General features: G+C 39.5%; 5 protein-coding genes across 5 annotated transcripts; all 5 read left to right on the top strand.

The window, feature by feature from the left end:
* Positions 1-13,595: 13,595 nt before the first annotated feature.
* On the top strand, positions 13,596-23,297 carry LOC310940262 (LIM/homeobox protein Lhx6-like; the record flags this gene model as incomplete). Its single annotated transcript, XM_083905193.1, has 8 exons — positions 13,596-13,640; positions 15,190-15,321; positions 15,513-15,634; positions 17,408-17,628; positions 19,718-19,818; positions 20,757-20,852; positions 21,612-21,783; positions 23,215-23,297. 8 exons carry the CDS (start codon positions 13,596-13,598, stop codon positions 23,295-23,297), a joined length of 972 nt encoding a protein of 323 aa, XP_083761319.1.
* A 12,387-nt stretch (positions 23,298-35,684) lies between these two features.
* Positions 35,685-42,520, top strand: LOC310940502 (keratin, type I cytoskeletal 18-like; the record flags this gene model as incomplete). The annotated part of the gene is made up of 8 exons (XM_083905480.1): positions 35,685-36,083; positions 37,456-37,538; positions 38,904-39,060; positions 39,621-39,785; positions 39,867-39,992; positions 41,493-41,710; positions 42,240-42,268; positions 42,405-42,520. The coding sequence occupies 8 exons, from the start codon at positions 35,685-35,687 to the stop codon at positions 42,518-42,520; spliced, it is 1,293 nt and encodes a 430-aa protein (XP_083761606.1).
* A 2,906-nt stretch (positions 42,521-45,426) lies between these two features.
* On the top strand, positions 45,427-58,489 carry shoc1 (shortage in chiasmata 1; the record flags this gene model as incomplete). Its single annotated transcript, XM_083905191.1, has 26 exons — positions 45,427-45,480; positions 45,586-45,715; positions 45,994-46,084; positions 46,180-46,382; positions 46,661-46,823; positions 46,956-47,061; positions 47,143-47,284; positions 47,561-47,690; positions 47,791-47,885; positions 48,639-48,863; positions 49,245-49,739; positions 49,868-50,080; positions 50,757-50,951; positions 51,887-51,979; positions 52,207-52,385; positions 52,589-52,661; positions 52,793-52,862; positions 53,205-53,380; positions 53,525-53,621; positions 53,772-53,883; positions 54,522-54,643; positions 54,735-54,816; positions 55,421-55,552; positions 55,920-56,069; positions 57,291-58,056; positions 58,404-58,489. 26 exons carry the CDS (start codon positions 45,427-45,429, stop codon positions 58,487-58,489), a joined length of 4,380 nt encoding a protein of 1,459 aa, XP_083761317.1.
* Positions 58,490-62,815: 4,326 nt separating this feature from the next.
* Positions 62,816-63,154, top strand: tal2 (T-cell acute lymphocytic leukemia 2; the record flags this gene model as incomplete). Its single annotated transcript, XM_083905041.1, has 1 exon — positions 62,816-63,154. One exon carries the CDS (start codon positions 62,816-62,818, stop codon positions 63,152-63,154), a length of 339 nt encoding a protein of 112 aa, XP_083761167.1.
* A 5,746-nt stretch (positions 63,155-68,900) lies between these two features.
* Positions 68,901-71,888, top strand: LOC310940259 (UDP-glucuronosyltransferase 2A1-like; the record flags this gene model as incomplete). Its single annotated transcript, XM_083905190.1, has 6 exons — positions 68,901-69,621; positions 69,726-69,874; positions 69,956-70,087; positions 70,272-70,359; positions 70,934-71,153; positions 71,609-71,888. 6 exons carry the CDS (start codon positions 68,901-68,903, stop codon positions 71,886-71,888), a joined length of 1,590 nt encoding a protein of 529 aa, XP_083761316.1.
* Between the last annotated feature and the right edge of the window lie 201 nt (positions 71,889-72,089).

The following is a 72,089-nucleotide window of genomic DNA, read 5'->3' as shown; positions in this document are numbered from 1 at the left end:
ATCATTTTTAATGAACCAAGTCTTGGTAAATCACCGAGGTCTTATTGTAATAAACCTTTAGGATTCAGTTCAGTAGATTGCTTCTGCCTGGCTGTCCTCCTGAAATGCCCAATTTTTCTTTGAAGCTGAAATATTCAACCTTTTGTCTCACTGTTATTCTCTTGGCCACCAGCAGAGGTGTAAAGAGTATACTGAAGTATTATACTCAAGTAAAAGTACCACTGTTTTGATAACATTTTACTTAAGTACAAGTAAAAGCACCTGTCCTCACCATTCACCTGTCCTCACCATTCACCTGTCCTCATCATTCACCTGTCCTCATCATTCACCTGTCCCCACCATTCGCCTGTCCTCATCATTCACCTGTCCTCACCATTCACCTGTCCCCACCATTCGCCTGTCCTCATCATTCACCTGTCCTCATCATTCACCTGTCCTCACCATTCACCTGTCCCCACCATTCGCCTGTCCTCATCATTCACCTGTCCTTGTCATTCACCTGTCCTCGTCCTTCACCTGTCCTCAATTTTCTCATGTCCTTGTCATTCACCTGTACTCGCCATTCACCTGTCCTCATCATTCACCTGTCCTCATCATTCACCTGTCCTCAACTTTCTCGTGTCCTCATCATTCATCTGTCCTCATCATTCACCTGTCCTTGTCATTCACCTGTCCTCGTCCTTCACCTGTCCTCAATTTTCTCATGTCCTTGTCATTCACCTGTACTCGCCATTCATCTGTCCTCATCATTCACCTGTCGTCATCATTCACCTGTCCTTGTCATTCAGGTGTCCTCAGCGTTCAACATTTAAAATGAAGTGCAGTACTTCCAAAAAAACATCCTAAAGTAAAAGTAAAATTACAAATTTACACAAGTATACAAAAAAAGCTGCTCAATTACAGTAACATAATTAATTAATTTCCACCTCTGGCCACAGGAATGGAGTTTTTGTGGAAAAATAAGGTCAGACTTACTTATAGCACAGAGTACCCGCTGTATTCTTTAACCAAACCAATGAAGAGAACAGGTGTTCACCCTGTATCTATTATATTTGCTCTGAGTGAAAGTGCTATCATGATTCTTATATCTTTAGTTGTCAGGTTCTGGTATCGTTCCACAAAAACAGTACTTGAGCCAGACCTATGAAGGATTTTTGCCCGTTGATGTCACTCCTGAGTAATTCCATGCATGCTGTTGCAATTTTACGTCTATAGCTTGTCTGTAAATGTGAAGATAAGTGATATCTTAACAGAAACATGCTCAGCCAATTCTTTTAAACTTTACAGATGTCTCAAATTGTTTTTTCGCTCTCTTTGAAGGTTCCCTATTAAGTTACTGGATATGTTGTTGGAAGTTAGAATGTCATTGAAAGTAATTTGTTACAATGCAATGTCGTCCTAATTTCACATGGTTTCCCCATCACATTTGTTTTAGTCTGGTACAGAACAAATCTGCTAATTTCTCAGTCATCATTGCTTTCCATATTTAAATTGTATCTCAGACTGTGTTGTCTTTTAAGTTTTGTCAAAATGTTTACTGTCCAGTCAAATATAACCCATCTTGTCTGTATGATATTAATTAATTACACCACCAAGGTCACATATATTATTTTTCTGAATACATTTTAAAACATTCTCACAGCCGTCACTTTCTATTTTTCCTCGCGTTGTTTATTTTCCAAGTTTCTCGACTGTGTATGCAGTCGATTACTCTTCGCTGGACATTCGCTGTGATATTAACGACCCGAGTGAACTGCGACTTCAAACTGCAAACTGTTTCTTTGAAATACATTCGTTTTCCTATACATGATTGATATGAAAAAGAATGGGACACATCAGGAACTAATTATCAAATCATCATTTCCTGCCTCGCAAGTGCTTGAGAAGGACTGCTATGGGTTCATAGATGTACTGCTGGCTGCCATGGTCTGCCATGCAGGCTGAGGCTCAATGCTTCCTATAGCATTCCTGGTAATTGAGATCAGATGGTCCTCTGAGTGGAACCTGGACGGGGAGTAACCTGGAAGCATTTATTTTATGGAGAATATGTTTAGTTAAGCCGCGCTCCCGCTCCAAACGAGCCCCGGTTTGGGCCTGGTGATGAATGCGATTGGTGAAAGCACTGAAGGCTGGTTTTCTGACTTCTTCCTTCCCCTGGATCGGGTTTCAGATTAGCAGACTTCCTTTCCAGTTGTGCAACAAGACAATCCAACTGTTGGAGAGGCAATGGGCGCAACAGGCCAGGGTGTCATGTGTTATCTCCGATGGGTTTTCTGACAGAACCACACAGCAGTGGGTCCTCAAACGGTTTGTGGAGGATGACCGATCTCCTCAGGAGTCACCTGGTGGTCCATGAAGATATACACTCAGTTGAAGGAAGCTTTAACTCAACTAATAGGGTGGATAACATGATACCTTTAGGCATGTTGCAACTTTATGAATCAGTTGCAGGATATTATATTTAATTATTCATACCTAATAAACTGAGTGTAGAGAGCAGTGGAACATCAATCCATGTTCTGAAAGCTGTGCTACGCTGCACTTTGTATGGAAACTGTGGCTTAAAGAGTGACATAGAGTATAAATAGTGAGACACAGATGTACAGTATCATTTCACTCTGCAGTGCATGCAGCTCTACTTGGGTTTTTTAAGCCACTTTTAGCTCCTTTTTTGCTTTCTGTCATGGAAATTCAGCTACAGCAAAATGCCACTTAAGTTGACTGTATGTTTCCTGTCCATGCAGCAAAACCAGTAGACGGACAAAACACGAGAGCACGTGCAGCAGCTCAGGCTGTGTCTGAAACACTTCATCATTCACTCGTCCTCTCAGTTTCTCTTTGTGGGTACAACTCTTATTTACGAGGACTCAAGTTCAGTGTTTTATGGTGTTTGTAGTCTTTTTTATACATTTCGCTTCACTGCCTTCACATGACAGCATTATTACAGAGATATTTCCCAAAATGAGGTTAAACTTATTTGCACACTCTTAGAAATAAAAGTGCTAAGTAGAACCATATAAGGTTCTTCGGCTTGTCCTCATAGGAGAACCCTTTTTGTCTCCAGGTGGAACCTTAAAACTTCTTCGGGAAAGGATTTTTCAGAAGCAAATGGTTCCAGGTAGAACCTCAGCCCTTGTAGAAGGACTCTTTTGGAACCCTTATTTCTAAGACTGCAGACACGATGTTTTAATCAAGGTGATGTTCACCATTGTGATTTCGTGCATTTGTAAAAGTACAGATGAGAAACAAACAACTGATAGAAAGTGTTTTATATTGTAGACTTGATTCAGACAATGCAACAATTGCATCATTTATATATTACACTTTGTTTTTGACGGCCTGCACCTCAAGAATAAAAGAGGTAATGTGCGTATAATTTCTCTTTTGTTATGCACAGAGACATAATTAATAAAATTAGCAAAAAAAAAATCAACTTCACAGCATCATTAAATGTAGTTTAACTGTATTATCAATAAAGAAAATAACACTTTTTTATTTCTTTTTTTAATTAGGGAACACATTCACCATTAACTAGGTGCTTACTAACATAATAAGTAGAATACTAGCCCTTTATTAGTATAGTCATTAAGCACGTATTAACACCTTATTCTACATAACCTTATTCTACCTCTATTACGACATGAATTAAGATTTTTCCTACACAAGGTGTTAATACGTACTTAATGTATTTGTGTTACTCTCACTTGTATAAATCACCATTCCCCTAATTCTCTCATATACGAAGCATTACAAGTCCCGCACACCGTACTGCTGAACTCATCCATCAGTTGTCAAAAACCCGAGCAAAGAAACACTCACTGTAATGTACTCGCTCCCCACACAGACCACATTTCTGCAGTGTCAAGTGTGCACAGTGGCCATTCTCCTGGACCTCAAAACTCAAGAGTTCATGAAACCCAAAAAACAGGTTCCATTCACTGCTGGACCAATCCGTCAGTGTATGACAAACAAACTGGCCAGGGGGCAAACTTAGAGGTCGAGGGTGGAAGAATTAGTGACATCTCATGGTGAGACTGAAGATTGTAGCGGAGGACTATTACCTCCACCAAGCCTCTCTGGAAACATAATCTTCACATACCAGAAAGGATGTTGTCCTTACAGGCTGCAGCAGAAACAAAGCACGCCATAAAGTATAAAGAACATATCAAAGGCTGATTCTAGGGCTATGAAAACTTATTTTACAGTGATACAGTAGAATATTCAGTTTCTTTGCTGTCCACAGCATCTCGCCATGTTGCACTTTTACCACACACTCTTGCACAACATGTGCAACAACCAGAGGTGCTCTTTTCAAAATAAACACGACGTAGTCCTGCTCCTTCTCCAGGTTACAGACCCTTCCCAGCGCTCGTTTGCTAAATCACCTTTCTGTTTCCTGTTCCATCTTCCACACTTCCCTTGGCTGACTGCAGCATATGAGCATGGCCGGCGGCAACCAGCCACGTCTCCTTGACACGCTGCTGCTCTATACCCCCGGAGCAGCTAGGATCAACAGGAGGACAGGATATTGCAGTCGGCATCAAAGTAAACACACAACGTGTCCTGCACAACTAATATCCGAGCTGAGGCGATTGGATGTGACAGTTTAAACACTTGAACTCAGAGTTGGCCTTCTGGAGGAAGGTGGCTGTGGAGGAGGCTGGGTGGCCCACGGTGCCGACCTGAAGGGTTTTCCATGATTAGGAGCTCCATTCACCTCTGATTGCTCGGGGTCACTGCAGGTGAGTGCAAGTGGTCGGAAGGAAGTCATTTTCCCTCTGGAGGTTGTTGGTGATTGGGTAAGTAGCTGATCTCTGACACTGACCTGAGTCCACGAGCAACACTGAGGCAAAGGAGCTGGACCTGGAGACTGAGGGTTGAATGACATCACACAGAGATATAACCGTTTCTTCTGCTCGTGAAACTGAACCCTGCGTGTTGTGATTTATTTACTTGCTGATTATATGTATTTTCTTTTTCCTAGTCCTCTGTCATCCACTGTACAGATCACAGTGAAACTGAGAACTTCAAGTCAGATCAGTGACACAATGTCATTGTCATCACAAATGTTCTTTTAATACAATTGTATTCATTTTAGCGAAATCAATGTATTTGTTGTTGTTTCTTTGAGTCTACTTCTGACTCAATTAGTAGTCGATGACTGGTATTACTGCGTGTGTACCAATTCATAAATGCATGAAATCAACTGCTCCTACATGTCAGTACAGTGCATCTTAATGAAGATGAATTCTGCGTGAGAGAAATCAGTGCATCTACCAAGGCCGAGCTAAACCAGACAGGCTTTTTTTTGTTGTTTTTTTGTCTGAAGAGCCCAATGCACTTAAAATAAGCATGTATGTTTTTCAGTTTTTAGATATAAGTCACAACAAAATGAACCATTCGGGCTCCAGTACATTATTTCAAACTAGTATTAACATAACTGTATTGATTAAAAGTGTAATGTAACAGTATCCGACTCTTTCCCCCATCTGGCATTCTACACAGATTATTTATTTTAGCTACTCTGTGCCTGTTTTCTGTTCTTTTTCTTCTGCTTTCTGTGTTCTTTAAAATGTAAGAAAGGATTCCCTTAGGCAAATATCATAAATATTAATGAAATTAAATAAATTATCTAATTATATAGATTGTTTTATTTGGATTCATTCAATCCTTTTTGTCTTTTGTGGACAATGTTGTTTTCTTTGTTTTGTTTGACAAAAGTCCAAATGAGTATTAATAACAAAAACAGTATCACCCATGTTAAAGAGAAAACAGCCCCGTGGGCATGTGGCTAAATATTTATGTTTCCATGTCCTAAATGAATGCACATGGAAATACAGGCCTAAATTAAATGAAAAGGTTCAGAGAAGCTGCTGTGTGTGTGTGTGTGCTTTGCTAAGTGACAATACTGTTTGTCGTTTGTATTAACAATAACCATCGCCAAAGCAGCAAAGCGATACTCTGTGTGTCTGTGTGTTGTTTCTGGATGTAGTCAGATCAGATGAGTGTAATTTAACCGTGCTCTCGCCGGCCACTTGAGAGGTTTGTACTTTCACCTAGCAGAGGAAAAACATTAGCTCTCTTCCTCCCTCCTTCAGTGGAATCGATCAGCTGCTTCCTGGCTGTAAATAAAGAGGCATACTGTAATCCACTTGATAGATATCAAGCAGAATACAGCAATCAGCTGAAAGCAATTTGCATGTCTGTGCTCGAGCCAGCGGTTCGTGATTTTCTCTCCTGTCATCTATCATAGACCACACGTTTGGGCCAAAATACACAATACCCCCAAATTGCTGTCATATGGAGTGCAAGCCCTGAAAAAGCCCTTCATTTTTCTTTGTCTGCACTTCAAGTAAACTTGTATTTGTTAAAAACTGGAGAGGTTTTTTTTCTCTCCAGTGCAACTTTTTTTTTTTTCAGAGAGAGGGATAGCGTAATGTGCCATTTCCTTTGTTTGTTGAAAGCTTGGCTGCAGGACTGTAATTTAGATGGGTTTGATCTCAGAGCCTGTGCAGCCTGTTGATTACTGGACGGTGCTGAACGGTGAGTCTTCAAACAACAATCTGATTCTGCATCAAGGTCCCGCAGAGAACAGTTACACCTATTCTGTAAAATACTGTAGCGTATGGGATATAAATAAACATATTGGTGGACACTTATGCAACTATTAGATGAGCTCCACTATGCTAATGTACGCTGAAATCGACAAAACGCAAATTCTGATACAGTTGTCACTGGTTGTGATTTGAATCGCGGAATTCAAGACCAGTCTTGAACGTCTTTCACACTAAAATGAACGGGTAAACCTGGGATTTGTGAACCCAAGTGAACCTGCCAAAAAAATAAATAAGTCGGTTCCCACAGCTATTGGTTGGTCTGTGCGATGCAGGGTTACTATTATGTATCTTTCACCTCTGGTCCCACTTGAAATTGATTGATGAGTTACCTGTAGGCAACTGGACATGCTTGAGCTCTGCAGAGAATAGTTTCACACAGTATTTATTGTGTTTCTTAATCTCACACAACAACGACTCTGAGAAAACGTGTGTTCTTACCCGCGTCTTTTCCTCTACTACTGCATTCTTGACCAACAGTGACCAAACAGGAGCTGTGACGTTGTTTGTTTCTTTGCTTCCATTTCAGTCTCAATTTTCAGATATGGTGTTACATGCAGTTAAGCTGTTTATTTTGAACGATAACATTGGTATGATAAGTCCATCGGTGACTGTCTACGAGTCACTCATCACATGTTCAGTATCACGTCGACAGATAAACAGTTGACATGATGTGATGTTTACTTGACATTAAGCATTGTCAACAGATATGTATTGATCATACATGGTTACACAATGGGTAAACTATACGGTTTCAGTCATGATTACTTTCAAGCAGTAGCTCTTAAACAGACTGACCTCAAACCGCACTTATCTCAAACATCGAACAATATTCACACGGTCTGCCATGTCACAAGTTCTACAGCAACAAGATAAGACCCTTCTGTTACGCTTAGGACTCGCTCCATCCTTCTATAAACATTTTTCTTCCAGCCAACATGCCAAGCCGTGCATCAGTCATCACTGTTGAGGTCGGTGCTGCTTCTCTGAAAAAGTAAAAGAAAGATGTATAAATCATGCCAAAAGTGTACTTTTGGTCTCCACCTCATCCAGATTTGCAGAAATCCAAGATTTGGGTGACACACACTTGACCTCTGTAGTTAAGGTTTGAGCCCACAATTGTAAGTGGTAATGAAAGTATTGAGACTTTTAAAATTGGGATAATCAAAAAAGAAATCTTGGATTAAAAACATCCAAACAGATTATCATTATGCCATTATAAAGGCCCACAGCTGGTGCACATAGCCATTTAAAACTCTTATAATCCAATCTTTGTCACCACTTCACCTCCTAAAATTATGATCACATCATTATTTTATTGTTGTTTTTTTTTACACTTATATATTTTACAGTTAACAGCCAACCAACATGTGTGATTACAGTTTAAATTGACACAATGAAGGATTTGCTCTCAGGGTCCCCCTACAGCTGGGAACTAGTACTGCCTATTACAAATGTCACAGTAACACGTCATTTGTTGACAAGCCAATGACTCGGTGAACTCTGAAGCACGATTACATTGTTTTATTTTTAAAGATATCAGAAACCAAAAGTAATGCAGAAAAACCTTTACATTACATCACATTACATTACATGTCATTTAGCTGATGCTTTTATCCAAAGCTGCGCTGATAATATAACCCCTATAACCCTGTTATAAGTTGATGTAGTATCAAAATGATCTTTGAGACATTATTTGAAGGTCAAAATCCTACACTATATTGTTTTAAGAAGCTCTGTTATAACACATTTGGTTTATTGGATTAGACAGAACAAAAAAAAACAACAAAAAATGTGGTAAGCTGAAATGATAAACTAAGTTTCTTTAGCAACATAATGGCTTCATAAAAAAAATGATCAAGTATGTCTGGACAGCGAGGTCCTCTCAAATCTGAAATGCACTTGTGGATTTAAAACCCAATAATAAGCCAATGTGGGTGTGGCTTCATTGGATTTCATGGACACGTGTCATCAACTCATGAGTCACATCCACCACAACAGGGAAACTCATTTTCCTCTGGTGAAACGACATCACAAGAAACTAAGAGAGAAGAAAATATGAAGTTAAAAAAAAAAATATATATATATAAAGGGGTATTGCAGGATTTTATCAGGATGAGGAGATAATGATTGTGTGATTTCAAGAGGCATTTGTAAAAAAAAAACTGACACCACACAGTAACTCTTGGATGTTACATTCCCGCTCAAAGAGGACAATGCAGTGAATTATCAGAACACAGAAAACTAAAAAAATAAGTGCAATTAGACTCATTCAAACTTAAATCTTAAGAAATTAAGAAAAGTAGTCAAAGAAAAACAAAGAGAGAGAGACGATGCAATTCTAAGCTTCTGTACATCTGCACCAAACATATAACTGTATTAAAACCAGGTCCTTATTATAACTCATTAACTTCACGAGTGGAGGCCGGTGTGTGTTACGCAAGCATTGTTATTCCGTTATGACAATAGGACTCCACCTTAATGTCGGCTGTTTTCCGACATTCAGCGCTCATAATGAGATGCTGCCCTCCCGTGAACCCCCCCCGTGCACCTCCAGAGCAAGTGGACGACTCACGTCACACATTGTTGACATACCAGTCATCAAACTGCCCACAGGGGCTCATTATTGGATGCGTCTATAATAGCTTAAGCATGTGCTGCAGCGTGTTGTTGCCGCGGCAGTGCGTTTGGTTGCTGTTTGTGTGGTTCGCAGACAGCTGTGCGTTTAAAGGGGCTGCAGGTCAGAGCGGTCACTTTAAGTTTACTGCGAGTTTCACACATGGACAGAGCTCGATTTTGAGACACTGGGCCGTGACACACGTGTGAAAGCTCCTCCTTCACTTGTGTTTTTGTGGTGTCGTCGTGGCCGGTAAGGTCGTTTTGATGTCACTGTGTTTGTTTTTGTCACTTTGTAGTCATTTATTTCTTCTTTTTTTTAGGTCATGCAGTCATAAATGTGTCTCACTATGATCTACAGTTGAAGATTTTTATTTGGCAAACTCCAGATCATGTCCAATTCTAAGACCTCATTTTACAATCTTTGTTGCAAATCATGCCGCTGTCCTCATGACCACATGTGTCAAACTCAAGGCCCAGGGGCCAGATGTGGCCCGCCATATCATTTTATGTGGCCCGCGAGGTCTATGCTGCTTCAAGGCGTGTGTTGACCATAAACTACATTTCCCACAATGCATGGGGATTGTGTTACCGGTGAAGTGACAGCATCCCACCTCTAGTTTGCAGTGTATCATTGTCTTGAATGAATGAAATTGAGATTGAAAGTATCCATAAATTATCCCAAAATGTCCAGGAAGAGAAAGACTGATGCAGGTGGAAGGCAGTTTCAAGAATGATGGGAAGGCCAATACATGTTTGTGCTTCAAGGAGAAAAACCGGTGTGTCTTTAGTTCTGAGGCGGTGTCTGTCGTCAAAGAGTGCGATCTACGTCGGCATTTTGACACCAAACAAGGAGCCCAGTATGCCAAAGAAAAAGTAAAAGGCAAACTGCGATCGCAGCAGAATGTGTTCTCAAAAGCCAAATAACCAAAAACGATGTGGCAGTGAACGCTACGTAGCTTTATTGTGGCTGAAGAAAACACCCGTGCTTCAAAGTCTTTTTCTGACTTTGACATTTTACATTTAGTTAAATTTATTCTGTCTTACAGTTACATCTGGCCCTTTGAGGGCAACCATTATGCTGATGTGGCCCTCAGTGAAAATGAGTTTGCTGTACACTCTTAGAAATAAGGGTTCCAAAAGGGTTTTTCTACAAGGGCTGAGGTTCTACCTGGAACATTTGCTTCTGAAAACCCCTTTACTGAAGAGAGGGGTTTTCAAGGGTCCTTGGTAACATTAATGGTTCCAGCAAGAACAATATTGATCCAGAAAACCCTTTAAAACCTTTCCTAAATTAAGGGTTTTCAAAGGGTTCTTGGTGGAACCTTTATAAAAAGGTTCAACCTGAAGCCAAAAAGGATTCTCCTATGAGGACAAGCCAAAGAACGTTATATGGTTCTACTTAGCACTTTTATTTCCAAGAGTGTACCATACACAGAGTCCTAATGAGACAGAACCTCATTTCTGTGGAACTGGTTAAGTTACGAGCTAAGATTTGATTTGGGCTTAGGTTGAGGTTAGGCATAATAATCTGTTTAGGCTGTCAACAGGAATTAAAGTCACTGCAGTGTCCTTCAAAGAATATTATAATCTGATTATAGTTTCAGTTTCACATGCAACAAAACAACTTTGCATGTGTTTTTGTTATTGTTGTGTCGCTGTGGCAACTCTTGTGTCATTTCGTGGTCACGTTTGTCACCGGAATGGTTTGCTTCTTGTCATTGTTTTTGTGTCACTAGGTTTGTTTTTGTCAGATGAACATTTAGTGGATACTGCATTTTTCTTTATGGTCTATATAGTGTTGATTTTCACTACACCAAACTTCTATGACCTCAAAATAATCCATAAAGGTAAAAGGTAGACCGAAGAATGAAAATGGATTAACAGCATGGCCAAAGTGGTCAAAAACCATTAAGCTCTTACAAATCATCCCTAAAGACTCTGTGATAATGGAAGTAAAATAACACTTTTCCCACTCTGAAGTCCTTCCACATCTTGACCAGCCCACTTCCAGTTGACCTCGCTCCAACTGGTAATTACAGTTAATGCAGAGAGCCGATGCAGTGCATTAGAGACAATACAGAGAGACTGGGGAAATGTAATTGTGGCTCTACAAATGCTTTCTTTGGGGGATCAATGAGTATTAAAGTGCCATTGATTTCATGGAAACCTTTATTTTTTTAGTTCCCTCGAGGTGCAGTTTGTCATGTTGTCTCCCAAAAAGCTCTAAAATGTCAACTTTGACAGCCTGGTTCTCCTCATAACACACGGATAGAGACTCAATCTCATAAACTGAAGTTTAATTTTCTATATTTAAATTCAGATTCTGTTGATTTCCTGTATTTGTTATTTTGTGTATCCTATTAGAAACCAGCAATCCTGATCACATGTCACATTATTCATCCTTACAGTGTTAAGATGTTTGTTTCATGCCCGTTTAGTTAAAGACCAACTAAACATGGAATAGAAAGTCAGGTAGATATACAGTTGGTTTAGGGCAGAAGTGTCAAACTTGTGGCCCCCAAATTGATGCGGCCTACCACTGCATCTATAATAATTATTATAGATATTATACGATAGTCCTAATTATCATTATTAAATGTATAACATTCACCAATTATATGAGTCTTACAGTTGTACGTACAGTATGTTATCATTTACCTCATTTAGATACATTTTTCTGCCTGTTTTTTTTTTGTCATTTTGCACCATAAACATGTTTTAGTTGTGACGTACACATCATTCCATATCAAAACAAAACACATTTACTTTGAAATTCAGTGAAATATCATCTTGAATATATGTAAACCTTGCAATAGCATGATGGGAGATTGTGTTATCATCTTGAACTCATATTTCCCACTCACTATGGAACAGTTTTTTTCCCGCTGGGTTTCCTCCCTTTTGACCAGATTAGATGCACATTGACGCCCGCGTCATTTGAGTTTGACACCCCATGGTTTGGAGGATATACTCAGTGTTGCCTCGAGATCAGTGTCCAGTTTTCTTTAAAAAATACTTCTTAGTGTGTTTGTTGGCAGGGTGAGACAAGCCCTGCACAATCCCTTCACTTTGAGTGTATATGTACTTGAGTTTGATCCATTTACAGCAGAGGAGAAGCCGTTCATATTCGATATTTGCTTTATATTATATTATAGACTGTGAGAGCAAACACCATAGCTTTCAAGATGACGATGTTAAGCTGTATGTATGAATATTAACGTCTGTAGAAGTTACTCAAGATATTATGTAGTTGTCCTGACAGTTTCTTATAGAATAATGTCTGAGTGAGCTCATGTGAGAACACAGTAGCAGAGGAAACTAAGAATAATCCCACACTGAGTGAGTGAGTGAATCACCCAGATCCTCTGGAGCTGCTGTAGCAAATGTCACTATGATCTATAGCTGAATATGTTTTATTTGTCAAACTCAAATTTGGTAAACTCAACATCAACTACTCAACATCAACTACTCAACAACAACTACAACATTGCATTTCGAGATGTAAACTCCTCAGCTTGACATTCGGTTTCTCTTTTCATCTTCTTATGTGTTGTTGAGTCAAAGTTATGATTCATTTCATATCACATTTTTTTTAAAGTAGTGATATAAAGTAGCAATAATTGTGCAGAAGTCACAAATTAGACTGTTTTTCTTTGCTTCTTGTTCATAAAAACGAGCCTATAAGTGAACTTAGAATTAGTGACATTTGGAAAATACGCCACAGTTCAATCTGATTTTAAACATTTTGAGTACTTTTTGCTCAGGTGTGTTTATATAGTTGATTAAAAATTGTAAAAATGTGTCATCAGATGGCAGAGGTTGTGCAGAAAAAAAAAGGATGTAAGACGCTTTATATTGCACATTGTAACATAGTAATGGAACAAAGCAGCCTAAATGCTCTGTGTTCTTAGGGTTAAAAGAATATGATAATCAGAGTATAGTTATAGAAATGCAACTTTAAAAAAAAACCTAGTGACTTGATCTACAGTGTAAACTCTTATTTAACATCTTGATCAATATTGATAATGATGTAATTTGTTTTACAACATATTTTCTCAACATTTCATATTATTCTGAGCAATTATACTGTATTATTGAATAAAAGAAAACAATAAGAGGTAAATGAGCAGGATAAAGTGCATTTTCCCCTCTTGCATCTGCTGTTATTTGTCAAAAGTGAACACAGAGGACTGTAAAAACATGCTTGATGAACATTTTCTTACACACTAACTATATAATTCAGCCAGTGTTGTTATTATAATTTTTTTCCCTCCATGTCCTGTCTGAGTGAACAGGGTGTCAACTTGGAGTTGAGGCGGGGAGAAGAAGTCACAGCGGTCCAACAGTAAACTGGGAGTCTTCATGCATGAGAGGGTGGTGCCATGGCTGCTGCTGCTGCTGCTGCAGGTTTGATTCCTGCGGTTCCGCAAAGTCAATGAAAGTGGATTAATATTATAATTATTAAGTAGACACACACACAGAGAGAAGGAGATCGTCCTCTCTGCTGTCCTGAGGAACTCGTGCGTAAACAACCACGGCCCATGGAATTATTTGGATCTTTTGCCCGCGTGAAGCTGTGGGGAAACTTTTATTGGACCATGTTTGCGCTACGTGTGGAAGAGTCTCTATGAACTATACGTCGATTCTCACAGGCCGTCTCTTGTTGTTTTTTGCTCCCTCCAGTATTTACACCGTAGCTGGTAATTATCAAAACCTTGCATTCCCTGTTAATTCTCCGCCGGATTGCCACGCGAACGCAGATTTTTTTTTTTTTTGGCACTTTATGAATGCAGCTGTAATCACGCAGGGGAGCCACGAGTACTTTAATGGGTCCATCACGGGGCGGAAAAAAAGAGACAATCAGGCTCCTTTATGCGTCAAGATCAGCTGCAGTTTCTGCACATTGTCTGTTATGAATAGAGCGATCTCCAATTGAGCCTCTTCACTTTGGAGATTTTTTTGTCGATTTTCGATTAAACAGCTATTGAAATTAGGATGTGCCGCCCTCTCCACTCTTAGCTTGGTGGCTCGATTGCCTTCTCTTGATTGACAGATGAAATTGACACTCGGGCTGGCACTTATCACGCGAAGCGTTTCAATCCACCGCTAATTGCAGATATAGTGCCATCCTTTCGTTTGATTGCATGGGGGACACATGCCTCCTATTGCGCACAAGAGGGGTGATCGATCATATAGTGTGTGTTTTTTTTTTCTTCCTTTTTTTTTGTTTTTTTTCTCCCCCCATCTAATTGCATCAAAATCTCCTTTGTTGCCAGGGTTTAAATGCAGGAGAAACTGTTATTCGTTGTTTTGGACCGGATATAGTGTGGGTTGGGGCAGAGATGCGTAATGTGCAGAGCAAACTCCATCTTCTCTCCAAATAGGCAGCGTTCAAGAGCCGAAAAATGGTGAGTCACAAACATCTGGACGAGTTTTTTTTTGGTTTGCAACCTTTTGATTTTCTTATTCTTTCGCTGTGTGTGTAAGTTGTCCCCCAGTTCCTCAGACTTGCTCTCCTCCCTAAACTTTCCGCTTGTCTCCGGGTGTTCGGCAGAGGTTTGATCAGAGGCAGATTCAACTGCACATACAGGCGTTTATCAGCCGGGATTTAGTGCAGACAGACGCAGGAGGAGCCGCTCAATCTCAGATTACGTGCTTTAATATGTCGCGTGTCTTCATGCAGCATTTTCGGCATCATTTAAAATGTTTGAAACTCTCGTAGCAGATGTGTAAATAATCCCCGGTCATATCGCAGTGAAGTTAACGGGCCTACGTGGAGAAAAAAGAATAGATTCAAAGTCAGTGTTTTTACGCAGGACTGCAGGCTCCACATCACTGCTGCAATATGTTTTTATATAATAATAATGATAATAATAATAATAATAATAATAATAAAACAAAGAAAAGACAAAGCTGAGATCTTCATATAAAGTGGGGATTTTTTTGTGTGACGCAGTCAAAGTCGGAGGTGAAGAAGGAGTCCGGTGAGTCCAGTCCTTCAGAGGCCGCGTGCCTCTGCTCTCCTCCCGCAGCCAAGAACCAGTGCGCCAGCTGCGGCATGGAGATCCACGACCGATACCTGCTCAAGGTGAGAGGACATTGTCAAATATTATTACTATTATATTATTATTATATATAATATGTCTGTCAGAAAGAATTACACATCAGTGTGTGATTCTTTCTTTCTGTACAGGGATTAATACACATGTAATTGACTGTGTTGTTGCCACACACACACACACACACACGTGTCTGACCGTGTTATTTTAATGTGCGCAGGTCAATGATCTGAACTGGCACTTGTCGTGTTTGGAGTGTTCCGTGTGCAGAGCGTCTCTGCGCCAGCACAGCAGCTGCTACGTTAAAAACAAAGAAATCTACTGCAAGCTGGATTATTTCAGGTAAGAGCTGTTTTTTTCTTCTTCTACTCCTCCTCCTTGTTTTTTTCCAATTTTATAGAATTGTTTGCAGCCTTGCTGTTTATTTAAACTTCAAATCTCCTGCATGATATTTTTTTATTATCAGTGAAATCATTTAAAAAGGGGTCACGGAAAAAAAAGAAACTCATTTATTTTAAAAGCCCAACCTTTTAAAAATTGTCAATCAATGACGGATTATTTAATTTCATAATTAAATGCGTTTCAGGTTTATTATAAATACAGAATACAATGTTAATATACGGAGTTTCAATGCGACATAAAGCACTTTTCCTTTTTGTGCCTTTTTGAAAAAAAACAACTAAAACGAGGCATATAATTGTGATTTGCGTTTTCTCAATCCGAGTTTTAATATCTTTAATATTTTATAAATTGTTGTCGTCATTGGTCACGTGTTAATTAATGACTTTTATTTCTATTTAGACACATTCGTCTTCTATTTATCTTTTACTCTGACTCTGACTTTTTAATTGTATTAACATATTTACAAGTGAATGAAAAAGAATAAAGGAGAGAGTATAAGAGAGTATAGAATATAGTAGAATATTGTTGTCCAGTTGATAAATCATTAGGCTGTGTTTTAAAATCTTATTGAGTCACTCCAGATGAACAAGATTTCAGATTATTTAGTGATGATTTGATCACTGAGGAAAAATACACAATATTTTCAGTATAAACTGTCATATGTGTAGTAATTTCAGAATCATATTGGACCATTAAATACATGGGCAGTGCGCTGCACTGTAAAAACAAAAAACATAATTTAAAAGAAAGAAAAAAAAAGTGTCCAACATTAACTGAGGTCTATTAACTCATCTTAAATTAATCTCAAATAAAAAAACTCCCACTGCTACAAACAGACTGGATAATCTATGTGTTTTATCCATTTTAGTTAAACTGGGCAAGGAGAACGTAAACAGGAAGAAAAAGTAAAAACAAAAGAAACAAAAACAGATTTGATTCATTTGGTTTTAGATGTAGAGATGATAGTTAGTTGGTGTTTGTGGTCCACAGACAACAACAACAGTTTTACCTGGAATAAATAGAATCCAGTGGCTGACAAACACCTGAATTGAATTGATCTGGTTTCATCCATTTACACGATTTTAGACACAATAATAAAGTAAATCAAAGGTTAATGAAAGACACCTTGTTCAGGAAAAAATACCTTTGTTGTACACAAATGTGTGTGTATTTGTTACCCCTTTAGTTCAGTAGTCCAAAACCTGGTCCTAATAGGCAAAATGCTGATGAATTGGTTAAGTTAAAGGTGCATTATGTAATAAATCTAAATCAACTGGCCATAAAATCCTCCTAATATGTCACAGAGACTCAGGAATAATGTTCATATAACAAACTGAACTCACCAACAACAACACTACAGACAAAATATTTGCACTAAAAAAAAATCCTGCAAATCATGTTTATGTTTTGAAATCATGTTTTTGGCATGTGGCGCCACCTACCGCCGTCTACCAATCATTGCAGTCAGTAGAGTCTCAGCTGCCGAGCGACCACGGGTTGCCAGTTACGTCAGAAAACGAAACCTAAAAGACGCTCGGTATTTTGAATTTGAATGGAGTAACCGTTTTTTGGCCACATTCTTACATATGGCACCTTTAAGGGCTAAGATATGAATAAGGTTATGATAAGGCTTTGTTAAGGCTGTCCAAATGACTCAATGTAGTTACAACACTTATGTTTAGACGCCCGTGTCCTCCTTCTTCTTCCTCACAGTAGGTTTGGCACTAAGTGCGCCCAGTGTGGCCGGCAGGTGTACGCCAGCGACTGGGTGCGGCGAGCTCGGGGCAGCGTCTACCACCTGGCCTGCTTCGCCTGCTACTCGTGTAAGAGGCAGCTGTCCACCGGGGAGGAGTTTGGCCTGGTGGAGAGCAGGGTGCTCTGCCGCAGCCACTACGACATCATGCTGGAGAACCTGCGCAGGGCTGCAGAAAACGGTAACGCGCGCCATCAAAAGGTGCATCTCTGATGAGTCTCTGACGGTCCCAGAGGACAAAGACACTTTACATCACAGCACATTCACGACATGGTAATAATAATATAACTTTGAATTAAAACAAAAGAACAGTACAATACAACACAGAGTGGAATAAAACAGGAAAAAGGCTAAGGTCAAGAGGTTAAAGCTCTGTATTCATTTTAAAATTAGACTAAAGAATGCAAATAAAACAACACAACGTGGAATAAAAAGGAGCTAGTTGAAGGCTAGAGTAAAAACATACATATAAGTCTTCTTTTCCCTGATATCTGAGGGTTAGTGTGTTCCAAAGTTTAGGGGCGTAAGTAACAAAAGTTACTCTTTTAACAGGGAGTTAACTTATTTTAGTTACACAATAATAATAATACAAATTCCAGTTCCAGTTTGCGCATTAAAGGGTAATAAGGAGATAATATTACAGTAATACCATGTTACTTACTATCCAGGCAATGGCAAATTTCATAATTATCCCACACACCCATTTCCTTGTCATTACCAAGCCATTAATTAAATAATTAATTTAATTAAATTAAAACAAAAAAAGAGTGTATTAGCATAACATTATCACCAAATTGTGGCTGTACTTTAATGTTAATTGCTACCACTTAATCAATGTTTTATTTAAGCCTTTTTGAAGCCAAACATCTCTTGCACTGACATTTTAAATGTGATTTTTGTAGTTTGTAGTCTGCAATAATTAACTTCTTGTATTAACATTATATCAACATGTTTTTTTATTACAGAATAATACAACCTTGTGTGAGGTTTTCAGGAATGAGAATAAATATGAGCTTAACCACTTAAGGGTTTCTCTTCATGACCAGAGCGCCAGTACGTGATATATTTGAAACTCAATGTCAGCGATCACATTTCCAACAAATGTGCAAATGACGGGCGCCACTTAGCCCAGCTGGTAAACCAGCTTTGGTCTGAGCCTCAGTAACAAATGAAGCAGAAGTAGTTGAACACTTGAGCTCCAGAGTTTCCAGTGCTGCCTTTACGTCGCCACTCAAGTAGGGATTTTTTTTTTTTTTTCCACAGACACATTTTCAGTCTAGCTCTGAGCTGCAGTCGTCATCTTCACATCGTCATCACATCGTCCTCACATCTAAACAATTACTCTTCAACTTCATTAGCAACTCAGTGTTAACTGAACGCTGGACAGTGAATGTTTTGGGTGAGATTTAAGAAAAGTCATCTCAGTTAGAGGAAAATAAGCTAAATTCACATGAGATACCTGACCAAGAAGGCAGCATGACTAATTTTAAATGATAATACAGGCTTTTTAAAAATACACATTAGCCACGACACATTCAAAGAAGAGAAGAACAGAGGAGACTAAGAAAGAACAAAGAAAATAACTTTAACTAAAAGTGTAAAACAAATCCTGAAATCCACATTTCTTCAATCTCAGAGTTTAAAATTTCACATGGACATGCTAAAACATCTATAGGACGTGTTAAAGGAAAATAAGCTAAAATTTTAAATCCATCCAAACATTTATGAAAGTACTTTCACTAAAATATCTCCTCACGCTTACACTAAGTCCTTTCAGTGAAGAACATGAAGGTCATGACCGCATGAATAATTTGGCTTCTTGGCAATAAAATGTCGATGCTAACTGGAGAGATTTTGTAGCATTCGCCAAAAAACGCCCCAAAAATGGCGGCCTTTCTGTAGGACTTACGGCAAAGTTGTCATGGACTTTTTGCACTGTCCTGACATGATTAACATGTGTACCAACTTCCGTTCATGTACGTGAAACACAACAAAAAAAAAGTCACGTAATGAAAGCTGATTTTTATTCTCATAAGCCCCTCCCACTTCCAATTTTGTTTACACACATTCCCCAAACCAATTTCAGACGTACATTTTCACCAGGTCTGATGCGATCGCATAAATTCATGAGTTTTAGGGGATGGGTCATGCTCGAACCCTAATTACTTGAACGTGACCAGTTGCTGCATGAGCTCACAATGCCATGACTGAACTGTTGGTTTTCTGTGTGTAGTGACGTGAGCAAACACCTTTGTCGTGCTTGTCTTCAGGCACAGGGCTGACTCTGGAAGGAGCGCTGCCCTCGGATCAGGACTGTCAACCTAAACCTGCCAAGAGGGCGCGGACGTCGTTCACCGCTGAGCAGCTGCAGGTATATGAACATCTGCTGTGACGTGACATGTACGTGTCAGCAGCACGTTTACTTCTCAGTACAAGTAAATTACTGCATCTGATAAGTGCATCACAGGTTAGTAGAAATAGGGAAATGTACTTTTATGTATTTTAAATGGAATTTGTCAACTGGCGTTAAGGTTATGAGACTAAAAGCGGAAGCTAAAATGCTGTCACCCATTTTTTTTCACTTGGTCAAATGACGAATACACTTTTTGCTGCTGGGTTTGAGTTGGATTAAATTTGACCAGTTTTTTGTTTTTTTAAATGTATTTTGCGCATAAAAGTTGTCGTAATTGATAGAAACGCAGGGCTTTTATTTTCTTGAAAGGAAGTGACTTTGACGTCGACTTCCTTCCTTCCAACTTCCTCTGATTGAGTGCCCTAGGTCCTGATGATCAAATAACAAATTTATCTCTGCCAGTCAGTAAAAGAAAACTGTATTTCTTTAATAATTAACTAGCGTTCAGCAAAAAAAAAAAATGAGGTTCCATTTTTGAGAACATCGCTTTAAATTCACAATGCATTAACATTTGAGTAGAATTGTTTGACGTGTAGCATTTCTTTATAAAAGTATTATTAGTGACTTTCATTTTTTTGGTAACTCTTCCCTGACTTGGTCAATCCATACACATTTGTTTGTTTTGAGAAAATCACAAAGTCAGACCTTCCACAATCTGACAAAGAGCAGCAAATAATCACCTGATGTGAAGAAATTTGCCAAGTCCAAGTTTGCCAAGTGCAAAATATGCTCTAAATGTACATTTGTTATGTATCTACATGTTATAAATGAATGTAGCGAGGTAAAATGTATATTACCAGTGAGATGAAGTTCACAAAAATGAGACAAAATGCAAATATTGAGGTAAAACTCTTTGAGTGAAATGTCCATGTGTATAACCGTGTCTCTTGTCACAGGTGATGCAGAATCAGTTTGCTCAGGACAACAACCCAGACGCTCAAACTTTACAGAAACTGTCAGAAATAACAGGACTGAGCAGACGAGTCATACAGGTAAACACATAATAAAACACAATATTAATCCAGTTTACATTATTGTAAGGGACAAGTTTATGGTATTATTCCATGTGAAGAATCGGTACTGAGATTATTTATCTATAAATCTTAGCAACACACATTTATATTTAGTTTGCAGTCATTTTTTGTTGTTTTTCTTGTAAATTACAGGAGCGTTTTTTATCTTTTCAGGCTTCTTTGGAAAAACAGAAATGCATTCTTTGGTTGATGTGATTACAGGTTGTTTGACGCATGCAAACTTCTGATAAATGGTTGCAACTTAGAAATGTTTAAAGGGAGCATACGCCAAAAAATAATCCAGCAGTAGATTTACCAGCGTTGTGTAAATGAAGGTCAGGACTGACAGCAGCATTTTAGGGCAGTGGTGAGAGAAGGAATCAAATCTTTCACGTCAGTAAAAGCAGCAGCACCACAGCCCTGGATTTAAGTATAAAATCTGTAATGTCATTATTTTTCCATCTTAATGCATGTTGACACGTTAAACCTGAACCATGTTTGTTTTATTGACACGTAGAAAACAGTGTGCTAGGTTGCATATTTTGTCCATCCCAGACTGAGGACGAACTAATAATCGTTATTTATCGCATCATAATTGCACATTCTGTCTGACAAACACAAAAGCTACTTCAAAAATACTAAATTAAATGACATTTCTGAGGTTATTTGTCAGTTATCACACGTTACACCTTCACTGCTTTGGTAAAAAATGTCCACATCGTCTGCGATATTCCCCAGGTTTGGTTTCAGAACTGCCGAGCGCGGCACAAAAAGCAGCCGCCGCACAACGGTTTCTCTCAGAGCGCTCCGCTGTCCAGGATGCCGCCGTCGCTGCCAGACGATATTCACTATTCCCAGTTCGGCAGCCCCGACCGACCGCATCTACTCACCCTGCACGGATATCTGGACTGTGAGTGTCACGAGCTCAACCGTCACACGTGAAAAACAACCACTGTGATGGATATGGTGCAGTAAAAAAAAAAATCACTTTTAAAGTTAAAGCTGTTAAAGTAAAGTTGTTTATATCTTGTAATCATACAGTGTAATTAATGAAGTCCCAAAGTCTGTTAAAATAGTTTGTGGGGAATCTGAAGAGAGAGACAAACGGCCATTTTAGGGGAAAGGAAGAAATTAACTCACAGTGTGTTTTTCAAACAGAAAAATGAAATATAAAACTTTGGTTTGAGAAAACACTGATTATTTGACAGGTCTTGCAATTACAAACAAGTATGTGTCATTTTTATCAAAAGAACACAATTAAGGCAAAATGTTGCACCCAAGTTGCTTAATTCAGAAATGAGCATAATGCAATATTAATATTTCAGCTGACAGAGGTGGAGCTTATGCTATAAAGTGAATATAATACAATAGTCTGTGAATTTATCTGTGAGAATCAAGTACGTTTATTATGAATAAATATCAAATTATTCTTTATTTCTTAATAATATGTTTGTATGTAACATTCTTTGACTGCAGAAGTAGAAAACAGAAGGTTTGAAGTACTTTTTTCTCAGGGATAATTAGTTCCAATCCTTAAACAGTGAAGGACTTTATGGAGCTGTTTGACCAGCTCATGTTCGTTCTTTGACTTCAGTCCAGTAAAAACACGTTGGCTCATGGTTGTTAGGTAATTCTTTGTAGGCTCTGCACAATATCAGTGTCAATATGCCTTTTTTTCTTTTTCAGACTTCAACATGTAATTCTTCTTTTTCGTAAAAATGCCCAGTTGCTATTCTTGCTCCCCATAGGTTTTATTGAATATAGAGTTTTGTTATTGCCAATTTACATACATGTAAGGAACCAGTGTAAATGACAGAAATTCTAAATTAAAGTTTAAATTTAGGTTTTTTGTAAGCAACATTTTTTTTTCACCGTCAAAATGTTTTGTTTGTACAGAAGAGGATTAGAGCTACATATGATTTAATTTTTTGGAAACAAAATTTAGAAAATAAAAAAGTCAGAATTCTGATGTTAAGCTGTTTCTCAAAAATCTGTCCAAAAAATTCAGCCAATTTTTTTGTTTTCACCATTAATAAAACGTTTAATTTGGCCAAGTGGTTTTGTTTTTTTACATAAACAAATGTTTTTGTTTTCACAATTACAATTTTTAAATTTGGCCGTGCACATGATTTTTTTTATTTTTGAAACAAAAAAAATACAAAAATCTGCAAAATAAGGTCACCCAATTTTTTGTTTTATATTTGGCCTTAATCCTCTCCTGTACATTTTTATATCATTTATTACTTTATTAAAAAAAAAAAAAAAAACATTTAAAGTTTCTCACACTGTATTAATTTCTCCAAAGAAAACTGATGTTGTTTCTCTTCTCTTCTTTGTGCAGCTCATCCCTTCTCTGTCCTCGCTGCTCCAGGCCACTTGACCCATCCATCCATCTCATTACCACAGCTCCCCATCAGCCGCTGATCTCTCGCTCTCTCTCCAAGTTTCCACCGCTGTGATCACATTGTGATTTTTTTTTAAAAATACCTTAAAAACAATCTTCTGGGACGTACGGCACTGTGCAAAGACTGTTTTGAGAGTAGCAGGACCTCGACAATCTGTTTCCAATCAGTCGGCTTTTTAGTTGTAACACTGCGAAGCTAAACTTGTGTTTTAAGGACAGCAGATTGTGGTTATGGGGAGAAAAAAATGTTCTGCCTCCATTTCCAACACAGGAGATTTTTGTTTTTCAGGATGTTGAAAAAGAAGACCACTTTTTTTTTGTTCTGTGACTGGACACAAAACACTACATCAGGTCAGGGTTTGTTTTCCTTTGACACATTTGAGCAAAGTGTTTTAATTTTATATTTGCTGCAATACGAGCTTGAAGAAAATATTTAAAAAGGGGGAGGGGGGGTGTTGTTTAAGCATTGCAGTAAAAAAAACCTCAGTATATGATGAATATTTTTGAGCACATGTGTCTGTTGTTTGTTGTTGTGTTGTTGTCAGAAAAATGGAAACTTATTTATTCAGAACAAAAGTTAACTTTTTAAAAAGCACTTTTTAATGTGTCTTGAGAATGAATAATTCAGTGATTGTACATTGTAAATACTGCTACAGTTTAATAAAATGTAAAAGATCTATTATGACGACTGTGTTTGCATGCGCCCGTGTGCATTTGTATTTTTTTTTTTTTTTTTTATCTCTTTAAGACCTTTTCTAGGATAAACACTGACCTTGTCAGGATCTTAGTTCACATGGAGACCAAAACCTGAACAGGTTAAGTTCAGTGTTAAGAGTTGAGTTGTGGTCAGATTAATGCATGAACAGGTATAAGGTTGTGTAGTTTGTCCAACTGAACGGAAGTGCAGTGTCCTCAGAAGGATAGCTGTGCAAGCCTGTGTGTGTGTGTGCTGCTAAATCTATGGGGTCAAATGTCAAAAGGGCCAAGTACCTGTTGTAACCCGTTATTGAGAGCAATAACGTCCTGCCACAAACGCATGCATCATCTCCAATTTACCTCACAGGAAACTTGATCAATTCTCCGCCGCGGAAACGATCGCGGGAGCTTTTCACTCAAAGAGCAGCCATTGACTGAGAAGTCTGTCACTTTTTTTTTTCCACAGATCATCTACAGTTGTTGTATTGATTGACCGCACTTAAGCTACTGTGAAGAGTGAAGTGAATTGATCACTTTTGAGTTAGAGAATATTGTTAAGATCTGTTTTTTTTTTTGTTTTTTTTCACTCTATCGATGCGAGTATGAAGTGAATTCTTTGACTGGATGCTGACATCACACACTGAATCACAGGTTTGTCTTTTGATTACTTTTCTTCTTCTTTTTTTTTTAGACATGTACCTACAGCAGGACACTCTTTTTTTCTTTACTTTATTTTTACTTGGATCACCTGCCTGTCCAACATGTCTGTCTATGTGTGTTTTTTAAGCAAGAACAAATACGAGGGAACTGTTTTTCTTCATAATCAGTTGGAGGGTGGGGTACGACCCGGAGAGGAACCCACTGCATTATTGAGTGGATCTGATAAAAGGATGAATACAGGGATTATTATCATTATTTTCTTTAGTTCAGCTTCAGCAGGTCATCTTGATATTGTCCACATGCAACAGTGAGTATATAATGTTTTAGTAGACATTTTAAGGTAAATTCATTTCTGTTTCTTTGTACAGAAATTAGAATCTGCAATAGCCATTAACACAACTCCACAAATGAGCAGCTTGTTCATCTCCTTTTACCATTGCAGTAAAAAGCTCCATGTTATTGTAAAAGCAAAGGTTACTGCATGTCTTTTTCATATTATTCCCCATTGAGTTTTTCATCAGAAACTGCTGGTGTTATGACTTAATTTGATTTTAATGGTATTTAATTTATTTATAAAAAAAATATCCAGTCATCAATTAAATAAGTTATACTCACTCAGTATCAAGATTTAAATATTCTTAATCATATGTACATGAGAGTGGTGCTCTCTTATTCACCTCTGACTGACAGAGAGAATGTGAATAAACTAGTTCATCAAAGGACTTGGATGGTGAAAAGGTTCCATCCATCCATCTTTATCCTCCACGCGATTGTTTCATTTCCCCATTAAGTATTTCAGCAGATGTTGGTTTAGTTTCACTCTTTTTTTCCCCCCTTTTTATTGAAACAAAACGGGTGAAAAGACAAAATTGATTGAGTAAATCTGCAGTGTTTCCTCTGCAAGGATGGAATCAACACAAATGCTCTCTATTTCTTTCGTTCTCTCTCTCTGATAATAACACACACACAATATTTTCCTTATACATTTCTATGATCCGATTAGATAATTAAAGATATCCATAGGCTGACTGGACCAAGTGTGTCACTCCTGTTCTTTCCTAAACTTCACCTCAAAATCAGACTCTCTTCTAATCAATCACTTTCAATCAATTCAATCAGGAGGAAACCTGCTCTGAGAAAAGGATGCTGCTCCTTGTGAAACCCTAGAACAAAAGCTGTTTCCATGCAAAGCAGAGAAAGAGAGAGATGATTATCATGCTGTCACAGTTTGGGCCACCTGCCAGCACTACACTGCAGAAATGCACATTTCTTCCCCATTAAAGTCCCTCTCAGATATGAAAAGCTTAAGGCAGCATTTAGACATGTCTCTCTCTCCCTCTCTCTCTCTCAATGTACAAGCATCTCCGAGCTGCTCAAGTCATCCAGTCCTGCGCCTGCCTCGGTGATTGGCAGCTTCAAGTGGTTGCAGATGAAAGCGGGCCCCCCATGCTAATGAATAGGCCCCTGATTGCAGAGCTGCTCGCTCGCTGAATTACAGCGTTGCCCGCCTAATGAGCAGATACGCCGCAGTGCCCCTTGTCTCTGCGTATTCATTTCTCTTCTTCGCACTGATGAGCTCTGCACAACAGTCAACAAAACCTCGGAGCAAGATTGCAACACGAGCCATCAGCATCCTCCACCTCCTCAAGTTTATTTCAGATGCTGCCATATGCTGGCAGGCCTTTTCTTGTTCCCCCCTTTCTTCACTTGAGAATGTCATGTGACTGAATGGCTGATGTGTATGATAATGTTTTAGTCTATAAATAAAGGAATTTAGTTTTTAGTTAGTAAAGAAACTGCTGTCAAACTGATAATATAGAGGTACATAAGCACTGAAATGTTAGATATCAAAATTAAAGAAAAAATCAGGAAACACTGGATCAGATTTAGCAGTTGATAATGTGTTTATGTCAGGAAACGGGGGACTCTCCCCTCTAAGGAACGGCACCTGACGTTCCAGCAGGGCCACCAGGCCATAGGCGGCGAAAATCCCGGATAAGAGCTAGGTCATGCATAATGCATATCCCTCCCAGTCCACAAGGTACTGAACCCCACATTCCACACGACGACTGTTCAATATCCGCCGAACCATGTACGCTAGTTGACCCCAACCAACCTGGGTGGAGGTGGAGGCCTCCCTGGGGGTGACAGTGGACTGGAGAAGACTGGCTTGAGGCGGGAAACATGAAATGAGGGGTGAATCCTTATTGACCAGTGAAGCATGGCGCCAATTTGCAAGACTCTACCGGCAGTGGGAGATCTTGCGAAGAGAGCCACACCCTCTGACCAACCTGATAGTTTGGGGTTGGAAGGCGATGCTGGTCTGCATAGTGCTTCTGTCAAGCCACAGAGTGTTGAAGAGACACACGAACACACCTCCAGGTAGCATGACACTGTTGGATGAACCAAGCAGCAGAAGGTACACCCATGACTCTCTCTCGTTCTGGGAACAACAGTGGCTAATATCCATACTGACACTCAAAAGGAGAGAAACCAGTGGATGCAAGGTGTTATAAGAATACTCATCCCACACCAGTTGTTCACTCCATGTGATAGGGTTTGAGGAGAACAGGCAATGAAGTGTTCTTTCAAGTACCAGATTGGGGTGGTCAGACACAATATCTTGGGGGAGGCCGTGGTGGCAAAAGATATGCTTGACTACAAGGGCAGTCTCTAAAGTGGAATTAAGCTTTGGTGAGAGAAATGAAATGGGCTGCCTTTGAGAACCGATCTATAACAATCATAATGACAGTGAACCCTTTAGATGAAGGTAGTCCTGTAATAAAATCCAGCGCCACATAAAACCAAGAACGCTTTGGGATAGGTAAAGACTGGAGCAGACCAGCAGGAGGCTGTTGTTACGTCTTGTTTGAGGTGCAAATAGTGCAAGCCGCCACAAACTCGCTTACATCGCTCCCCATCCGGGGCCACCAGAATCTCGGTTTGAGAAAACCAAGAGTGCGACGAACACAGGGTGATGTGTGAGGAGTGACCTCACTGAAGTACTTGTGATAGCACTCCTGCCAGAACATACTGGCAGCCTGGGGGCCACTTTCCTGGGTCTGCCTCCTGCTGTTGAGCCCCTTGAACCACAGTATCAATCTCCCAGGTGAGTGGGGCAAGGATGCAAACAAGGGGCACAATGGGCTCTGGAGAACTGTCCCTACCTGAACACTAAAATCAGCAAGACAAGGCATCTGGTTCGAGATTCTTCGAACCTGGACAGTATGAAAGGTTGAAATCAAAATTGTTGAAAAACAGGGCCCATCGAGCTTGGTGAGGTTTGGCCAGATTTTTATGGTCTGTCCAGACCTGAAACGGATGCTCGGAACTCTCAAGTCAATTCTGCGACTCCTCCAAGGCCAACTTCACAGCAAGCAGTTCCTTGTTGCTGACATTATAATTTCTCTCGGCAGGTAGAAGACGCCAAGAGATGAATGCACATGGATGGAGCATTTTGGTCATATAGAGTACGTTGGGAAAAACTGCCCCAACTCCCACATCAGAGGCATCAACCTCAACAACAAACGCTATTGAGGGGTCTGGGTGAATCAGGACCTCTTGAGTTCTGTAAATGCCTTCCCAGCCTCTGGGGACCAACGGAATCATGAAGGAGGACCCTTTACCAGAATGGAATGGTTCTGGCTGAATGGCTGAATGGACAGCATTCAAAACTAAATCCCCTAATAAAGAGTCGATAATAATGTGCGAACCCAAAAACCGCTGAACCTGTTTGACAGAGTCAGATTGAGGCCACTCCTGCACTGCTTTGACCTTGCTTAGGCCCATTCTGACGCCGCCCTGCGCCAAGTCATCTCCAAAGGATTTGTTAACCATGAAATATTAACGAACAAACCATTAGTAAATGATTACTTAATGATTTGTTGTTATATTTCGAACGACTTGTGAGTTTCATAAAAGTGATTTTAAGAAATTGTTATAATTAATGAATTCTGTTAACATATCACAAATATGTTGTAAAGACTGAAAGGTTGATGAACAGAGTCTGATTCCATCATGTGAGATGCACAGTCTGGGCCCCAGCTCAGCACCTTCGCAGTCCTCCAATTGATGTGAGGGTTGTGTTCCTTCATAAATGGGTGTCCCAGAATGAGGGGTAACTGAGGTGCATCAATAAGAAATCTTAATCTCTTCTGTGTGATTGCCAATGCGAATGAAGATCAGGCAGGTGACCTTCTAGACCATACCCAAGGGTTGCCTATCCACTGATGTGATTGCAAGTCGACAAGGAAAATCAAAAATGGGTTTGAGATTTCGGGCCAGGGTTGAGTCCATAAAACTACCTGCTGCACCCGAATCAACAAATGCTGAGAAGGTGCACCAGTGTCCATCCCAAAAATAACTCAAAGGACCAAAAAGTGTGATTATTGGCCACATGCGGGGAATTATTAAGGCTCGGCAAGACCTCCTCAGTGTCTGACGAGTCTACTCGTTTCCCTGCGTATCGTTCCCTGGGTTTCTGATCATCATTGTTAAGGGATCCCTTAGGTCTTTCACGAGGAATGTTAAATTCCTCTGACATTGGGCGGGTGTACTACAGGCTTCCTTAAAGGTGACATAGCCCGGAAGCGCCAATTAACGCTGCTTTTGGGTGTGTATTTGCATCATTACCTCATTTATAAAGCCCTACATTTTCATAACAAACAGTTCAGCTTCTGCTGAGAGCACAGGGTTTTATTGTTTTCCTGAGCTCTCCAAAGCGGATCTGAAAAGTGCTTGCTAGTGACGTAACTAGCAGGTCTCACCACTCCTCTGAACAGCAGGACGAGGAACTGTGTCAACTGCTCGTTCTGTTGCTGCCGCAGCACTAAACACTTCATAAGCTGCTGAACATATTCTTAAGGACTCAGCACCAAACTCAGTCTGAAACAGCGCAGCTCACAAGAGCGTCTGTGAAGAGAGATTTAGATCAGCTCGTTGGCAGCAACTCTGAGGTTTTTGACCATGCAGGGTCATTTGGGTAGTTTCTGTTGTCATTATATACTCAACAAAAATATAAACGCACAAACTTGAAATGGTGAACAAAAATAGAATGTCATGACATTTGCTCAGATTCTTGATGCATTTGTTTATGGAATGATTTGTTTTGCTCAAACCCAGTAGTCCAGTGTCACTTGGCCACTCCTATTGACTACAATCTCAAATTGAGTATTTCAACTTTACGAGAGTCATGGAGCATTGCAGATTGGTGGTCAATATGCATGACCAGTACACAGACATACTCCTTATGGTCTGGTCAATAAAAGGGCACACCAAAATGTGGACTTTTGTCACTTGTCAATATGCCACAGATGCCATTGGCATGCTGAGTGCTGGGTTGAGCGTTACAGCTGTGGCAACACAATTGAATGACGCCGTATTCACCAGACATGTCACCTATCAAACACCTTCGTGTCCGCCAGCGGGTTCCAGTTCCAGTTCCCCAGAACGGCCACCAACTTCAAGTGGCTCTGCAGGAGAAATGGGACAACATCCCCCAGGTCACGATCGACAACCTGGTGATGTCCATGCGTCGCCGGTGCAGCGCTCTGCGTGAGGCTAATGGTGGACACACACGTTATTGAAGTTTGTGAACTTGGATCGTCAACCCCCCATTGTGTTCTTCCTGCCATTACTCCAGGACTTTTGTTTTGAAATTCATCCTAATGCTTGCAAATTAAAGCCACTTTATTGATAAAGTTGTACTGTTATTTTTGGACAGTTACTCTGTTTTGTCACATAACAATAACTACAAGTTTTTCTTTGTGCGTTTATATATTTGTTGAGTGTAATTTAAAAAGAGTAAATGCAAAACGAAAGGCAAACGCTGCCCAGGAGAACGAACTCTGCAGCACCACAAGTTAGACACTGGCAATTTACATCAAACACACACAAAGTTCTGAGTTGGTGTTTATAGATACACCGACAACTTAAGAAGCCACGGGGAGAAGCTCTCACTGCCTCTGAAGGTGAGACAGTGAGTCAGCACAGAGCACTGCACACTCAGGGTATATGAACACTCCTCACACCTGGGCTTCATTAACGCCAATCAGTGCCACACACACCTGACTGCAGTGAGTTGATTCTCCCACCACTCTGACAGAGCCAGAAGATCGAGTGCCCTCACAGTTTACTTGCACAATGTAGGGTTTTTCTTTCTCTGCATAATATTGTGAGGTCTCAGCTTTACTATGTAATGTACCTTGAAATAATGCAAGTTGTTACTACAATTCAGTCTTTTTTTTTTAACACAGTCAGCTTTAAAATGCATGCACTATTTTTTCCTAAAAAACAAACAAACAGCTGCTTATTTCTGGAAACACGTACATCATCATATCTAAATTCCATGTCATTGATCAGCTGTTTCAGGCTCTCGGATTGTGTGTTTTTTTTTTGATTAACCCTAGAACACCATTGCAGAGCAAATATATGTGATTTTCATGAAAACCAAGTTTTCATCTTCATTACTTTATTTTTTTATTTTTTGTTCCCAAATTCCAAATTTTCCAGTAATTTTGGAGCATTTTTATATGGTTACCTCATGATGCTTTTCTTTCATTTTATTAGACATGACACAGTTTAAAATAAAAGAACACTACTCAAATGTGTCATGTATTGTCATGTTTTGATATGTTTTGATGACAAGTACTTTTTATTGGGTGTATTTATTATCTCGGGTAAAAATCACTCAGCGTAAGTCATGGTGTTTTGAATTTGAGCGATTCCAGGGTTAAAATGTCCTTTCTTTACAAAAAAAAGGAAAAAAAAAAACGCAGCCACAGAGAATTTACTCTGTGGCTTAGGGTGTTTTGTTTAAGTGAGGATGTTGCACAGGCCTTCCATTTAAACCCTGCTATAAAAGCTCTACACCACTGGCTTCAGTATCAAGTTTCCAAACAAAGACAAAACAGAGCAAAAAAAAATAAAAATTTGTTCCTGGACAATGGGGCTGCTATAAGACAAAAACTTTTTTAGACTTTTGTCATGTATGGAACATGCCTTTCACAGAAGCAAACCGCAGGGAAACGCTAAAACATACAGCGCAGGCTGACAGCTACAGTAAGTGTGTGTGAAAAATAAACACAGCACTCCAGCAGCTTCCCAAAATATTTCTTTTGGAGGATGAACATGACTTTTGAAATATCACAGCATCTCATAGTTTGAGAAAGTGGAGAAACGGGATTAGAAATCACTCTCCTAACCCTTTAAGGCACTACTCAACCATTTGGTTGACCACACTTTAAGTCACTATATCGCTTGAAAAAATGCATCAAGCTGAACTCAACCTGAATGAGCCATCTCTACTGTTAGGTGTGGCACCACTGTTGTTGCACCCCTGACCAAAATCATTACTGCAGTAGCACAACAGGTCAAAAACTATATTTGCTGTTGCACAACCACCAAAAAAATATTTGTGCTGTTGCACGATCACCAAAAACTATTTGTTAGTGAGTAATATTGGGCAAGAAATTGCACTTAATGTGACTTGTTCTGAATGTTGTACTTTATGAATGATGCAAACCAGGTCTATTATGAACAGACGTCTCAACCAATTGGTAGAGGACTGTATCTGAAATACTGTAGGGTCTAATTTAAAATAAATAAATAATAATATTGATTGTTGTTATTGTTATCATGAGTGAATAAAAAATGCAAAGCTTTTTTCTTAAAGGGTTAAAGCATGTTGGGAACAGATAGATATTCACAGCACAGCAGATTATACAAAGGACTCCACCACAGTCTGAAGACTGCATATTTTGGTAAGATTAACAGGAGAATACGGTAAACAGAAAGAGGGATTTGTCATTGTATGATGGCTCTGTGTTGGACCTATCCAGGGGTATATACACTGCCTCTCATCCAATGTCAGCTGAGGTTCTATTTAGCATCCCTGTAAGTTTCAGTTTCAGCACTTATTTGGTCCCGTCCGATTAAAATCACTGAGGGAACACTACATAGTAGGAACATCTCACTGTACAGATCGACAGCACCACTACTGCAGCCTCTAAAAATGATCATTTCAGTTGAATTAGCATCCTCGAAGGCCAAAGCAAGGCCGTCCATCTCATGTCACCATGCTTCTGAACAAACCAGCCAGTGCACGCGTCTCACATTTTGAAGCTGAGGCTTCCGACCCCAAATGAAGACAAACAGATTTGCTCACACAAAACCAATGCATAAACCAATAAAGAAGTACAAGGAGGGGTTGAAAGAGGTTGGTAAGAGTTTAACTTCTTTATGATATGTTTGGGGAAGGGAGGGATTATATTGGAGAAGTCCTCTGTTTGTTGCAACGTCACAAAATCTTTACACACTGGACCCTTTGGGGTTGTCTGGGGTTGAGGAGTTAGGAGCATCTTATTGCTGAGCACTTAAATTACAACCATCTGAATTCCTCCTCCCCCTATAACTGTGTAGGATGATCTACAGTGGCGTTTGCATTATTTCAAAACACAAAAGGGCCCACTTTGTGTGTTTGTTTGGTTTGTCTCTCTGGGATAAACTTGGCAGAACAAAGTGGTGGTGGTGATGCTATGAAGGGCTCAGGCGGCTTTAGAGAAATGAAAACTATAATAATAGATATCAGATTTTATGGTTGTCAATTAACTTTCTCACTGGAACACACTGTACTTTTATTTGATGACGTCGTGAGCATAATTGCAGCGGTAGATTTGCTGGGAACAGACCTTGTACATCATGATTTCTTTCCAGATGTACAGTTTCAGCTCTACACAGGACAAAAAGTACGCAGAGCATGAAATACAGTGTTCTTTTTGTGTTTTAAATCTCATTATCTGTGCATACTGCATTATATTAATTCTGCCACAAGGTGGCAGTATGTCCATGGTGCAGTCTGCTGGAGTTGACACATGAAAATCTTTCTTAAAACTTCCTTTATCTGATCTCATCTGGTTTTCACAACAACAATCCTTTACAGATACAGATCTGAGTGAGCATATACAATTGTATAGTTTGTTCACGTGTGTGAGCACAATGCTGTGTATTTTCTATAGTATGTGATATAAAGGACACGATGAGGTAAACTCCTGCAACGAGTTATGCAGTTCAGTCCAACAATCCAGCAATTAATGTACAGGAATGTAAAGGAAGTTTATCTTTTGTTGAAATGCTCTTTGTGCTGGACAGAGATAAGTCATTCATGTCATTGTCTCAGATCTCTGGAGACCGTTAGTTGATAATATTCAGATTACAAAAAAGGACATTTTACACCACGATGAGTCAAAAATGCAATCGACACTCGACAAACACCCCCTTTATTGACTGTAGATTTGATTATATCAGCGTCCTTGAGGTCATTATTTTTTCCCTATCATCCTTTGGTTTTCATGATGTTGGGTGGACTGCACGTGTCCGTGGGTGGAGTGAAAGCCACGTACAACACCAAACCAGGTCATTGTCACTTATCAAATGTACAAAAAAGGTGTGTTTCTGGGTCTGTGTGTGAATATAAGCCAGGTTTCCAGTTCAACCAGACCTACGCCCTGCGCTTCTCAGGGGTCTTCACTTTCTTTTCATTCTGTCGCTCTATTGTTTTCCTGCTTCCTCCCATTTCTCCCCACCCCGCCGGGGCTTCCTTGGGTGAAGCCAGCTTCTCACATCACCCTGAATGCATTGTGTTGACACTTAAAGGGATCAGTGTGCACTGTGAAACAGCCAGGTCCCTGTATTCAGCCACACTGGTTTGTGCTCCAGGTTACACTCTGAAAATCAGGTTGTACTGTACTGGCCAAAAAAGCACAGGTGTTACTGAAAATATGCACTCTGAAACTCATTATCCGGCCCCCACGACCCTCGTCGCAGCACTCTTAAACCGAGGAAGCGATATGGAATGCAGCCATTGTTCATTTGATTGTTTAACCCTGTGCTTTTCCTCCTGTAACCAGTCAAACGGGATGTTGTGAAAACAGAACAAAAACATTATTTTAATATTATTTAACTGATATTATTAATCATATGCGTGAACATATAATTAACTACATTTCAGACTGATTGCAGGTTCCGTTACTCATAATGGATTGAGGTTAAAGCCGTGATGCATAGTACTATACTTATATTATGAGGTTAATTGTATGGTTAATTGTTGAGTTTTCTGCTACTCCTAATGTATGTATTTAAGTTAAATTTGAATGAATATGTAATAGTTGATGAGCTTTTACACTAGATCACGTGGGGCGACATACAGCAAATCAGTGATGCTGCACACAATAGGCTTCATTTAAAACAAATCATTTGACACTAGTTTAGTTTATGTGCATGAGAGTTATTTTTGATCAGTCTTCTACAAGGTTTCTGGTTACGTCATCCTCTTTGTTGCAACGTGATTGGACACATGAACGGTGGCTCCGCCCCCCGACACAGAGAGTCCTGCCTCTGCAGCTACACTCACCTGTGAAATCTGGTCCAACAACATCGGTCACTCACACCGTCCAGGTCTGAACCTGACAGAACAGCAGAGGAGAAGACCGACTGAGGAACTGACATCCATGTAAGTACTGGAATCGTCTTTCTCTAAAAAGCTTGTAATGTTTCACATTTACCACTTTTATTTCAACTAACATTAATTATGAAAGCTTACAGTCTCGCAAAGGGGTTCAACAGATTGGGGGATCCCTGTACAGGAGCCTCTATATGAAGTGACAGTTACCATTTTCCAATTCACCTACAAAACAAAAATATAATGATGTACCCAGAAAGAAAGAAAGGAAACATGAGCAAAGAAAGAGAGATGATGAATGACTAAAGAGTGACTCTAAACGCCGACAAAGAGCCACACAACTATTAAAGAAATGTAAATCAACGACAACATAACGACAAAGAGACCCAGAATAACAAAAGGAACACAGGAGGATGCAAATAATATTAAAATAATAATAAGAGACAAAACAACACTCCTTTTCCAGAGAAGACAACTTTGTTGACTTAAATGTTTGTTCAGTGTTCTTCCTTGCCAACTGTTTCCAAGGTCATTGTATTGACGTTCTAATGTCTGATTACTGACACACTAACCCTTATCTCCTGCAGAGGACACCATGGCCTCCACCTTCTCTGTGCGCAGCTACTCTGTACGTCAGCCCTCCTTCTCCAGCATGTCGGTGAGGGACAGTGGACGCAGCATGCGCTCCAAGTCGTCCGTCTCGCCCCTGTCCACCGTCAACACCCTGTCCCTGTCCCGCTCCGTCTCGATGGGCAACGGCCTCAACATGCTCGGCTCCAGCCTCTCTTTCAATGGCCTCGGCGTCGGTGCCAGCGAGAAGGAGACCATGCAGTGTCTGAACGACCGGCTCGCAAACTACCTGGACAAGGTGCGCTCACTGGAGAGGTCCAACGCTGAACTGGAGGTGAAGATCAAACAGCTCATGCTGGAGAAAGCTCCCAAAGGACATGACATTGACGGGATGATGGCTCAGGCACATGCCATTGGGCAGGAGGTCAGTGTCCAGAAATGTTACCTACCTGCAGACATTATTTACAAGAGCATTTGTATGATCATGTGTACATCAAATATATTTGAGTTCCAGTGTGTAAAAGGGTGATGCTTTGCAGAAATTGAGGATGATATTTAGATTTTATCAGTGTAGAATCACCTTGTCTTACATGACCCCAGAATGAGCCTTTAATATTCATATTAGGAGCTGGGTGAGCTCTATATAGGACACCATTTTGGACCCCCCATGTTTTTACGATAGCCCACAATGGTACAAACTAAACATCTCTTGAGTTTTGATGCTACATGAAGGCTCACTTGGAAGGGAAGAGAGGGGTGAGGTGAGGGATATTCAGCTGCAATGTGCAACTTCCCCAATAAATGCCTAAATAGTAAATGTTGTAAAAGTACATAGTCATTTAAAACATGACAGATAAGGCACTTAAAGGTGCATTATGTAATAAATCTAAAGCAATGGCCATAAAATCCTCCTAATATGTCACAGAGACTCAAGAATAATGTTCATATAACAAACTGAACTCACCAACAACGACAGTACAGCCAAAATATCCGCATTAAAAATAATGTTTATGTTTTGAAATCGTTTTGGCATGTGGCGCCACCTACCAGCGTCTACCAATCATTGCAGTCAATAGAGTCTCAACCACGGGTTGCCAGTTACGTCAGAAAACGAAACCTAAACATATTTTGAATTTGAATGTAGTAACCGTTTTTGGTCACATTCTTACATATGGCACCTTTAAATTCTTAAAAACACTTTTTCAACTGCAACGATTGTCCAATTCTCTATCAGACTCTTTTCATTTTTAGGTTTCTTTGCAGGATAGGCAGTCATTGCTGGTGCTGGAGTCACGATATGTCCACCAAAGGAACCTGTATGTAGAGTACCTGTAGTAGAACAGCCAATAGGAGCACTCTCTTTCAGTCAACTGGCCTGTGATTGGACAAAGTCTATAGATCACAAGGCTGCATTGCGTCTAAAGTAGTTGCAGAAGACTTTCCCTTTCTCAGATTACTTGGTAGTAGAACAGCGGTAGAGTGGATCATCTACCAACCAAAGGGTCTTGGTTTGATCCTTGACTCCTCTAGTCTACATGCAGGTCCCTGAGCAAGACACTTAACCCCAAAATTGCTCATGTCTCTAGCATGTGAATGGGTATAGATACTTATAAATGCTCTCTATAAATACAGACTACTTTATTTTATGTTGTCTGTTAGGTGTACATGAATAATATTTACAGAGTTTCTGATCAAAAATGTGACTCTCTCATTTTGGTTTGACAGAAACAAAATCTCTTCCAAGTCAACACAGTGCCCGTGCCAAATCTGAACTAACTTTCCATGTTTCTGTCCAGGTGAGAAAGAAAACGCTGGAAAATGCTCGTATAATGCTGGAGATTGACAATGCCAAGCTGGCAGCTGACGACTTCAGGGTCAAGTAAGTGTCACACAGAGGTTCCTTTCATTTACTCGGCCGTGAGTGTTCGCATGGGAGCGTCAGACTGCAAAGCAATGTGAATAAATGACCTTTCTGTCAGGCGTGCGAAATAAGAGTCCCATTCCCACGGTGCTCAGGCACCCACAGGAGACTGACAACCGTGCTGTCAGTAAGTGGATGTGACAGATTGTACCATATCACAGAGTCAAAGTCTGTCTCTGAAGAGTGTGCAGTTGGCAAGATGAAGGATACACCCACTGCTGCTGGGTTTCACATCGTGTTGATGGTATGTTCTGTGACCCGGTGTGAAGCAGAGATACATCAATTGACAGTGATTCATGGAATCACCATGTGTACTTGAGGATCTTTGCTCGGGCTTCATGGTTTGTTTGTCTTTTCCACTTGTGTCCGTTCAGAGATTGCATGGTATTCAAGGTAAATTATAAATCACAGCTTCTGGCAGCCACAGTATGACGTAATATAGCAAAATACTGTATATATTTCCAATATACTGATGGATGCTTTTCTGTGTGAGTGAAGTAGATTAGATTAGATGTACTTTATGAATCCCAAACTGGGAAATTAGAGTTTAGCTGTCAGGAAATGGGTGGGGGGTTCTGACACAGGTGCAGACCCAGGGGTGTCTCAAAATCGTGATAGCGATAGATTGCAAAGGGGGGGGGGGGACAATGACACCGTATAGCGTCACTACAGGCTTCCTTAATGAAATAAAGCACTAAAATGATGCCAAGCAGCTAACTCAAAACCAGAATTGTCAATGAGACCCAGAAAACATATATATGTATATATACATATATATTTGATGATATTTTTAACGCTCGATTAAACTATCATTAGGTCTGCAAAAAAAATGTGAAATGTGAGAAAACACATGACAGACACATTAATAATTTAGCTCTAAGCGTGTGCTTAAACATGACAACAAGTTATGTAATAAACATTTGCTGATGGAGAGGCTGATAATAGCTTTCTTGTGTGATTAAACAAACAGCACAGTGTCCACTGGTGGTAATCAGCATAAATTATATCTCTTTAAGACCAATATAGACAGCATGGTGTCACTGTACTGGACAGTGCTTTTCATATTTTAACAGTTTTTGAATATTTTATAGTTTTTCATATATGTTTGTTTAGGAGCACAGTCTGCTCTTTAACTAAATTCACAATGTGGTATTTTTCCCGCTACAATCCTCCTTGGAGGAGGAAATGCCAGTTTTATTTGTTGCACACGTTTTAGGTGTTTCATCAAAAGCAGACTTTATGTAGAAGGCCTGGTCTAGTACAAATGTTGTACCTATTAAGTAATCTCTAATCCCTTTCCGATCCCTTCTTTATTTATATAAGATGGGAGGCAGAGGCCGCCTTGTGCCAGTCGGTGGAGCGGGACTGTCAGGCTCTGAAGAGAGCAAAGTCAGACCATGACCAGATCATCGCCACACTGCGCGGTGACCTGGACAGTCTGAAGGAGGAGCTCTACTTCCTCAAGAAGAATCATGACGAGGTGAGATCCCGGTCGAAAATGAAGGTCACGATCAGTCAGTTACTCAGTGTGATCCTGTTTGAGCTGCGTCACTGCGACGAACTCTGACAAAACCACAGCCTTGTAATATCCCATTGTTCACAACAGATTTTTTGTTCACAGTTTAACATGAACCAGCTCTAAAGCAGTTTGTGTTTGCTTACTCAGCCAGGCCGGACGGTTTAACAGTCTTTGAAACATGATTATGTTAAATGTATGGACACACCCTTTGTCTTTGTAGCCATGACACTTCCTGGCAGCAGTTATGTACACAAAGCCTCTGAGTGCACACAGTCATAGTCTCTGAGCCCCATCGGCCACAAGGTGAGAGCATATTTAGACAGTCAGGTGTGGTGTCCAGGATGAAGTCTGAGCCTTCCTTGTTACCATATTGTGGTCAGACAAAGAAAAATTTCATTTGAGATGTAGGTGTAAGAACATGAAAGAGTTTTTGTTATCATTGGTGAGGTGGAAACCACAGTAAGAGCAGTAAGAAGTGAGAATGAACGTGTTTGTTCTTTCCTCTCTTTAAATGACTGCAGGAAGTTAACTCCCTCAAGTCACGTCTGGCCACCGAGCAGGTGAATGTGGAGGTGGACGCAGCTCAGAGTCCTGATCTGGGGGCCACGATGGCCGAGCTGAGAGTCCAGTATGAAGGCATCACTCGTAAGAACAAGGAAGAGGCTGAGGCCTGGTACATCAAGAAGGTCAGTTCTAATCTTCCCAGTCTTTCTTCCTACAGACCGTACACTACACCTTATATTACTTTAATGTGTGTGTGCCCACAGTTGGAATCAATACAGTCTGAGGTCAAAGAAAGCAACGAGGCTCTGCGATGTGCCCAAAGCGAGCTGAGTGAGAGACGACGCTTCCTGCAGGCTCTGGAGGTCGAGCTCGATAGTCTGCGCAAACAGGTACAACACTGTGAACAAAATGGTGTTTATTATCTCCAATGATTTTGTCTTGGAATGTACCATTTAATACAGGGTTTCTCAATCCCGGTCCTGGGGACTCACAGCCCTGCATGTTTTAGATGTTTCCCTGCTCCAACACACCTGATTCAAATGTTCATCTCATCAGCAGAAGCCTGATAACGAGCCATTTATTTGAACCAGGTGTGTTGGAGAAAGGAGACTTCTAAAAAAAAATCTAAAGTAATGTAAGCACCGTTTTTGGAGCGTACACATGGAATAGTACAAGACTATCTGTGGTTGTGCCCAATTGTATTTAAAGGTCCCATATTATGCAAAATCTTTGTAATAATTGAAATCCTTATATTTGGGACGCTGGAGGTCCTGTCAGTCGCCAAAGTGTGAAAAAAGATAACTCACTGATGTTTTTTGTGGTCCTCCTCAGTCTAAGCACAGGAGATAAAACATGTGATGTTTACATCCGCGCTCATTGGGACGTCACAATGCACTAAATTCCTGGAATTTTGTCCGTAAAACGCGCGAGAGTGCTGGCGAGGGCAACAGTATCCGAAAACCGGAAGTCCACGAAAAGTTCTATTCTTGGCTCCACAGTGCAGCACAGAGTTCTACGCAAACTTTCAGCCTCAGAGGATTTATCTGTGCAGTGGATACACATTATATATTACAGCAATGTGCCTGCAAATGATCACTTTGTTGATCAACTGTTAGCTCCCAGTAGCCTCTGAGGCTGATGTCATTTCCTGTCTCCCTTAAGTTTCATTTTACTTTTTTTTTTTTTAAATAGGGATACTACTAAACAGAGCGTTCTGAACAGGGCTGTTTTAGCAGGGTGATTGAACTGCTCTGGTGCTTCATTCTTATGGTATTTTGACCAAAGACACCAGGGAACTAGGTTAACTTGTAGAAAATTATATAATATGACTCCTTTAAATCTTATTTTTTTTTAACTGCAGTAATGATATTTATGCATTGTAAAATTAACTGATCGCGATCTAGTCTTTTTAGATGTTGGGTGTAACTATAGAGAACAGCCTCTTTTCACTTTGTCAGCTACACCACTATAGTGGTGAAGTGTACACAGCAGACGGACACAAACAGTCAGTGCATTTGTTCCTGTCATTCAGAGTATTAAGGTGTTCAGTGGTTGTTTGCTCAGCCTGATATTGAGCAAACAGTCCTGAATGTAGGGATATTGTGGCGCTGACAGTCTCTAGTGTCTGCTGAGGGATTATGAATGGATGAGCTCAGCAGGTAAACACAAAGAGATACTGGGGTGGTAGAGCTGTACATCAAAGGTGTAACTATTGTAAGGTCAACAAAAGTTATCTTTGCTGTCGGATACAATCACCTTAAATAGGACCCTAAACAACCATGTTATATACTTTGTGCATACAGGGCTGGACTATAGGGCTGGACTATAGGGCCAAAAAGGTCATTATGATGCTCAAATCAGTCAATATCTTTTGTCTGGCATGTTCACAGGTGGGAGTGTTGGAGGGAAACCTGGGCGAAACGGCCCATAAATATACCATGGAGATGGAGCGTCTTCAGATGACCCTGACCCAGCTGGAGGACGAGTTGTCTCAGCTGCGTTTGGACATGCAACGCAACAAGACCGAATACGAACAGCTTTTGCGCATCAAACAGAACTTGGAAATGGAGATCGCCACCTACAGGAGGCTGCTGGAAGGAGAAGAAATGTATGTTAGGGCTGGGAGTGCACAATTAGTTAAAACTGCACGCATAAGCATAATGTTGATTCATATACAACATTTTGCAAACAGATTCACCACATCAGCGTAGTATCTGTGTAGTCTTGTGTCTTGGCTGAGAGGTCAAAGACAGAGTCAAATCAAAGTCTCAAGAAATCCAGATATAGAGTTTCACTTGTGTTGTATTATGCGTTTACAACAACATAAATACACACAAGAATGTGTGCCTAAAAACCCCTCCAGGGACTTGAGGAAAGTGGCCTTCTCCGCAAAGCAAATCACAGGAAATAGTTTGATTTCTCAATCCATTCAAAACATTGTAAAAATAAAACAAACACACATAAAATTAACTCGGCATTTTGCAACGAAACAAACCAGACAGTCATAAGACGCAGTCGTCTGTGAAGGACAATACATGCAATATGAAAAGGTCATAAAACCTATATTAGAAAAGAGAAATGTGTTTGAGACATTAAAGAAATATGATTTAAGTTATTGTGTTCTTTTTGTCCGACAGGGTGAAAGAAACACTTCCACCTCCTAAAAGTAAGTTCAACTTATCTTACATACATTTTTATTCTGTAGAAGTAGTAGAGTAGAAGTAGATAGAATGATAATAATATTACAGTCGACAGGAAAGCTATAGCTTTCTAACGAACCCCTGTTTCCCTCTGTGTTACAGAAGACCCTGAAGTAAGGACCAGGAAGATCGTAAAAGTCGTCACTCAGACCATGATTAACGGGAAAGTGGTCGATGAGTCCAGTGAGGTGGAGCAGATTGAGGAACGCAAAAAATGAGCCAAAGAATGTGCAGAGAAGGATCTGTCACATCGAAAACCCACGAAGTGTCTGCTGATGTTTTTTTTTTTTTTCTTTTCCACAATGATCATGTTTTAAGTGTCCTCCTCGTTTAGTCTCAGTGTTTCTTCAGATGAAGATAAGTAAGTCCATGCATACAGCAACGTAATGACTATGTTTCCGCAGTAATACAGTGTGCACGCTAAGAATGATGTCTGTTTGACAATACAGTTCAAAGGGAAACCCGATTGTGTTGGCACTCGACTAAACAAAATGCTTTGGAATTAATCAAATCAGTTGATCTGTTAAAACATTAAGTCAAGGTCTACTTATTAGCTTTTTCCACAGTTTTCAGTCCACACCAGACGATGGACTTTATCTTCACTGTGTAAAAGATCCAGAAAAAAAGCTAGTAAGAAGACTCATCACTTTAGCAGCACTGTTTTAATTTAATTACAGGGAGTAATTCTGTTTCATTTATAATAAAATTGAAGATACAGTCAGCAGTCCTTTAGCATACAGCCTGAACATAAGCAATGGGAAAGTAATATCATTAATTAAGTTCACCAAATAACAGGTTATCTATCTAGTTTAATTCAGATTAAAAATGTTTTTACGGAGTATAGTGGCATGGTAGCACGTCATCAAGTCTGGCATGGAGGGAAATATTTTCAAAAATGTCAAATTATTTCCTTTAGTACCAATAGAGAGGCTTTTGGAAGGCTTAGAATACATGTTAATAAATATTTGAAACCTATTTCCTTTAAACAAATACTTTGTAGAAACAGTATTGCACAACATCTCAGCTGGAAAACTGGATGAAAGTGCAACCTTGTTGTCTTTTAGAAAATAAAGCAAATCATCCCAAAAAAACAGCTGTACAGTGTCAATAAAACTGTGTTTGAAAATTTAAAAAGTGTGGTTGTGTCATTTCAGAGAAACTGTAGCACAAATAGAAACTTTGACTGATACTCGCGGAACAAACCGGAGGGAGAAACAAAGAAAACATGATTCCACAGCAAGAGGGCAGAAACTGAAAAACTAGCAGCCACCAATATCAAGTAGCAGTCTATTGTTGACATCAGTCTGGTATTTGGATGTCTTTTTCTGTGCACACCAGAGGCCGTGCTAGAGGTATAGCAGACTATATTACATAAATACTTATTCTATGTTCAGGAACAAATGATGTAACTAGTTTATTGTTGCCAAGAACAACAGCTTTAAACCTGTGGTCACTATAAACGCCACTCTGCAGGTGCACATGTACAGCATATAAACACTTAACATCAACATCTACAGTGCTAGGGATAAAAGCCATTGTGCTGCCATTCTCAGTCACTGTAATGTGAGACGGGCGCCATGACAACACTGAGACAATGGGCCCACCGTTAAATAACAAAAGTTCAAATCTGTGTCAAAGGTTCTCAACCTGAAACTTGGGGGGGGGGGGGGGGTTTCCAGACATCGACTTAAAGGAATCTTTACCATGAATGTCTGTGTGTAATTTGACCACATTTAAGGTTCACCATTGTAATTTGGGGAGCTCAGTTACATATTTGAAAACAGAAGCGTGTATTCGTTGTATTCGTGGAGGATTGTATGTCACGTGTGACGAGTTTATAATGATGTATATGCTGACTTTATCTTATTCGCACAAGTACATGATTAAAGGTAGCCATTACATAACAAAACAACACAAAACCTATATAAACAACAATGTTACACACTGGAAGCCATATATAAAAAGTGTGTGCATACACACATGCTGGACTTCACAGTTTTACAGTGAAAAATTATTCCCAGACTCAACTGATGATGTCAAGCTTCAAACTGCCTTGACCATTACATACATGTTTACAGACGCTTAAAGCAATTTAGTGTCGCTGAGATACCATCTCATCATTAATGTGAGTCTGTGATGGGGATAATTTGAGTAATAAAAAACAAAGAAAGCTTAAGGAACTCTGTGAATACACATGTGAAAGGTATGTTTCTCATAAGCTTTAAACAGCTGGATCATTAACGTAGCAGTGTAAAGAGTTGGTATTATTTCTTCTCACCTTGATGAGAAACCAGTAAAATTCAAACACTGATCTTTTTCACTAACGTTTAAAAGTCTGTCCCATGAGACAGACAAGGTTTACAAGCACACAGATTTAATAATTATATATGTATATATTGATAAATATGGTCATGAATATGTATTCATGGTAAAATATAGTCATTATTACTTATTATTATTATTATAGATTTGTAATATTAAAAACAAAGTGCAGAACTAAATATGTTCATATATTAGTGCTGTATTTGGGATTTCTGTGGCCAATGCTTGTTATGCATTGTCAATAAAGTTTTTTAATTAATTGTTTAGCATTTACCGTAACTATCCAATCAATTGCGCACACGAAAACAGGAGCGACTATTTCAATCTCAGTGAGAAACGAGGCTGTAAAAAAAAACTCACATCGTCATGTAAGTTCAAAACAAACACTACGTTCTGGTTATTAAAGGTTTATGTAATTAAATCGTGCTTTTCGTTATTATTATTTTATTCGAAGGCTACAGAAGAAAAGGTTTGCTAACTTATGAATGTAGCATACTTAGCTAATTAACCTAGCATAAGGGAACAGACTGCTAATATTCATTTTAAGTCAATAATGTGTTTATTTCAAGAAATAAGAAAACGTTAACTGTTAAAACACTGCACATTTTTATTCTTTTTGAATTGCTTTAAATGTATCACTGTATTGTTATTGTACAGAATGTTGTTGTGATTTCTAGGTGACCTTACACAAAAATGTATTATTATTAGGTTCATGGTAAGAAATATCAAATGAACAATTTCCTAATCCCTAATATACCTTAATTTGTGTTTGTATATATTTTACAGGTCTGACACACATTTAATGCCTCAGATTTTCTCTACAATCAGATATAAAGCACTTGACTATGTGTTTGAAGTGAGTGAATCATTTTGCATCAGAGGACAAATTGTGTTGAAATTAAAATTGTAACACCACTGATAGTTGTAAAAGGTGTACGATGTGTTTATGTGTTTATTACAGACGACCACCAGTTTGAAAGTTATGATGAACTTGCTGGCTCTGCCAACACCTTATTTAACGAGTACACATGACGTGTATCCTCACAGTGGTAAAGTGCCTGAGGTCACCTACAGAACACCGTGGATCAGAGGTATGCAAGAATCACCTCTCTGTGTGTCCATAATATATTATAATATGGATATTTTGGTAGCAGTATTGCTCGGTGATGGTTTCTTCAGAGAGAGGTGAAAGACTATAGTCTCTTAGTTTTACAAAATATACAAAGCATTATGTTGTTCATTGCGTTGTTGTATTGCCTTCTTATTCTCGTTTCTTTGCCTCTTCTCTAATGTATGCTGTTTTGCAGCTTAGTCTTTGTTTTCTTCCACATATACAGTATGGAATAATTATTTCTCACGCACCTGACAGGAAAGGTGATCTCCTCCTGCAAACTTTTTGTCAGTGGATCTGTGCTTGATGACCTGGGTGCAACAAATCAAACATTCAATTCACCAGAAAGGTGTCACAGCTGCATTTCATTATTTCAGCCATAATTTTAATACTTGTCAAGCAGTGAAAGGTGGATGATTGTTTTTTGTAAATAATTTTTTGCAGATTTAATGCGACTGTAAATGAGGTGAATGGGGATGTGGAGGAGATAACCAGTTCTAATCCCAACGTCATCAAAGATATAGATCAGGATGAGGATGCTTGCAACTCAAAAGAGTTGCAACTCAGTGATCAATATCTCGAATCCTTTGTCAAGTGTACAATGGCCCAGATGAACCCTAAAAAGCACAACAACGTTAACTCAGCAGGTAAAGTAACAAGGTAAAAGGGTCAAGGATGTGTGTGGAACTTCCATCCATGGATTTAAGCTTAAAGTCCTGTAAGTAACATAAATTATAACATTTAGCTAACAGGAAACAGTAGCCAGGGGGCTTGTTGATTCATAATGCTTTCATCTTTGTAAAAACTTTTATTATTATTATTATTATTATTATTATTAATCTAGCAATTTTTGTGCTGCATGAATGGGTCGAGGCATGGCTGGATCATTAAGTCAGTCATCAGTTCATGTTCACATCTGTCTTAGATCTCCTCCTGTCAGAAGAGCTCATGGTTGTTGATTACCTTCCACAATTTAAGCGACATCTACCCACGTTGAAAGCCAAACTTTCCAGGTTGAGGACTCTCCCTGTGGTCGACCCACTGCTGAGCTCAACAGGAGACACCATCTCTGAGGAATCAATATTCAGGTGCAAACATGGTGTTATATTCCCCTACAAGTGTTTTGTAATCATAGCGTTGTTACATCTCAAAAACTGCCCATCACTTCCATTACTAGTTTGATTGTCTCATTCCTTTAAAACTTTTGGTAATTTCTTCAGTTATTGTACTGCTTATGAAAAAACACCTGACATGTGGACCAGTCACACTCAGACATGTGCAAATGTAAATGAGGAGTTTGGCAAAGAGACGCTAATGAAGGAAGAGGTATTTTAAAAATTTAAATATATGTAATTTTCTTTGGCTGTCTGTATGAAATTGATAAATATGTACTTTTCTCCCTCATAGTCTCTGCTGTTACCTGTTGTAGTGGACACTTTTAAAATGACCACAGAAAATTACACCTCCTTTTCAAATATTAGTGGTCAAATAGATGTTGCTCCTGAGCTTCTGGAGGAACAGGTTTCAGTTGTGGATGTGCTTCATCAAGGTGAAGACAAGATAAGCGGTTTCTAAATTTAATTAAAAATGCATGATACTGATTTAGTTGCTTTTCCACCAGCTTCCCTTTCAGATGCATCAGTATCAGTGAATATAGCCCAGTTTGATTTTGAAAAGGATCACAGGGAAGAATGTAAGATGAATGGATGCCTGATAGATCCAGATTTAATTCGTAAGTTACAGAGAACATATGTGAAAAGTGTAACCCTCTTCATTATAATACATTCAATTTTGGCTCCAGTCTTACATTTAATATTTCTTTCAGGACGTCTGGTGCCTCCATATGAAATGGAGCTGGACTTGACTCTGTCACAGACTCCAAAAAAAGGTCACACCCATCTCTGCCTGTCCACTTCTGAACTCAAGAAGGAAGAGTTGTCACAACTCGGCAGACAGTGAGTTGTCGTACCAGGTTTAACTTATAACTCATCCTCATATTTAGCTGTAAGTGCACAGTGCAGAACATGACTTGTGACCTTAATTATTGTCATGTAGATGTTTGGTGTCAACGAGAGCTCAACAAGAAATGGAGAGAGCACGATGGAGAGCAGAGAAGCATCTAAACTTTGTGGTGGGCTTCTTGTTGGCAGGTAATCCAGAGGTCTAGCTTTACACTTTTGTATTTGAACACTCCACCATTGTCAAATGAAGAAACCACATGACTGACCAAGTCTGATTTGTCAGTCGTTGATTAATTTGGTTATTCATTAATTAGACAATATATATTTGTATCTATCTCACAGTACTTTGTTTTGATTAGTATAACATTTCACACAAATCTCATTTTTATATGTATACATTTTGGACGTGAATTGATTTTTTTACATTACTGAACAAGCGTATTGTTGATTTATTTAAAATGTCCTTGACATTCAGTATTAAGGAGCCAATCTGACTGATTTTCACTTTTAAATTTTAAATTTAACATTAAGCAGTTGGATTTAAAAAAAAACAAAAAAAACTGCTTTACACTTTTCTGACCACTAGATGTCACTATGCTTCCAGAGTTTAAAGCACCAGAGCATTGTGAGACATTATAGCCATTTCCCCTTACAACTATAAGCCACGGTAACATATTCTCTTTTATCATCATCTGTGATTGCAAAGTTTTCCACCTTTCTCACCTAGAACTTTGGTAAAAGTGCCTGCTTTATGAATTATGGATATTTGGTGTATCACTAAACTACAAGTCAGGGCATCTCTCGACTGTGCTGATGTTTTACCAATTGGATTTGATTAACAATGAATATGCAGATGCATCTCTGTTACATATGTTTTTCTGGATAATCATTGAAATGTTCTAAGTGCAACTGAAAAATCGAATCTGTTGTGTTTTATTACAGAGCCTCCAATATCTGTGCCAGCAATCAACTTCCAGCCTCTAGCCGAGGCCTTGAAAGTCATAAAATCAGAAAGACAAGACTTTATATGTGCTGGTGGTGAACTGGAGTCACAGCTGAGCACAGGAGCCACACGTGAGTTCACTGAGAGCATGATGCCTGAGTTTCCCACGACTGAAGTGGAAAAGATGGAAGACTTTAAGAAAGTGTCACCTGAACATGTCCTATGTGAGTACAGTTATTTTTGTCACTTTTTGGATAATCACTGAATTGGTAGAATTGTGTAGTTTATTGGTGAACTGGCCTTTTTGTTTTGTTTCACAACTATTTTACATGTTCCACATTGTCCAACAGTAGAGGGACGCTTTAATGAATGTACACAAGATACAGATGCATATCAGTGATATACTGTGATTGAAATTTTACAGTATTTTGAGACATTTTAAAGATTTAATTACCTGATTTATCTGCGCCTGATTTATTGTCTAAGTAATCAATAAGGCCTGTTTATTGTATGTAGTGCTCCTTGCTTGTCTTGTTTTAGATTTAGATAAGCCTCTTCCACAAACCCACCTGTTTAGTTTCCTTCTTCTTGTCCATCCATTGTAGCCACAGTAAGACCCGTCCTGATGAGTCCTTCAAATAATACTCTGCTCGCTCACATGAAGAAACCTGAAGATGCTGCTCTTCAAGCTGAGGCTGCTAGAGATAATCACCAACAAAAAGAAATCACTGCTGATGTGTCTCAGAACACCCTTCTGCAAAATGTCAACACAAACAATGAGGAAGTAAAAATGTCAAAACCTGCTGCTTCCACAAACGCTGAAGATCACCGTCCCAAAGTGAGGTTCTCCGATTTGGCATCTTTTTCTTCTGCTCATGAGAACGACACCGTCACAGGTGGTGAAAAGAGCAAGCACAGTTTCCTGACTCCAGCGCAGGCTGTGCCCACCGCACTGAAAATAAGAGACAATCTCAGTCATCAGCCAATTACCACACGTCAACCAGAGAAGGACCTTGACCCTCTCTCCACCTTCATGATACTTAGATCCCAGCAGACAACTCCAGTTACTGCAGCACCTCAGAGCTCAGCCACTACTCCTGGTACTGTCCTGCTGCTGCTCTAGTCATATGCTAATGTGGTTACAATGACTCAGCAGATGATTTTTATCACATACAAACACGTTGCTCTGTTTTTCCCCTAAAATGTTCTCTTATCACCTTTTTATTAGCACCACTGGAAACATCTTCATCACAGCTGCAACCTCCTCCAGAGCAGAAACAAATATCAGAGAGGAGATCAAATTATATGGGTGGTACCGTGTCAGGAAATGCTACTAGAGTGCAGGAGTCAGCGGGTCAGTGGAAAGTCATCAGTCATGCGGTCAGTCAGTCGAACCCTTGGGAGAAACCAGACAGCAGAGTAATACAGGTTCAAGCTACAGGTACAACACCCAGCATTTTCAGAAATAGATACTAACAGAGCTAAATTGCATTTTATTTTGTTTAATGAAATTCATTTGATGGTTGTTTTCATATGTTTCACATGTACAATAAGCTTGTACACTATGTATGTAATATTTAAAAAAAAGGATGTAGAGTCGATAGAGAGCCAAATTAAACAACTTAAACCAAAGCCCTTTGAGGCATGTGAAATGTAAGTCAAAAGAGACTTAAGATTTTTTTTAATTAAAGCTCCAGTGAATGACTTCTGGCATCCCTCACTTTATATTCTGTTGTTTTTTTTGCCTTCTCTTTGTCAGTCGTGTCCTAAAACACATCATTCTGTAAGCAGCATGGGAAGTTACCATGCAATACAAAAACAAAGCACTGTCACACTGAGAAAAGGAGAGCGATATCTAGGCTCAATCGGCATTTATAATTAATATTTATATGTTACTCTGCTATACATTACAGAGCAAGCTCCTTTACTAACTTATTGTCAGTCAGCTTTAATATGAGATAGTAAACAGTGATTTTTTTTGCAATGATAAAATAATAAAAGCTGCCTAAGTTCGCTATTCACAGGCCAAACTGTATGTAGCACAGTATCTGTGTTTGCGAAGATGTTTCAGATGGTGTTTATGTTCTTTGAACCTCTGTGCTCTTGCTTCCTTGCAGACAGCCAGCAGCAGGCATACTGTGAGCTGCTGGCCATCGCTCAGCCGTGTTTGAACTCCGCCAGACAGCTGGGCCTTAACTTCCCTGTGTGGGGGGACTTCAGCTGCCTGGCCCCCGACCAAACGCGCTTCATCCTCAAACAGCAGGAGAAGGCTCTGTGCAGAATAAATGCTTCAAGCCCAGAGCTGATCAAAGGTATGATTATGACTGAGATTATTTTTTTTTTTAGCATTATCAAGCTGGAAATATCTATATCTTTATCCTGCCTGGACATTTTGCTCTTTCTCTGTATTTTCCATTCACAGTTGAACTGTTGCTGACTGGTTGTTGTTTTTTCATTGTTTGTTCATATCATTCAGCATAATCCTCAGAAACTCTTAACCTGTCTATATCAACACTAAATGCCACAGTCAAAGTCATGGAGATTATACACTGTTCAGTGATATCATTAAGATAAAATAAGATTAAGATAATATAAGATTAGTCCCGCATTGGGGATATTCCAATTACTGCCTTGTCCAGGGGAACTTCAGCCGCGGACTGGTCGGGGATCAAACCAGCTACCCTGCGGTCTCAAGCTCGAAACCCTAACCACTAGACCATTTTTGAAGTATCACAACTTACTTGTGTGTATACAAATCATGTGGTGTTTATTCAGTCAACCTACAGAACAACCAGCTTTTTTAACAGTAGTAACTTTTCGTGGGTACAACAATAATGTGTTTGAAGCAGTCTTGCTTTACACGTGCAATGTTGCTCGTCTGTCTTGACATAAAACTAATGACTTGTCGGCAGGTAGATCTAAACACACTATACTGAGAATCACAGTCATATGAAGCTGATAAGTTTAATCAGCATTTTGTGAACCCATTGTTTGAATGTAATAAACCTGTATATTTAAAAGTTACACAATTTTTAACCAGTTTCCTCTCTTATTGTTGCTTATGAGTGTATATGTCCTTTCCTCATTTAGATGCATTGCACTGCTGCCGCATGATTGAATAATAGTCTTGTTATATGAATGAGATGAGTCAGTATTTCAAATAAAGTCCCCAGTGAATGTATTTTATATGCATAAATTCATCCAACAAACTTGCGTTTAAAACCTATACATTTTCTTTGTGTTGCAGAACAGGAACTTCTTTTCAAAAAGGCCGCTCTGATTCATGTGCTGGTGACATCCAAGGAGCTGCTGCTGAAGTGTGACCTCAGTACTGCACTGGGTGAGATTGAGCTGCTATCACTGCTAGAATTTCACTTTTTTACTCTTAACATCTTAAATCTTTAACGCGTTAAGTTGACACTAAACCCACTCACATTTGACTGGCAAAGCTGGAAACATAAAGACAAGCAGTTAAGTCTGTATTCATTGCACTGTGATATTAAAAGGCATCTAAACACAACATAATAGACACTACACTGTGATGTATGCATGTTTTTTGCTCTATAGCATACCTTAGTAAGGCAGCTGAGGCATGTTTGGAGCAGAGTTTGGAGCAGCTGATGAAGAGGCTGCAGATCATCCTCTTCCTAAGTCGCAAGAACAAGGAGTCTGACCTCAAAGTGCAGGAGCTGCAGCAGCTGCTGTCGTCATGGCTGCACAGCAGGAAAGGACAGAACATGGACAAAGTCAGTATTGAAATCATGAGAAAATGATTGTGAACATATTGTGTCAGTGAATTGCATTTTGGTAACATAGATGTGTAGATGTCTGATTGGGTGTTTGTGAATTCCCATTGTGATTTCCTTACATTTTGTTATACACTCATGTTTTACCTAAATGTTTCGGTGCTCGTTTGCCCAGAACTTCAATCCCGGTTGTCTTTCTGTAGATTCTTGTCATATTATCAACTGACTCTGACAGCAGCAGATCTACAATCACCAACATCTTGAGTCAAGTTGCTGGTGAGCAAATCTTTTATTTGGCAAGTCAAAGTGACTGAAGTTTTTCACAGTGCTTTACCAGAATGTAACATAAAAATATAATAAGGTAGTATAGTATAGTCATATATGCTTATGTGTTTTTATTCTCTCAGGTGCTGTGGTGACTGTCCTGAGTCCTGGGGGGAATAAGTCCAAAGTGAATGGTGCCAGTGTGATCAGCAGGTAATGAAGACATTGGGATACAAACAGAAAGAAATCATTCGTCAAAATATAGGAATAAATGCAAAAAAAGATGACTGAGGAGGTGTTGGATGAATTTGCGTGCCAGGTGTTTACCAAGTGAATAATCTTCCATATACAGGCACTTCTTTTTATTGTGGGTTGCATTTTTATTATTATTATTATTATTATTATTATTATTATAAACTGTTAAGTTAAAAAATAATGTTTTTTCACTGTTGCATGAGAAAGTAAGATTACTGATTGTTAATTGTTTAATTGTGTTACTTCATGCTGCTTTGTTTAACAAAGGTTCATTTTCACACTCCTATCCTGTTTGACCAGTGTGTGTGACAGCATGTGTGTAGTGGTGTTTGAGCAGCACATAGGTCCAGACTTCCCCTGGAACAGTTTCTGTCTGGTGGTGGAGTACGACTCTCCGGGGCAGTCTCCGTGGTCGACAGTCTGCAGAGAGAGGAGCGTCAGTCACCTGACCTTCAACACCAGCATCACTGACACTGGTCTGCTGCCAACAAATGCACATGAGCATACAAACACACACACACACACACACACACACACACACACACAAACACACAGTGTGCTATGAAATCTAACATTTTTGCTAAATGTGTGTTTTTTCTTTTTGTTTTTAACCCAAAAAGAGAAGGAGAAATGTCTGGAAGACAGCGTGCCTTATGTGCTGCTTGTGACTGAGGAGCTTCTTAATTGTCCACTGCTGCTGCAAACACTTGAGTCAGAGTAAATCATCCTATTCAATAACATCACATTCCTCATAGTGAAAGCATTGCAGTGACAATATGACAAATTGTACTAATAGATTAAGTTGAGTGACAATAAATCATTAAAAAGGCCATATTGTGAGTTGTATCTCTGTGTTGTAATAAACAGGTTTAATATCACCGTGTTGGAGAGGAGCCACTGTCCATCCCTGCAGATGCTTGGTGGGACTCAACACTTTGCTGTGATCACAGTGGATGAAAGTACTGCTATAATAGTCCAGGTACCAGTGATGCAGTACATGCTGCATACTTTTTGGGGGAACAGTGAAGTGTTCATCTACTGAGCTTCTTGTGTACTACATAGAGCTGTTATTTACATTTGACTTTGAGCAGCAAAACATATACTGGTGTTGAACTCTTGTTAACCTTGTGAGATAAAGACATTGACATTGAGTGACCTTGGCGCTGAGTGCTATCTCTAGATTAGTAACATTTACAAATTTAATGTGATGTTGTTTACATGTTAAACTTTTGCATTCAATATAATGTCCATTCCTACAACACTGATTCATCTGCACAGTAAAAGTAAGCCTGTTTTTCCCCCTCTAACTATAAACTTGCTTCTGACCTTTAACATTAAAAAGGGTTGTAGGTTTCCTTTTCTGTTTTTTTTTTTTTTTGCAATATTTTATTAAGCCAGAAGTTAAAAATGTAATTAATTGAAATAAGTATTAACACTTTTTAATTAAAGTAAAACAGAGTAGTGGGTGAGGACTACCCTGAGAGCGCTTCATTCTAATCACCAGTATTATATCTGGTTAAATAAAGCTTAGTTTAATTATTATCTTAATAATAGATAATAATTTTTTAGTTCTTAATTCATTGTCAGCATATGTACCTGTACTGTTTGTGCGTGTAGGAGCAGGATGAGCTGCATCAGGAACGAGCCAGTGAAGGTCTGGTGTTGAGGCTGACCGCTCTCTCACTTCAGTACAACTGCTGTTGGTTGATCCTGCACTGCCCGGACATCCATGGAGGAGGGTCAGAGTTCACACAGACACACACAAAGTCACTCACACACACATTTCATCATGAATGATTCTCCACTGCTGCCTCTGCTTTGTGATGGCAGATTTTATGGTGAAGCCTTCAGCAACTTGGTGTTGGTTTATTCCTCTCTGGTGCTGTTTGGCACCAAGGATCTACAGATCAAGGTAAGAATGTAAAATTCAAAACATGATTAATTTTTCTGCTATTTACTGCTCATCTTTTACAGCAATAATATTGCTGTAAAAAATGAAATGAAATAGCTCTTATAGGCCTGTAAGAGCTATTTCATTTTTGTTGACGTGTGGACTAGGAAGCAGTGCCCCCTAGTGGCCTTAAAGACCTTAGTAGTTTGTAATACTTGGTCAGGATTCTCACTAATACTATGTATAGTTATTTTAAATAAAGGAACATGTGGGACTGTATGAAATTATTTATGTACAAACAAAACAAAAATAGTGTGCATATTGTCATTATGGATTACATAATTACACGAACATCACTTCAGCAAAACAGCTGGTAAAAGTAGAGGTATTATTGCTGGCGATCAATAATGCTTCCCATACAATTATGTATCAGGAATTAATATGTATACTTGTTTATGTGAGTTAGTTATCATATAACTGCACAATTGACAAAATTAGCTTATTAACTGTAGTGTAGTAAAAGTAGAATTTTTTTTAGCAAGTACAAGTCCCTCAAAAAAGAGCACATTAGCTAAATGATAGAGCTAAAGATAGAAACGAGTTAGTCTCCTTTGCTCTGTTTCAGGTTCTGATAGTGTCAGAGGTTTTGGAAATTGCCAAGTGGATCAGTCGGATCTGCTTCCACAGCCTGATGTCCAGTGACAGGGATCCTGTCAGTTACCTGGACAGAGACTGGTTGAGTGTGATGCCTTCACAGGTGACTGCAGCATCACAAAACCAATCCTTCAAAGAGGATCACGTACAAAAAAATGACTTGATTTACTTCAGCTATGTTGTGGCTCTATCCAAACCAAGAGATGTGTGTCGTTTTATCTATGGTTTATTAAAAAAGACTGGTCTGTTTAGTTTTATTAATGCCTTACACGTGTAAATGTCTTTTGTTTGTCACTGACCTGACGACTGTGGCTTACAATGTTCTGCACTAAATGTTATGTATAAGTGAGGGCTTCTCATTTTTCTCAGGAGAATACATACAAACATAAACATGGAGCAAAAAAATATATTTTATCTGTTTTATAACTGTATGTGTGTGTGTGTGCTGCTCTGTGTGCTTTACCCACCAGGAGGAAGAATGTCTGTTGCAGTTCCCGTGCATTAACCCTCTGGTCAGTCAGCTCATGTTGAGGAGAGCGCCGACCCTCCAGTGGTTGCTTGGAGCCTCGCTGCCACAGCTGAATGAGCTCCTCCCTGAGGTGCCACACAAAGTCCTCAAGGTGATCCAGATCATATGAGTACACTTTAAAATTCCCCAAAAATAAATTGTTAATTTATCAGTACAGTTATGATAAATTAAGAATTTAAGAATTGTTCACATTTTCATGTCAAAGTGGGCAAAAAGGTTTTAAAAAAATCAAACCTCCACCAGTGCACAGTGGGTCAGCTGCAGGGTCGTTACCTTGTCGTCATCTTTCCACTGATGTTTTGTCCTCTAGTATATCTAGTATACCTCCCAGTATATCTCTCAGTGGAGGCACAATGGCGGACGTCACCCCTGCAGCTGACTCTATTGGGTTATTGACTCCCATGAACTGTTCTGCAACCAATAGCTTGCCTTCTCTTCGCTTCTTCTGATAAATCTTTGATGGTCGTCTGTAAGTTTACAACATTGGTACCTGCTGCCCAAAGGAGGTGGACTGCTGACTTGGGCACCAAACCCCTTAAATACGTTGAGAACTTGAGATGCAAAATAACTACAGCTTCAGTTACAGCACAATTAGTCAAATGTTGAAAGTGATTGGTTCTGGGTTGAGCTACAGCCTGAATCTACTCTGTTCTGGGTTTTTCCTTCTTATTTTTAATAACTGAGAAATGACATGTTCTGTTATTATGGCAGTATAGGAGAAGCTAATCAGAGTGGGAATTAATTTTAAATGAGATTGGCCTTAGCCTGATGCTTAAACCAGGACACTTTCATGTATATTTAAAGGTCCACTGTGTAAGAACTAGTGACATTTAACTGAAAAGCAGGGAGGAATCCTCTCATTCCTCCTATTCACAAATGCATTAGGGAACTGCGTGGCCTTAGCAAACAAGAAAGGATGACATTCTTCATTTGTATTATAAGCTTCCGCCTCAAAAAGTGTAACGGGGCTGCTGTACAAACATGGCAGTGCAAGATGGTGGCCTCCATAAAGCAAGGCCCTAATCTAAGTGATTATACACTTACACAAACATACTTAAAGGTTACTATATTGAATATAGGTAAATAATCAATCCTAAATGTTACACACTTGACATTTAAATTATAGAATAGCTCCATCTTTTTTCATCTTGTTTTCTGTTTTCAGTTTACTTCTGACACCAAAATAGAATCCATGGGCCATAACCTACATTCTCATATACAAACATTACAACCTCAGCGGAGGCAACTACATCCATGAAAAAATTCTCTGCTGCAGTTCAGTATTTATCTTGGCTTCTCTTCTTGGTTTCAGCTGTTCAGTGACACCACTTCCCTCTACACACTGACCACACCACTCAACCAGCCAAAGTCTCCGACAGTGACCACAGAGACAAACCAACAAACCTTCCAACTGCATCGTTCCACCTCCCCTCCTCCTCCTCCACAGCAGCCGTTCTCTAACCATCACAACACCAGCTTCCTGTTTACACCTGAGAGTACAGAGAGCAGCTTCTGTGAACAAGACCCAGACCTGATATTGCAAGACGAAAACAGCGATTTCAGACTGGACCCTAGTGCCTTTGGCAATCCAGATGTCTTCCTGCAGAGCAGCTGGACCAGCAGTGAGCTGTGGGGAAAGGAGGAGGTGTTTTCAGGATGGAGAAGCACAACTGGAGAAGTCGGAAGAGTTGTCAGGAGAGTCAACAACGACTGGAAACATGGGCCTCCACTAAACCTCAGTGGCAGCATTAGCTGCCTTTACAACACCAAGGACAGTCCTCTTAAACTGGACTCTTCCCTCAGGCCAAGTCCAGTGCTGCAGCAGCTACCTGATGTCAACACTCAAATGCCAACGTACTCTTCTGTCCTCAGTGACCTCCAGTATCCTAACAGCCATCACATCACCTGCAGCCTGCTGAGCCCTCCCACAGGAGCCATGCTGTGGAGTCCACAGGAAAGTGGCCAAGTCTCTTTTAACAGCAGCGTGATAAAAGCAATTTCACCCAAATATGGCTCCAAATGCTGGATAGGACGTGAGAGGAAGAGGACTGGAGAGGCTGCAGACCTGGTTGGAACAGGTGAATGACGACAGATTTTTAGTTGCAAGTAAAATATAGATTTTTGTTGATTTTTAAAAAGTTTACAATTAAACAATTGTAATTAAAAAATTAAACAACAACTAATGCACAAAAACACACATAAACAAAACAGATGTATGTGTGAAACAACTGGAAAGTTTGGCCGTGTATTCACAATTCACAGATTTAAAATGTTTATTTTTCAAGTTCTGTTATTGTTTCTAGGAGTTTAATCTGAGCTGCACTTCAGCTCCTTTTAAGTGGAGATCTATAGTATTTCAACAGTGTACTATATGTACTACAATTTTTTATTTAAACAGTTTATTTCCTTGTGCTTGGTTTTGCAGACTTGACGCCTCTGAAGAAGGGGAGGCTGAGCTATGAGAGGGTTCCGGGTAGAAGTGATGGACAGACGAGGCTTAAACTGTTTTAGACATAAATGCTTCGCTCCTCCTTCTACAAGAATTAAATCTTTCTAGTTTTGTTCAATTCATTGTTGCATTTCAGCCTTTAATTAAATTGTAAATGAAAAGTTCCCAATTTTGGGGAGCACATTTTCTACATTTTCTATAAGCAACATTAATGTTTTCTTCTGAATGTAGCTTTGGTGATTTATTTGTATGTTGACATAATAATAACAACAATATTCTAATGAAATAAAATATAGTTTTGGTCTTAGGTTTGTTCCAAGCAAAAATGTGCTTCTAATTTATTAAATCAAAAAGTGCTATAAGTGTTCCCTAACAGCGTGTTGACATAAACATAATATATGACAATAATATAATTTTAGAATGTCTTGAATAAAACAAAACACCTTACATCTATAATGTGTTCATCATTTATAACCTGCTTTCACGTCAAAAATAAAGGTGGAGGCTCCCAGTTAGTTTTTTAAAATGCAGATTGAACATGGAGATAAAAGCTTGGCACATTTTACTTTTGTTTTCTTCCTGACGGAGCATGCGCTGTTGTGAAAAACAAATTGTGATTTATGGTCGAGGACTATGATCGCGGGTCTTTCCCAGCTGAACAGATAAAGTCTCTCATTTTAGCAGCTCCAATGGTGGGGCGATTTTTTTTTTCTTTCATTTAGTGAAGCAATCCCCTTATCATCTTCTCTCAGCATGTGGAGAGAGTGCTTATCTTCACGAGCCAGCAGAGTGAAGCCAGTTCTCTTAGGAATGATCCCCAGACAAAGACGACCCCTGGGGACACTGACTACAAGCCTCTAGGCAGTCATACCCAGCACTGGCTGGTCACATCAATAACCCACCAGCAGCTTTTTTTAACATCTCTCTGGCCTCCACCAAGCAGTGGACAAACAAAGACAAAATGGTGGGGATTTTTTTTATGGCACAGGAACAAAAGCTGTGGGAGGATGGTTAAAGGAGAAGCTCGGCAAACAGCAGCATGATGGTGTAGTAATTGCCTCCTAACCTGGAGTGAATGGGACGGGAGAAATATTATGGGAATGAACAGGCTGTTTAAACCAAAGCCATTCTTCAAAACCTGAATCCTCTTGTGGCTACAGCTGCAAAGGTCACACAGCTGTGATTTTAAATCACTGTCAGTTCGCCAAGTCAGTCACCTGTGTGTTTGTGTGTCCTCTGTAAATAAAGGGGGGTTTTCCTCACATTTTTGGTGAGTAAATGATAGAAACATTTTGTATTTAAGATAGGAAAAAAAACTCACTGATATTTTATTCTTTTTTGCATTTATAAGCAACAATTATTTTAAAATGATTATTAAATCACTGCGTTCATTGAGAAGAGAAAACATTGTAAGCCTTACCACTGAGGCTAATTGCAGTCTAATTATATTATTAATTACAACAAACACACACACACACAATATACATAGGGACCAGAGAGGCCCCTATGATGTCACTACAGATTAAGTTAATTTACATAGGTTTCATCGTAATCCATCTCATACTTAAGATACATTACTACAGGCTGGACCACAGTCAGGGTCAGGTGCAACACTCCTTCGCCTTAAGGCCACAGCACGGTCAGGGAAAATTATTATTTGGGTCATTGATTAACCTGTCGATTATCTTTCCTCAATTATTCAATTATTTAATTGGTCCATAAAATGTCAGATAAATTGTTTCCCAAACCTCAAAATTGATGACGTCAAATGTCTTGTACTGTCACAGGCAAACCCCCTCCCAGAAAACATTCACATTTAATTTATTTATTTAACGCCATCCAACCAATTAACTGATTTAAATATCTGACAATTAATGTATTAGTCAATGAATCAATGCAGACCTGAACATGTCAAACCTGTGGTTGTTTGCCTTTTAAACCCAGGTAAGTTGCCGTTTACATCCATGTCTGTCCAGATTTGTAGTAAATGCACATATGTAGACTTTAATGAAAATTGTAGTATTGAAAGTAGTATATAAAAGTGTATTTTGTCATAATTAATTAGCTTGTTAAACATGTTGTCCAAAATGTTTTGCGGGGTCACAGCGACCTCTGACTGCCAAATTCTAATCAGTTAAATCTTTGAGTCCAAGTGAACCTTTTGTGTTAACTGTGAAGAAATTCCCTGAGGAGTTTTTCCCTGAGAGAAAAACTGGGATGGACAACATGAAATCATGATTCCTCGGTCTGTGGCAGTCGCCAGTGTAGTGTTTTGCTCTAGTGCATCAAACTCCTCTTCATATGATTAAAGCCGTTTATATTCAATCACATCTCTTCAACTGTGGATCACAGGGACACACATTACACTGCTGTCACACATGAGTCATGTCCTTGTTATACAGTCTTAAGTTGACGTGCTGCTGAACTTATGTGACTCCTGGCCTTGCAGCTGTGATAAAGTTGACACAGTGGCCAAACTATGTTACTGAGAGTGTGTCTGCAGACCTGCAATGGAGCCTGGATGGAGTGCGGCAGCGCCTGGCCTGCAGGTGCAGCCTCTTGGATGTGCAGCAGGACCCATGAATGGCCGATTCAGAAAAAGGGCCCCCATCGGGCCTGTTCTCCAGGCCCAGGACTAATCCCGGCCCCTAATCGGATTATGTAAATTCCAACTCACACACAGACTTTATGGAAGGCTGCGTCTTTGAAACAACACTTGAAGGGTGTAAAAAGAACAGTGACATTGTTTAAATTAGACTAGTTTTTTTTAAAAAAGGGGGGGAGGTAAGACGAGTGAGGAGTGGCTGCAGTGAGGTGAGATAGGACGTTGTGCTCTCCCCCATTTCCTCTGTAATTTATGTGTGGCCTTTTAGAATGGCTCAACAAGATTACCATAGTCATAACAAAACCCATATTGTTTGACTGTCAAACTGGATATGGTATTTTTACCTTCTGTAGCCCAATCAGGCTGAATTCAATAGCAGAGCAGCCAGCAATATCAAGGACTTTTCCACGGTGAAGCGGACGGTGGGTTGTCCACGCTCAATGTCAGAGGAAACAGAAAGGAACAAGTGTCCACATCAGTAAGAGAAGGATCAGCGAGATGAACGTCTCAGTTTCACCTCAATGGGAATGTATTTGTCACCTTTAGTGCTAAACTTCAAGGATTAAACGAGCAACGAATCATAAAAGCAGCACAAAATAATAGTCTCTTAAAAAGCTGTTGAATCATGAAAGCTCCAGGAAAAAACACCACACATGCTTAAAATGTTGCACAATAAAAAATAATTTAAAATGATGATTTATGAATAAAATGAGCGTAAATTCACCCCCCCCCCCGGGCGTCTAAATGATAAACCAGAGTGGGTGTGTTTTAACAATCATTCCTCAGTTAACACCATCCTCCTAAACAGCACGCGTCACACAATAGGGTTCACGCTGCTATAAAATGTGGGATGCGAGTATTGCAGCAGTCTTCCCCCCATTCTCATCCCTCCCTCCCTCCCTACCTACCTCTCTCTCTCTCGCTCTCCTCCTCTCTTGGACATAAGGATCTCTCGGCGAGCATGAGAAGACGTGACTGAGTGGACACTCACACCCTCTGGACTCATCAGATGACCCAGCGACACTGCGACTGAGATTTCTTTACCTTTCTGCAAACACACACACGCATCACACAGGTGAGACTTTCCACCATTAATTATTCTAGCTGGTGTAATACAAGAAAACATTATGTTACTGTTGTTGTATAATAGTAAATAAACAATGTTAATTTATACCAGAAATGGACTAAAATTATTTGCACTTTTCTTAGTTGTAGACAATTAAAAGCAATGTTTATATTAAAAGGAGGTTTTTAATGTTTAGTATTTTTTAAACAATCCTAACTTGTAACCCTGTGAAAAAAAAGTATATAAATATACATACACATGTGTGTGTGTGTGTGTTTCATAATACTTCATGTACATATGTACATGTATATGTATATGTATTTCATGTGCATCATCATAATGTATGATCAGTGCAGGCAACTCTTATGGCAGCAACAGGAGCAGATATAGCAACAAATACATTTAAAAACTCACCAGTTTGTAAATACATAGATTACAAACCATTTATTTAAACGCATATATATATATTCTGGATAAAATTTATGAATTTAAAGAAAATAATAATAATTTTTTATTAACTAAAATTTGTTCACAAATGTGGCAAAATGCCATTGCTGCTGTTTCTCTCGTTCTGTCCAACAAGGAGTAAAAAAAAATCTCATATCATGACAGCTGATGAGCTGAAAATCTTGTCAGATTATCAGAAATGATGATTCAATTTATAAAAACTGTTGCTGACTGATTTTTTTGTCAATCACACAGCTCAACTCGACAACCATGACCAGAAAGGTGTTCACCAACACGAGGGAGCGCTGGCGTCAGCACAACGTCAACACCGCCTTTGCCGAGCTCCGAAAGCTCATCCCCACGCATCCTCCAGAGAAGAAGCTGAGCAAGAACGAGATCCTGCGCCTGGCAATGCGCTACATCAACTTCCTGGTGCAGCTGCTGGAGAGCCAGAGCGGTCAACCGGCCAGTCACTCGCCCGCCACTCTGCTCACCTTCCTCAAAGGAAACATGGAGCGGCTGCAGTCCCCTCCACACACCTGGGCCATGACAAGTGACACCGAAGCTCCATCACCAGGATCCAGCTGTGACAGTGCCGAGGCCTGGTAGAAATGACATTATGACATTAAAAAATCTAACTCTTGGATGGACTCTGACCCTTTTCCTGGGTCTAAAAACTGACCTTGTGCTTTTGCAAGGCTCCTTACATGTGTCACATAGTGTGTGACTCATGTTTCAGTGCAGGAGATGCAATACTGTGTAATATTTGTGGAACCCAAACGTAGCAGCCTCCTCGCTGATCAGTGTTAAAATATGATTTGCAGGTGAATATTTATTTTGTATTCTGCATGGATGTGTAACCTATAATGGATGTACAATATCCCCTTCGTGTCTTGTTAATATTCCTTGTTGCTGTTCTGCCTGGAACTAATTTAGCTTTGCAATGATAGGATGTTTTGCCAATGAGGAAACAGAGGGATTAAGGAATTTCTCATTTAAAGCAATAGATTCTGAAAGGCATTTGAATAGATAATGGCTCGGGCCAGTTCTTCATTCTGCAATCATCTCACAAAGCCACGGGCACTTTTTTATGTAAATCGACATGCTGGACTTTTTTTTTCTTCCAGAGAAAACGAAATCTGACCTTTCATTTCAATTATCAAGGTTATGAGACTTCTGAGGAATCATTTCTCCGACAGACTTCCGTTTCTTACTCCTTTACATCTGTTATCGGATTGCTTTGAGGCATTTTGGCAAAACTGACAATCCCCTTTAAAGAATTATTATTTATTTCATCAAACATCTTCTCAGTTTCATGTATTTATTTGATTTGTTTTGTAAACAACGCATGTCGTATGGCCAAAGAATATGAATTGATTGTCTATTGTGAAGCATGTGTGAATGATCCTCTTCATACCTCTTTGTAAGTTATTTGGGTTTTCTTGTGAATATACAGTATGTTATTTATTTCAACTATTTATTTATTTATTTATTTATCTAATAAATGATTTGTTGATTAAGAGGTCACTCCCACTTTTACTCATCCTACAAGTAACTTTTGACAGTGGAGAAGCTGCTGAAATGGCTCCAGAATCTCCTATAAAAAGAAAAAAACTGCATGAAATCCATGGAGAGGACAGTTTAATGACTTTTTCAATAAAGTGTTTTGCCTCCACTGAAACCGTTCGGCACTGTGCGAGACACAAGGGATGTGAAGTTAAGAGCAGAGCTGCTGCATCTTTGTCCATGTTCAATAAGCACAGAGACACTTGTCCAAAGGTCCTGTGATGACCGTGTGGACACAAGCTGCCCTCAGCTCTGCGTCCATTGACCAAAGGCTTGAGGGAAAAGTGCTGAAAGTGATGCAGCTTAACTTGTGACCCCCTCAGGTCAGGGGCCAATCTGATGTCAAACACTGACCAGTTGACCAACACTGGTTTCTCTCAAGGAAATCGTCCTTTTGTTACTACTCATGCTACTTTAAACGAGAAAAAAAATATGTGCATACATATATATATATATATATATATAATGTCCTCCCAGAGTCTAATTCCTTAACCAACAGTCCAAATAACAAATGCTGCAACTACCATCTATGATACTTGCTTAATAAATTACTAATTATTACTACTAATAATGTATATAAAATAAATAATATAACAAGTACCCCACAAGGGGCAAAATAAAAATCAAGCAGGTCAAATGGATTCATGAAAATTAAAAACCAAATTGGCTGAAAGAAATGTTATAAGAGGTGATTTAAAATGATGGCAATGATTCTGCAGACTCAGATCCTCGGGCCAAAGGTTTCAAAGATGGGCAACCTTTCACCGCAAAAGTCGAGTTTCTCCTGGCCGAGCATCCGAGCCTGCACTTTGGCATGATGTGGGATTGGAAATCAGAAATCTAACTGGGGTTGAATCACAAAGTACTTTGAAAGGTCATCAGTTTAAATAACTTCTGACTCTGACTGGTGAAGTAATATAGGACTGATATGACCTTGTCCTCTAGTACTGGTTTATAGCCGAGCAGCTGTGAGGTGTTTTTTTTTTTTTTCAGCCCTAAATGAATTACAATAATCCCATCGAGATTAAATTAAGTACTGACCTTAAGTGATGCTTCTTCACTGATAAAAAAAAAACTGGATTTAGGAATGAAAAGTCACTGTTATTAAGCACCTAATACCAAATATCCGCTACTTTTTCTGTCCGTCAACAAACTGATTAATACATTTAAAAAGGTATTTCAGTGTTTTCAGTGTTTCAGCTTTACATCTAAATGTAGCAGCCGCCGCGTTATTTACCAGACATTTACACCAAGGTCAGACACAGCGATTACTAATCGCCTATTGTAAATCGAAGAAAACGTGTCTCATTTTAAAGCAAAAAAAGAAAAAAACCTGCACCAGAGCTGAGCTGAAGAGTAAACACAGTGATGGTTTCAGGCTGTTACACCCAGGCTGTTAAATGCTGGCTAATGGTGTGTAAACGGAGCAAAGGGCAGCTGGACACACTGAAACACACTGGAGGCCTGTGGGAAATGACAGGTGACACTTTGTGAGGCTGCATAAAATACTCCACTGTATTGTACTGAGATACTGATAAATACTGTAGAGCAGCAGTTTGTCCGCCCCACAGCATGGATGAGAGTGATATTACCACTTGTGCAATTTCATGCTGAATTGAACAATTTCATAGAGAGCTGAAATAATACTCAGTAAAAACTACTCTGGGTAAAAATGGACAGATTTCATGGTAATAGGAGATAGAGCATTAAAACTGGTTATTTCTTTGTGCGGGAAATGTTTTGGTCACTCAAAAACATTCAGGGATTCACTCATCTCATCATTTGCAACTGGATAGGAAGGCATGCGATATAGCTTTTGCATGCGCAATGCGGAGCTGTGAAATGCATTTTGCTGATACACCTTATTTACAGAAATCACCCAATCACATTATGAGCTTTACTCTGACCTCAACTTTCTCGCAGGACTATGAAGCCCTGTACTGAAAATAATAATAAATCTGAACACTTCTCCTTCCCTCCACCAAGTATATTTGCCTGATTGACTATTCTCTCCCGAGTATGTGGGTAATCGTCTACTGAGAGCACATTTCCTTATCAGCGTCTAACACACTGTCTGAATCCGTTATCACAATGGACCAGATCAGTGCAGGCAGCCCCTCGCTCTCCCGGGTGAGGCGCCCATGAAAAAGAATTTCTGGAGTTGGGTGCCAACTGATAGGCCCTGAGCTCTTTATCCCCTTAAAGCCAATTCACACTCTGCATGTTTAAATATCTTCGCTCAACCCCTGCCCTCCCACTCCCGTCGTGCACTCGAACCCCCCCTTTCCCCCTTCTCTCTCTCTCTCACTCTCACCCTTCCACAGCTCTAAGTCCAAGCGTGGTCTGCCTGCTGCAGCTGACCTGCAGTCCGCTGTTGGTTGGTGGGTGGGTGGGATGCAGGTGCAGGGATGATTGGAAGCTGAGAGAGGAGGGGAGTCCTTCATTGTTGAGCTGGACAGCACCCTCTCTCCTCTGGAGCACCCTCTAATGGGGGAGCCCACTGACAATCGCGCATTCTAATCTGATTATGCAAATATCTACTTCAAAAAGCAATACGCTGTAACCCTTACCCTGTGGTAGACAGAAAGACAGAGCAAAGAGAGAAAAAAAGAGTAAGGAGGAGAGGAGGCAGCAGGAATGTCGAGGAAGGAAGATGTTTGACTTCCTGATAAATTAATGAATCAAAAATGCACCATAACACGCCATTATGTTTGCATCACTCCTTTACACCCATCATCATTTTCTCTCACACATCCTCTGTACCACCAGGACAAAAACAGTACACACTTAAACACACTGAATGGCCAATGACTCCATCAACAGGGCATTGAATTCAGTATTCAAATGCTTATTGTTTTTTTCCAGACGCTGCTGAATCCTGTGTCAAAAGGAATCTACAATGTTAATGAGGGGGCCAAAGTACCCGCAGTTAAGATTTTAGACACCCTAACAGTTAAACGTGACATTTACCAAGAACAACACAGCCTCTATGTCACCAATTCCTAAAGGCATGGTCCACAGAACCCCGCCTCCCCCACAGTATTCACACTATAAGCTGACGACCGAGCTGAAATCAGCTGCTTCATTCTGCTGGTAGATTCAAAGTCTACAGCCAGTCTGACAGCTCTGTCCACTCTAACTCACATGATGTCAAACTAAAAGACAACCATGTTTAGGGCTGTTTTATATAGAACTCATGTCTTCAATAGTTTACCACATCTCCAGAGTATAGTTGTTATAGTTTTTATCCTACCTCAGAAAAAGCCCTTTAACTCCACAGTCCTCTTCCACAAGCTCTGCCATGTTGTACCACTCCAGAGGCTCAGAATGGACAAATACAAACTCTAGCCCTGGGCAGGTCTTCCCAGGTTTGTTTGCTTCCCGGAGGCCGCTGTAACAAATGAAGCAAACCGTATAAAGTTGGTAACAATATGCAATTAAAGTGCCACACCACTCCTTTAAATACGGCATAGATTTTTAGTTTAAAGAAAGAAAATAAAAAGTGTGCAAAAGAAGGTTGAAGTCCGGTTTTCTCACCTCTATAAAGTTTGTCTTAGTCAGTAACAAATGGGTGTTAAGGTTGGACAGCTCTTGGAAAGATACAGAAAATGGACATTCCTTATCTGTTGTCATAGAGGGTGTAGTTACAAGAGCTTTCATAAAAAGCTGTTTACATAAATATACTAATCTAAATGTTATCAGCATTCAAACATGCTCACACAGGCCGCCCCCTTCAGACCTGGCAACATCCATCCTCAGTGATCCAATCACATGCTGAGCGCCTTAACTATGGTTTGTCACACCTGCCATTAAAATGCATCCTGAATAGGTCTCCTGTGATCACACCTGGCTTCCCCCGCGTTGTATTCAAATACACACTGACATCATGTATGTTCACGAGAATAAAATGATGTTGTCAATTTCTGTGAGTGGGTGTGTTGGGGGCTGGGGGCTGAGTGAAGCTGAGTGAATCAAATCTGTACTCGCATTGCTGTGGAATGAAATATTTTAACCAGTAGAAGAAGAAGAAATCATGTGACAATCAGGGTTTATGTGGTGTGATACCTGTTAACCAATACCATGTGTACATGAGTGGATCTCTCAGAATAGATATTAATGCCAGGTTTGTGAACAGAGTCAAGGACGCTGGAAACATGATTTACAGCATAAATATTATTTACCGTTAGGTGTATAAGCAAACTAGTGTTGCCAGCTAGATCCCAGGTATCTTACTCTTAGCCAACATATTAGACAAACAACTAATTTAGTGTGATCATAGAACAATTCATCCATGAACCTGAATGCTTGTACCAAAACATTTAATTTCAGTGATCCATCATGTAGTTGTACAACACACTCAAAACTACCCATGTCAAACCTATGGTAGTATTAAAGGATCCATTTACATCTGTACAAAAGTTATCAACAAAATGCTGAGATCTTTCATAAATATATATATGAATATTTATTTTTTCCTCCTAGTGGTGACTACATAATGGCCAAATCTACCAAATTTCATGTTAAGCCATTACATTTTTGAAAGGACAGTTCGATAAAAATGTTAACCTCTTAGTAGCACTAAGGGGAAAATTATGGCATTTTAAGTAATCTGACTTACCTTCACCTTCTACCTCTAACCACACAGTATTATAGGGCTTGTTATCTAATAACATGCTGTACAAACACAAATTCTGAACTAGAGTTCAGCTTTGTGAAGTTAATAATTGCTCATCGCCAAGCACATTTTTAACAGGATCAGGCTGCAGCAACATTTCCTCTCACAGTCACCATGAAGCTGCAACAGGACCTTTCCATTTGTGTGCTGCTGGCTCTTTGTCTGACATGGAGTGTGAATGGAGGTAAAATTTTAGTGTGGCACACGGAGGCAAGCCACTGGATTAACATTAAACCTGTGCTTGACACACTGGTCGACAAAGGACACCAGGTGACTGTCATCATACCAAGTGCGTCATTGTTCATGGACAGCAAGTCTTCGCATTTTCAATACGAACCCTTCAACGCGTCATTCTCAATGGAGGAGATGGAGCAATATCTTGATGACTACATATACTTTTCCATGTATGAAATAGATCAAATGAACAACTTGCAGATGTACATCAAATACATGGATTTGATGAGGCGTGAACTGCAGTTTACCTTGAAATATTTGGATGGAATTATCAAATCAGAACCCATCATGAAGAAGCTGAAGGAAGAAAAATATGACCTTCTTTTGGCAGACCCCATTTTCCCTGGCAGTGAGTTATTAGCAGATATTTTGGGCACCCCTTTGGTTTTCACTTTGCGCTTTTCCTTGGTCAATAACTGGGAGAGGCACTGTGGCCAGTTACCCGCTCCACCTTCTTTTGTCCCTGGTGATATGAGCAAACTAACGGACAAGATGGATTTCTCAGAGAGACTGTGGAACACTTTATTCTATTTAATTAATGACTTGGCCATATATGATGTTAATTGGAAAGAATTAGATAAACATTACTCTGAAGTCAAAGGTAAGCTTCTCATTATACCGTCATTCATTGGAATGCTTTGAAAATTAGTCATCTCATCTTAGGTATTGGTGATGCAGTCAGTCATTATTTTTGCATCATGACAGGGACACCCACCAGTGCCTGTGAGTTGATGGGTAAAGCTGATATCTGGTTGATACGAACCTACTGGGACTTTAATTTCCCTCATCCCATCCTCCCTAACTTCAAATATGTTGGTGGAATCCACTGCAAACCTGCTGAACCTTTGCCAGAGGTAATGCTGTCTCAATTAGTGCAGGCCTCTAAATCTTTCATGGATCCACACCAGGTTTGAAATGCATTTCTATTCTTGCAGTACATGGAAGAATTTGTACAGAGTTCAGGAGACGCTGGCATTGTGGTCTTCACTTTGGGATCTATGATCAACAACATCACGACAGAGAAAGGAAACATGATTGCCTCGGCCCTTGCTCAGATCCCACAAAAGGTCAGAAGAGGATGTTGCATTTGATTTTACATCAACAAGATAGTTGATCAATGCCATTATCTCAGTGGTGACTTCCTGATGTAATTAAATACTGGCAGTTATATTTAAGAAGATAATTTCAAAACTAAGAAATGGTACCAAATCACTTTGGTTTGTCATTGACAAAATTGGTGTGTCATTATAGGTGCTGTGGAGATTCAAAGGAGAAAAACCAGAGACTCTGGGTGCCAACACTAGAATATATGACTGGATTCCTCAGAATGACCTGCTGGGTGAGTTAAAATGTAATAGAAGGGAAGTAGAGGTTAGCCCCTCACCTACTCCAGTTGTTTCCAGTGAGAATACATTACACTTCATGACAAGTTCAGGCTGAATGGATGGTAGTTGTGCCTTGGACTTGCACCAACAATAACAAAGCAACTGTGCACCGATTTTTCTACTACTCGTGCTTATGTAACAGCATGTGAGTCTTATCTCCATATGTGACTATTGACCTTTTCAGTGACTTCATGCTAATTATAAATAGACAAGCATGCAAAAAGCTGGCATCTAGAATCAGAAATAATCAGCCAAGGTGGTTTTACTCCACCTTCCTAATAATTAATTATTAAGTAATAATCAACTCAATATTGAACAATAATTTTGTGTAAAAAAAGGATTGGATTCTAGATGTCAGGATATGGCATTTGAACAGTCTTAGAAACCATGTATATAAATGTTATTTTTGTACATGCTTGTTCTGAGACTAAATGCCAAACCTGACAAAAATGATCAAACTGACATGTACAGAGTGGGTCAACAGGGATCTGAAAAATAATTGCATCATGACCTTTCGTGTCCCAACAGGTCACCCCAAGACCAGAGCTTTCATCACTCATGGCGGCACAAATGGTATTTATGAGGCCATCTACCACGGTGTTCCCATGGTGGGCATCCCTATGTTTGCTGACCAGCCAACAAACATGGTCCACATGAAGGCTAAGGGAGCTGCACTCACCCTGAATTTAAACTTCATGAAGACAGAGGACCTTAGAGATGCCATCAATACTGTCATCAATGATGAATCGTAAGTTCTTGAACACATCTGCATCAAGTTGGTTTTAAGTGTTTGTGGTTTTATCATTTAAGCATGTTCTAAAATAAATGAATGGTGAACTTAGACTAACAGAGTGCCATAAAGGATTCATGATAATTAGGGTCTCCAGTCAAATGTATGACCTTGAAATGAATTGAGACTCCGACACCTTGATTCATAGAGAGAATCATGTGAAGCTGATCTTAATCAGCATTGTGTGAACTCATCTGATAATGGTTTAAATCTTAATTTGTATATATATAAAAGTAACAAACTAAAGATTTAACACAACTAAGCAGACTTAATTTCTTCTGTTTGTTTTTCCATCTGAAAACAACATATATTTTTTGTGGTCAGAAAAAAAACAAGACAACTCTATGTGTCTAATACAGGTTAATTGCAAAAAGAGTTTCAAGGTTCAAGTGTTAACAAACCCTTATAAACAGGTACAAGGAGAGTATCATGCGGCTGTCCAGGATCCACCATGACAGACCCATCAGTCCTCGTGATGAGGCAATATACTGGATCGAGTTCACCATGAGAAACAAGGGTGCTGCACATCTGAGAGTCCAAGCCCATGAGCTCACCTGGTACCAGTATCACAGCCTGGATGTCCTGGCTTTCCTCCTCACCATTGTTCTGCTCACCACACTCCTCTTCATCAAGGCCTGCAGTTTCTGCTTGTGGAAGTGCTGTGGCAGAAAAGGAAAAAGAAAAACTGAGTAGTGGATTAAAAACTAAACTAATTGTCCTGTTGGTCTATATCCTAGATTTTCTGGTCTGGGGACAGCTAATTCATAACTTAATAAACAAGAAGTTGTTTGAAATTGAGTTTGACAGCTTTGTTGAAACTCTTTTGTTTTGATGGTCATTTGAAGCTGAAGAGGAGCAAGACTTTTTTTTATATATAAAAAAACTATAAAACTC

This window comes from Microchirus variegatus, assembly GCF_963457635.1.
Source record: "Microchirus variegatus genome assembly, chromosome: 18".
Classification (NCBI taxonomy): Eukaryota; Metazoa; Chordata; class Actinopteri; order Pleuronectiformes; family Soleidae; genus Microchirus; species Microchirus variegatus.
Note: the sequence above shows the minus strand (reverse complement) of the source record. Positions and strands in the feature narration are given on the sequence as shown.